The sequence below is a fragment of the Helianthus annuus genome, chromosome 17, assembly GCF_002127325.2.
Source record: "Helianthus annuus cultivar XRQ/B chromosome 17, HanXRQr2.0-SUNRISE, whole genome shotgun sequence".
In the NCBI taxonomy this organism is placed as follows: Eukaryota; Viridiplantae; Streptophyta; class Magnoliopsida; order Asterales; family Asteraceae; genus Helianthus; species Helianthus annuus.
This window is the reverse complement of record NC_035449.2, coordinates 1,635,507-1,706,956: the sequence shown is the minus strand read 5'-3', so window position 1 is coordinate 1,706,956 and position 71,450 is coordinate 1,635,507. Positions and strand designations below refer to the sequence as shown.

At 36.9% G+C, this 71,450-nt stretch overlaps 5 protein-coding genes and 3 non-coding genes across 11 annotated transcripts in view; 2 read left to right on the top strand and 6 right to left on the bottom strand.

Moving 5' to 3' along the window:
• The first annotated feature begins 15,085 nt into the window (after nt 1–15,085).
• Nucleotides 15,086–18,715, top strand: LOC110922000. Of its 2 annotated transcripts, XM_022166333.2 has the most exons (3): nt 15,086–15,231; nt 15,498–15,554; nt 16,441–18,715. In XM_022166333.2, the coding sequence occupies exon 3, from the start codon at nt 16,737–16,739 to the stop codon at nt 18,534–18,536; it is 1,800 nt and encodes a 599-aa protein (XP_022022025.1). In that variant the 5' UTR covers nt 15,086–15,231; nt 15,498–15,554; nt 16,441–16,736; the 3' UTR covers nt 18,537–18,715. The 2 variants fall into 2 exon arrangements, with proteins under 2 accessions (XP_022022025.1, XP_022022026.1); XM_022166334.2 differs by lacking the exon at nt 15,498–15,554 and having other exon boundaries at nt 15,087–15,231.
• Nucleotides 18,716–20,100: 1,385 nt separating this feature from the next.
• Nucleotides 20,101–20,184, bottom strand: TRNAL-CAA. Its single transcript has one exon. It is a non-coding gene; the product is annotated as a tRNA-Leu (tRNA).
• A 1,098-nt stretch (nt 20,185–21,282) lies between these two features.
• TRNAL-CAA lies at nt 21,283–21,366 on the bottom strand. Its single transcript has one exon. It is a non-coding gene; the product is annotated as a tRNA-Leu (tRNA).
• Nucleotides 21,367–24,600: 3,234 nt separating this feature from the next.
• Nucleotides 24,601–27,153, bottom strand: LOC110926208 (reticulon-like protein B1). Its single transcript, XM_022169962.2, has 5 exons — nt 26,844–27,153; nt 25,538–25,718; nt 25,306–25,447; nt 25,135–25,204; nt 24,601–25,054 (listed from the first exon to the last, which is right to left on the bottom strand). Exons 1-5 carry the CDS (start codon nt 27,034–27,036, stop codon nt 24,879–24,881), a joined length of 762 nt encoding a protein of 253 aa, XP_022025654.1. The 5' UTR covers nt 27,037–27,153; the 3' UTR covers nt 24,601–24,878.
• Nucleotides 27,154–38,955: 11,802 nt separating this feature from the next.
• On the bottom strand, nt 38,956–47,993 carry LOC110921039 (respiratory burst oxidase homolog protein A). Of its 2 annotated transcripts, XM_022165304.2 has the most exons (14): nt 47,459–47,977; nt 47,200–47,365; nt 46,649–46,697; nt 44,755–44,868; nt 43,422–43,838; nt 42,368–42,754; nt 42,182–42,277; nt 41,999–42,114; nt 41,430–41,597; nt 41,036–41,195; nt 40,778–40,960; nt 40,046–40,174; nt 39,428–39,506; nt 38,956–39,347 (listed from the first exon to the last, which is right to left on the bottom strand). In XM_022165304.2, exons 1-14 carry the CDS (start codon nt 47,859–47,861, stop codon nt 39,235–39,237), a joined length of 2,580 nt encoding a protein of 859 aa, XP_022020996.1. In that variant the 5' UTR covers nt 47,862–47,977; the 3' UTR covers nt 38,956–39,234. The 2 variants fall into 2 exon arrangements, with proteins under 2 accessions (XP_022020996.1, XP_035842493.1); XM_035986600.1 differs by lacking the exon at nt 43,422–43,838 and having other exon boundaries at nt 47,459–47,993.
• Nucleotides 47,994–48,869: 876 nt separating this feature from the next.
• TRNAA-AGC lies at nt 48,870–48,942 on the bottom strand. The gene has a single exon. It is a non-coding gene; the product is annotated as a tRNA-Ala (tRNA).
• Nucleotides 48,943–49,176: 234 nt separating this feature from the next.
• LOC110926384 lies at nt 49,177–53,434 on the bottom strand. 2 transcript variants are annotated; one of them, XM_022170139.2, is made up of 7 exons: nt 53,055–53,434; nt 52,186–52,464; nt 51,607–51,759; nt 51,192–51,511; nt 50,938–51,097; nt 50,520–50,849; nt 49,177–49,959 (listed from the first exon to the last, which is right to left on the bottom strand). In XM_022170139.2, exons 1-7 carry the CDS (start codon nt 53,206–53,208, stop codon nt 49,442–49,444), a joined length of 1,914 nt encoding a protein of 637 aa, XP_022025831.1. In that variant the 5' UTR covers nt 53,209–53,434; the 3' UTR covers nt 49,177–49,441. The 2 variants fall into 2 exon arrangements, with proteins under 2 accessions (XP_022025831.1, XP_022025830.1); XM_022170138.2 differs by having other exon boundaries at nt 52,186–52,497; nt 53,055–53,433.
• A 13,101-nt stretch (nt 53,435–66,535) lies between these two features.
• LOC110926486 (E4 SUMO-protein ligase PIAL2) overlaps nt 66,536–71,450 on the top strand; it is a 5,505-nt gene continuing 590 nt past the window's right edge. The window contains exons 1-15 of the mRNA XM_022170251.2: nt 66,536–66,784; nt 67,585–67,657; nt 67,804–67,869; nt 67,960–68,025; nt 68,118–68,218; nt 68,344–68,395; nt 68,484–68,555; nt 68,642–68,709; nt 68,807–68,855; nt 69,236–69,320; nt 69,397–69,498; nt 69,595–69,646; nt 69,726–69,777; nt 69,861–69,977; nt 70,056–70,947. Of these exons, the coding sequence (XP_022025943.1) occupies nt 66,609–66,784; nt 67,585–67,657; nt 67,804–67,869; nt 67,960–68,025; nt 68,118–68,218; nt 68,344–68,395; nt 68,484–68,555; nt 68,642–68,709; nt 68,807–68,855; nt 69,236–69,320; nt 69,397–69,498; nt 69,595–69,646; nt 69,726–69,777; nt 69,861–69,977; nt 70,056–70,947 (2,023 nt within the window). The 5' untranslated portion in view covers nt 66,536–66,608. The remainder of the gene's footprint in view (nt 66,785–67,584; nt 67,658–67,803; nt 67,870–67,959; nt 68,026–68,117; nt 68,219–68,343; nt 68,396–68,483; nt 68,556–68,641; nt 68,710–68,806; nt 68,856–69,235; nt 69,321–69,396; nt 69,499–69,594; nt 69,647–69,725; nt 69,778–69,860; nt 69,978–70,055; nt 70,948–71,450) is intronic.

Here is a 71,450-nt window from a genome sequence, read left to right as displayed (position 1 = left end):
TTAAAACATTAACAATCCACATAACTTCGCAGGCGGCTGAGCACATTGCTCGGTACTCAGCCTCTGCTGTTGATCTTGAGACAACGTTTTGTTTCTTGCTTTTCCAAGAAACAAGAGATTCTCCCAAGAAAATACCATAACCAGTAACTGATCTTCTGGTTTTAAGGCACTTAGCCCAATCAGAATCCACAAAACCAGTTATCTCCATATTTGTAGTTTTTTTAAAATTAACTCCTTTTCCAGGAGATAATTTCAAATATCTCAATAGCCTTAAAGCAATATCAAGATGAACTTGAGTTGGACTATGCATATATTGACTCAGAAACTGAACAGTATAACTAATGTCTGGTCTGGTTAAAGACAAGTAAATCAGTTTTCCTACAAGCCTTTGAAAACCATTAACATTTTGTAACACTTTTTCATCACTTTTACATTTATTTGTAACTAAGAAACTCTGCTCAATTGGAGTTGCAACTGGTTTGCAACCCAAGTAACCAAACTCATTTAGCAATTCAAGACAATACTTTCGTTGAGACAAGCAAATATGACCATCACCATATAATACTTCAATTCCCAAAAAATATCTAAGTAAACCAAGGTCCTTAATATGGAAACTATCTCTTAACCTTTGTTTAACATTCTCTATTTCAAACTTACTGTTTCCAGTAATAACAATATCATCTACATACACAAGTAATACAACGAACACACTTTGTTTTGACAAAACAAACAATGAGTAATCACAAATACTCTGCACAAAACCCATAGCAATTAACACAGAAGTTAATTTTTCATTCCATTGTCTTGGGGCCTGTTTAAGCCCATACAAAGACTTTACAAGTTTACACACTTGCTTACTATCTTTTGAACAATAGCCTTGAGGCTGTGTCATGTAAACATCTTCAGACAAGGTACCATATAAGAATGCATTGTTAACATCCATTTGATACAAAAGCCAATTATTATTAACAGCAAGTTTTAATATTATTCTAACAGTGGTCATTTTTACAACTGGTGAAAAAGTTTCACCAAAATCTAGACCCTCTCTTTGGTTAAACCCCTTGGCAACCAACCTAGCTTTATATCTCTCAACCTCCCCATTGGCCTTATACTTAACCTTATAAACCCATTTACAGCCAATTGGCTTCCTATCTTTAGGAAGATCAACTAAAACCCAAGTATTATTCCTATACAAGGCTTCCATTTCACTATTCATAGCATCAACCCATTTATCATTTTTAGCAGCTTCATCATAACAAGTAGGTTCAACAACTTTATTTAATGAAGCAACAAAACACATATTATCATAAGATAAATTTGCATAATTCACAACCTTTTCAACCCCATATTTAACTTTACCCTCAACAATAAAATCACCAAATTTTTTAGGTAAAGCTGTTTTTCTAGAAGACTTTCTAACATTAGTACCCTCAGATTGGTTGGTCTCAACATTTGATCCTATAGTAGTGTTCTCTGCCCTCACATTTAATCCCTGTCCACTACTGCCCTCCTGTTCAGTTTGCTGAGTCAATTCAGCATCTGAAACAGGGGCTGATGTAGAGGGAAACAATGGTTGCTGATCATCACTATTAGAACCTTGAGCACCATTTGCACCCTCTTCATCATAGGGTATATTAGAAACTTCAGACACAGCATTATCAAAAAAATTTACATGATTTAACTGATTTTCAACAGTAAAGTCTTGATTAATCTTAAAAGGATATACATTTTCATAGAATTTAACATCTCTTGAAAAAAATATTTTTTTATTATCCAAACTCCACAACTTGTATCCTTTTTTAAAACTTGAGTAACCAATGAAAACACATTTTTCAGCATTAAATGAAAACTTGTCAGAATCATGTAAAATAGTACTAAAACATAAGCATCCAAAGTTTCTAAGATGAGACAAAGAGGGCCTAAAAGCAAACATCATTTCAAAAGGACTTTTACCATTCAACACAGATGATGGCAACCTGTTAATAAGGTACACAGCAGTTAAAATGCAATCAGACCAAAACCTCAAAGGCAGACCTCCTTGAAACATCAAGGCTCTAGCAGTATTTAACAAGTGTCTATGTTTTCTTTCTACAACTCCATTTTGTTGTGGAGTATAGGAACAAGTTGTTTGATGTAAAATCCCTTTAGTTTCTAAAAAATTATTCATTTGACTATTAACAAACTCTGTTCTATTATCACTTCTAACAACTTTAATCCTTTTCTTAAACTGAGTTAACACAAGCTCATAGAACACTTTAAAATTTTCTAAAACTTCAGTTTTACTAGTTAAAAAATAACACCAGACAGCTCTAGTAAAATCATCAACAACTGTTAAAAAATATTTGTAACCATCATAACTGGTTATTTTATAAGGACCCCATACATCTAAATGTACCAGATCTCCTACAGCCTTAGACTTGTGTTCACTAAGAGGAAAAGGAACTCTCACTTGCTTAGCCCTATGACACACATCACATGGACCATGTTCATTTGAATGTATTTTAAGACTTTGTTTCAATACTGCCAAAACCTGATCAGAAGGATGTCCTAGCCTGCTATGCCAAGTAAAAGACTGAACAGAACTATTAAAGCAAGCATTAAACAAATTACCAGAATTGCCAACAAAATATAGACCACAATTTTGACTACCATTCATCAGGATTTTCTTTGAACTGGAATCCTGTAAAAGACAACTTGTTTCATTAAACACAACATTCACTTGATTATCTTTTGACAACCTAAACACAGACAACAAATTTACACTGTATTCTGGCACATAAAAAACATCTTTTAGCACTAAGTCATTTGTTAATTTTATATCACCAATTTTCAAGACTTTAACATTAGTGCCATTAGGATGACTAACAGTTATATTAAACTCTGAAACATCAACACTGTTTATTAAATCTTTGTCTGTTCTAACCATGTGTTGACTCGCACCTGAATCAACAATCCATCCACCCATATTAAACACAACTGAACTAGAACAACTAACAAAGTTTGGAATATTAACACACTCACCTCCTACATTTTGATTCTGACAATCTGAACCACCTTTTTCTCCAACTAAACTCAACAACTTTGCTATCTGTTCATTTGTAAAAGGAAAACCAGAACTACCCACAGATGAAGTAACATTATTAACAGAGTTATTTTTATTACCATTTGACATATTAGACCTTCCAGACTGACTAGACTGATTATTATTATTACTTCTTTTTTTAAAACCAGGTGGATAACCTATAATTTCAAAACATCTATCCACAGTATGTCCCAACATGTTACAATGTGTGCACTTAAAATTGGAATTTGACCCCTTATTAAACCTTTTCTTTTGATCAACAGACTGGTTTGTTTTAGACACAAAAACAACATTCTGAGTTTTTGACCCAGTACTAGCCAACCTATGTGACTCTTCTCTAGATATAACAGAAAAAGCTACTTTAACAGTGGGTAATGGCTCTCTTGTTAACAGATTTGTTCTCACAGACTGGTAAACATCATCTAACCCCATTAAAAATTGCATAAGTTTTATTAAGGTTGAAAAATCATTGAAATCTTTTGCAGCCTGACAAGAACATGTTGGGAGATGCAACATAGCATCAAATTGTTTCCACATTGTGGTTAGTTTATTATAATATTCAGCAACTGAAGAACCATTTTGTGACACACAATTAATCTTCTTATACAAATCATAAACAACAGACCCATCAACCCTATAGAAAGACTCTTTGAGGTCTGTCCAAACCTCTGATGCTAGTTTTGAAAACACTTGCCCTAAGAAAAGCTCTTCTGATATAGAGTTTAACAACCAAGTAAGAACCACAGAATTGCACCTATCCCACTGACTAGCCAATACAGAATCATTCTCAGGTTTAACACACTTTCCATCAATAAACCCATATTTATTTTTAGCCTCTAAAGCTAATTTCATAGCACTTGACCACACTGAATAATTCTCTGTTCCTTTTAATTTTATGTTTACAATAGTCAAGGCACTTGAATCACTTGGGTGCAAATATAATGGATCTCCTATATCAAGCTTACCAATTAAGGTTGGTGTAGAAGCACTAGTATCACCCATTTAGACAGAAATCAAACACACAACTACAAACTCAAGCAAACAGGACAATAAAGAAGAACAAATACACAACAATAACACACCCTAACAGGCGAAACTGAGTCAGTGTCAAGACTCCAGGTTCATCACTCACAGGTGCCTGGACATGTCTTAACTCAGGAGCCTTTGATCTCAACTCAACAACACTAACCCAAGATGCACCAAAAAATAGCAATCAAATATATCACTCACAATATCAGCAGATATGCAACAAACAACAGAAAACAAACAAAACAAAGAAATCACACACAATAACAACAAATAATGGTGCCGGTCCTCACTACCCCGACTTCAACTAGCCAACAAAATAAAAAACGAAGAACAAACAAGAAAGATCTTACAGAGGGTGCAATCTTCAAAGAAGATCAGAACTATAGCCTTCACTTAGGGCTACAGTTACTGATCAGAAAACCAGAAGATATAACAACCGGTCAGTTTGCCCTGTAACCTTCTTGGGTTACAGAGACCAACACGGCCTTCAACAGATCCAAACTAACTTTGATTCTTCCTTCAAACCCTAGATTAGGGTTTCACCTTCACCAAGAACCTTCGATTCACCAAACGTTCCTGATAGCAAACCTTCAAACAAATCCCAGAATCAAAACAAGAATCAGAGAAATCAACTACAAACAGCGGAAGACTAAAAACTTAAACCGACAACAAATCAAGAGCCAAGACAGCTCTGATACCATGTAAAAATGGTATAAAACTGATAACAACCAAGAACACAAAGAGATAGTGACAAAAGGTGACAAAACTTTTATTATTACCCAAACCAAAGAAAAAATCCCCCAGAAACCCTAGATCTCACGAACAGTGAGATCTGTAACAATACAACAAAAGAGATGATCAACTGATGAACATCAGTTGATCTATACAACTGAACAATACAACAATTAGATCTCACAAGAGATCTATCAAACACAAACACAGCAGATCACGATAGATCTGATCGAAACCCTAATCGCCTGATGGATGAGAGAGAAACACCAGCTTCCAGAATGATCACAATGAACTGTTGATGCCCTTTTATATTGAAAATATCTATATTTTCAATATAAACCTTCTAGACCTCAGATGTACAACTAAACCCTTCAAATGTTACGTTTCAACCCTTCAAATATTATAACTGCACTTATATAAACAATTAGTAACAAATCAATTTGTAACAAACTTTTGTGTAACAACTTTATAAATAAATGAGATGTTGCAACATGAATTAAACATGTGCACATTTTATTTTAACAGTTTTGAGTAAAGATAAGCAATATAAAACTCGAGTAGCTAGCTCATTAATCGTTTTAATCATTAAGACGTGAATACTAAACCATAATGTAGGTTAAATCTTAATACGTTTTAAAACATACACTAGTATATATGTTTGATACTTAAATCTTAACACAGTTTAGTTTATTAGTGTAAGTTATTATATTGGACACGTCTCTGAAATTGATTATACAAGGGTATATATTCTAAGGAGTCATATAGAGGGGTGGACAGAACAAATCACATAACCACCATTGCAATGGAATATGTGAAAAGGGGAAGTGTGGTATCTTAGACTACCATTTCAGATCATCCATTCATTGTTATGGTGGTCAAAAAAACCCACAATATAAAGTTTAAACCTCAAATCCAATACTTTTATTCTAAAAAAAGTATTATAATTTGATTCCTTTCCTTAGATATTTTCATAACTTATTAATTGAAGTATCAAACATCTAAAATACACATTTAAATTAAAGGACTGATCTAAAAGAAACAATAATGCAAGAAGTCTGAAATCCTTGTATTAAATTTTAGGATTGATTTACAAGTTCTAAAAAAAAAAAAAAATACAAAATACAAATTTGCTTACAAGTTTAAGTTTCATGAAAAACATCTAAAGTGTATACAACTAATATCATAACATAATTTGAGAAGATAAGCTGTCAATCCATATCAAACAAAAATATTGTCAAATATTCAACAATCTCTCTTCTATTATCTTGGTCTTACCTAGATTGTATTAATCATACGAAAAACACATAATTAAAATGTAAAAAAAGGTAATCTTAAATAAAAGAGCATATCATAACACCGACCCCTTTCTTTACCGACCCCTTTCTTTATGGACTCAAATTGCAGTTTACACCTATATCTAATATATTTATCGGTAAAAACTTTTTTTTATCGACCAACTAAATCACCGGATAAGGATCCTGGGATGCCCTAAATCGAGCATATGTATCCCCTCCTCCATAACGGTCAGAGTTAGATGCATACCCGAGCCACCAATTCCGGGGAAACCCCGCTCGCCCGAATGCCCACTGCGGTAAAACCCGGTTCGGCTCGGTTTCGAACTGGCGACCTTCAGAGAGACCTAATTCTAAACTTCATTGCTACCACCAATATCCTTCAAAGTGATGCTAGTGAGAGTTGAACTTAGGAACTCAATAGGAGAAACCAAGTGACTAACAACTAGACAACTTGTCAGGACTATTTTTATCGGACTATTTTTATCGGTAAATGATATTAGAAAAGATATATCGAAAAAAACAGGTATTGACTTCGAAAGTCAAATGATGTTCGTTTAGTTATTCAAGACAAAACATTGTATTATAGTTGTTGGGTGATAATCGGACGATCAAGAATCGAGCTCTGGTGGAGCCCACAACTGTGGGACCCACAAAGATTTATTAAAAAAGATAAGAAAGAGGCCACAACGAGCGGTGACGAGCCGCTGCCGATCCACCGACTCAGACACTTGCGGAATCAAATCTTATTAACGTACTACGGGACACCTAACCAAGTTTCCAAATTCATGTTGAGCTTTTAAAGCATGAGGTACACATGGTTATTGCATTATTGTTCTAGGTTTAGTAAATACTCATCTGGAAGAAGTCGCTTTTTCTATTTATTATTTGTTTATTTTTCAATCTCGTGTCTCCACGTACGTCCATTCGCCCCATCGAAGTAGTAGTAGTAATCTTGGTCTCGGGCAGTTAGTTAAACTAATGTTTTTTTTTTCTTTTTATTGTAGTATCTTATGATAATAATATTCCATAAAAGACAAAAAATTCTACATCTGTGTAATCAAATTATGATATGTGAATACATGGTTTTCGAACTAGTAATTCTATCGCCGCGTTAAAAAAATAAAGTAATTCGGATTTATATCGTCTGATGGAAATGTATTCCATTTGATTTGACTTGTTTCCGAACAAAATTTACGTTGAATTGTAGAACAACTGAAAACATACATAAAAATAAACATGAAACCGTATTATATTTTACCTGACTTATTTCCGGAAAAAAATCAAGTCGAAATGTAAACAATTTGAATTTATATTGACGCATACATGAAAATAAGCATGTAAGAAAATGATGATTTTTAATTTAAAGAACTGTAAACTTGAACTTTAGAAACTAGAGAGGGTTAAAATGACATTTTACAAATCTTTTAGAAAGTTGAACAGGCGTAATTGTCAATACAAATGTGAGGTGGCCAAAATCAAAAAGTAAAAGGGGTGTTAGGATGCTTAATAGACAATTGTAACCTAGCACCCTAATTTGTTATATATAATATTGTTTTTATAAAAGATGAATTATAAATCTATTGGGAATGTTTTACACTTTTAGGGAGCAAAATGGTTTTTTATGTTTGGCTTTCCTATTTCAAAAAATAATAATCTACAAAATTGGAATTCAACAAACCATAGTAAAGAAACTCGGGTTATTTTATTATTAACTTTTAATGAAACAATGGTTTTAAGCAAACTAGAAAGAACCAACGAAAACCAGAGTAAAATCATAGACCAATTACGGCGACAAGAGTAATTAAGGCATTAGGATCAACCTTTTTATTTTCACACCATTTTGTATCATCAACCTTACCTGAAATTAATCCCGTAGTCGCCAATTTTAAGCCTAAACCTTTCGTTTGAGCACTTATTTAGCCCTTGATCCATTAAACCTTTTTATATTTAACACGAGTAATTAAAATTTGATTTTAGGTTGCTTTTGTTTTCCAAGTAATTCGTAGTATAGTTTGTTTTGAAAAGAAAAATCTCGGAAAATGCGATGAAAAATAATCGAAAACGATCACGAAAAATCCAAAAAGAGAGTTAGTAGTTTATTGAATAAAAGGCGAAATTTGGCCTTGTAGTTTGATGCTTTGTAGTCTACTTTGTTTCAGATGTAATAAAAATTAGGTTTTCATCACCTTAGGCACTTTTAAAATATTTCATTCCATACCCTTCGCCTAGCCTCGTTGTAACCCATTAAAGACCTTTTGACTTGTGTCTTGTTTTTATGTAAATTGGTGGAAAATGATTGAGTTGCAAGCTTGTGCGTATAGGTGTTATAGTCAGATTGAGTGATTACTTTAAAATGCTAATGCATCTTTACTAGTTCTTTGTTGAACCGAGTGGAGATAACATTGTAAGGGATGTGTATAATGTGTTAGCTTTAAGGGTGGGTTAATCTTGAGTAAACCATCTTGTGTTTAAAAGTGCAATATTTATTTAATCGTGAAATACGACGATTGTGAAAACCGTGAACCGAGTATGACATTAGAGCTTAACGTATATATATATATATATATATATATATATATATATATATATATATATATATATATAGGGTATGGATATGGTAAAAAGTGTCCAAAGTGTAAGAAGTGTAAGAAGTGTTTTAAACCATTGGATCTTTGATCTAATGGTTGAGATCAAAAGGGTATTAAAATGTAAATTGTGTTTTAATTAGAAGGGGCTTTTGTAAAATTGAAGGGCAATAGTGTCTTTTCCATTCTTTCAAATATGGTAACCGTTTCAAACACAACCATCAAACTCATAAAAATCAGCGAATTATATGTAACCGCCATCAATCTCCAAAAAAAATCAGCGAATTTCTTCATACTTTAAAACATTCCCAGATTTTTAAAACGTAATCGCAGATTCAAGTCATGTTGTTTTATCTGGAGACATTGTTGATGGCGTGGTGTTTTATCTGGAGACATTGTTCGTGGCGTAGTGTTTTATAAATACAAAACATTCCCGGATTTTAAAACACCAAGACTAGGATTCAAGTCATGGTGTTTTATCTGGAGACCTTGTTCATAGTGTGGTGTTTTAAAACATCTATGATTCAAGTCATGGTGTTTTATCATGAGACATTATTCATGGCGTGGTGTTTTATCTGGAGACATTGTTCATATCGTGGTGTTTTATCTGGAGACATTGTTCATGGTGTGGTGTTTTATCTGGAGACATTATTCATGCCGTGGTGTTTTATCTGGAGACATTGTTCATGGCATGGTGTTTTGTCTCCAGATGTTTAAAACACTATGCCATGAACAATGTCACCAGATAAAACACCACGCCATGATTCAAGTCATGGTGTTTTATCTGGAATCCCCAGCAACCTTCTATATAAAACACCATGACCAACATCATAGTCAATTTATCCAGTTGTTTTAAAACACCACGCCATGAATCTGATTATATATCTATTTATGATAAAATATGAAGAAATTCGTTGATTTTTTGGAGATTGATGACGGTTACCATATAATTCGCTGGTTACCATATAATTCGCTGATATTTGAATTAAATGACAAAATGTACAATTACAAAACTACCCTTTTGAATTAATTAAGAGGATGGACACTTGTCATTCCAGGAATATTTCTTACACTTCTTACAAATTAAGCACTTTGTACAGGATCCTAAACCTATATATATATATAGAGAGAGAGAGAGAGAGAGAGAGAATGGAACGTGCTTCTTTTTGTTCGACCCATGCGAAAGTGAAAAACGAATTTGCTTCAGCACAATCAAAAGATAAGTGAGGAGATGTGATACGTGGTTAAAAGTCCGGGATTTATTTGTATTTGAGTTTGTATCTTTGTCCGTTCGTTGTAACGTTGATAGCTATCGGCACCAAAGCCTCGTAACACTAAACCCGTTAATAACTAAGTGTGATTAAATCAAGTTTAAAAACGTGTAGGATCCCGGGGTCTTGCAATTTCAAACCGGGTGTGAACCTTGTTTCAAATTATTGTTTTTAATGAAAAGTTCTAAGTTTTCGTTATCATAATCAAACAACCGTTTTCTCAGTAATAGTAAACTGTTAGTCCAAGCCAACCAAACAAACCAAAAATAATTGAAAAGCAAGCTTCATAAAATTACCGAATCAATAATCAACTGAATCCAAACACGAACTATAAACTCTTCGTTGTTCGACAACATAATTGCCTCTTACTATTTGTTTGAGGTATTTAGGAGTTTATAAATTTATCTCTAACCGAACTCGACAACCCGATCATATGATACACTCTCAAATCATCATCAAGAAACGTCAACCAACAAACAAATTAAATTAATAAGAAAATACCAGACAAAGTAATAATAATAATAATAATAATAATAATAATAATAATAATAATGATAATGATAATGATAATAATAATAATAATAAATTGGTTTTATAAGTGTAGGGGTGTCACACCCCGATTTCCACGTGTTTCACCGGTGGGCCCGGTGGGGGATTACCGTGACGTAGTTGGCAACAATATAGTTAAACCACAATATTTAAATGCATAGCGGAAGCATAAATATAGATTATATTTCAACCATCAAAATGTAATATCCAAGTATCACAAGCGGTTGAAATGAATCCACAGGGGATCAAAATGAAATCATAAATATTGTTCAACAGATATGGCATCCCAAGCTTGCGAGACTCTAACGATGCTTAAGGAGTGGCCACCTATTTCGCACAGAACCTGCATTTAATCTTTTTGGGGAAAATACGTCAGTTTACACTGGTAAATACATTCAACCGATACTTTTGTAAAATGTTTAATAAAATTGATTTGAATGTACAAGGCACAGACTCTTTATAACTTAGGATAATTTAAATCTTGTAAAAGAATTACATGTTAACTATGCGTTCGGTCGCCCGGGTTGTGTCGGGTTTAAGGTTAATAGACACGCCAAAAAGCATAAAGCCGTGGCGGGAAAACCAACGGTTATACCTTTAATATTATAGACACATTACGGGTGTACGCCTACACCCGTGTGTCGGGGTCGTGGCCATTTCGTAAAATGATGCCAAGGATATCCGGGACATGGTCATTAAGCTCCCAAAGGCGTAAAGCCAACAAAACAAGTTTTTAAAACGGGTCACATTGATAATACCCAACTACTAATGAGTTGGGGTCAATTGTCCGACCAAGCGGTATTTTAAATACCGTAACCCAAGCCCGTATAACGGAAAATAAGTTAAAAGTATTTACCTGAGCAAGTATTAATCCTTAATCAAACAAAATGCAAGTATCTTTTACTGGTCTCCTATTCTGGAACAAAGGTTTATAACAACCTATTAGAATCCTAACGGGTCTTTTATTTAGCCTTAGCTTAGACCGGTCAGTTTCGAAGGATAATTACGGTTTAATCGCGTGAAAGGCGAAAACCGGGAATGGAATGTTGTTTGGACCCAACAAGTTTGAAGACCTGTTTTATATGGGTATAATAACCACACTCTGGATTTTGAAGTATAAACGATAAGGTTTGACCCGTTCCGGCTAGTTTATGTAAACTAGTTACATAAACCGAACCGTGCGCGCAAAAGGCGTAACGGGTAACCGTAAGAGTCCTACACAGATTTCCTAAGTCAATATGCTTTAAAGAGGTTGTGGTATCAGTAGGATACCTTCCATAATGCCCGTAATGAGTTTTAATCCAATAAAGGCCCCGTAGGGGTATTTCGGTCACTTTTAAAGATTATAAAAGAGGTTTCTGAGTTCTACAGGAAATATGAGTTTTCCGAACAGTTTATAAAGTCCAAAATACTCTATTTATTATTTAAAGTCAGTAGCAACTGGAATCGGGTCAAAATACCTTGTAGAACTCAAGTTATGTCCAAAAAGGGTATATTCGGTATTTACCGAACCGATGCCATAACCGCAGGTTATGAGCAGGATAAAAATGATTAAAAATCTTTAAAAATCTCAAAATATTATTTTACATCAGTGTGTAAAAGGTTTGGTGTCGAAATTTGGGTTTAGATAGGCTTTATGCTAAATGCGCCGTTTAATTACTAAAGTTTCCGTAATTACGCTATTTAGCATAACTCCCATTCTAGACCTCGGATTGTCATGAAATTTTAGGAACATGCTTAGAAATCAGTAAGAAAGATTTTTGCTCTCTCACATTTCCAAAATTCTCGTTTTAAGGTGAAAAGGGCGTTACGGTCAACTTTTAAGCATTTAACGGAAATGTGCTAAAGACTCGGACAAACAACGAACCGGTCACAGAGGGTTATACCATCATGTAACCTGGTCCTAAGGGAGTCCTAAGGCATATCTAATTCATACCATAACGGGTCAGAACTGAAGTCAAAGCAAAAGTTAAAGTTTTGCGACTTTCGGTTCCGAACCGGGTCAAAACAGTAAATGATCGTATCAAACAAGCGTAGACTAGTTAATATACTTATTATCATGTTATATGAGTGTTAAAATAGATTACACGCCACCTACATTATTGATTATGCATAAAATCGCAATTTAGCATTTTGTTGACTTTTTTCTAAGCAAGCTTGACTCGACATTTGGACTAGTTAGAATGGGAATAAGAGGGTGCCCTTTTAAGGGTTCAAAGCCCACATAATTACCAACATATAACTACCTTTGATTCGGCTAACCACTGGACCATTTGTGATTAACCGTTAAGCCAACTGTTAATTACGACGGTTGACTTTTAAGCTAAAACTAACCAAAAACTCAACTAAGAAAGGTCAAGGGTGCTTACCAAAGTCCTATGCACGACTAGGGATGGCTTGGTTCTACTTTGGAGCTCCAGAAGTCTTCACAAATGCAGATTGAAGGTGTGAAGAATGAGTTGCAACTTCATGGCTTTATATAGTGTTCAAGGCACCATAGATTATTGACATGTAAGTCTACAACTGACCACAACCCATCCACAAGTGTCCCTAAGGGCTCTAAAGCATGTAGGGGGTGCCCATGCTGCAACATTAATGGAGTTAAGTCGGTTTGGAGTGAAGAGGCAAGCATGGAGCAAAAGAAAAACGACCAGATAGCCCCTCGCGTGACGCGACGGACCCCCCCCCTTGGGCCTCGCGTCGCGCGACCCCCCTCTGCACCAGATCTTCAAATTTCTGATTTTTGCGATTTGATCCCTGGCTCTTCAAACTCTGATTGGCCATCCATTTCTTGCATAATGAGTCCTCAATATTGACGTTTAGGGGCTTCAAGACCTATACCCATTTCGTTAAGTCCCCGGTTAACTTATTGTTACCCGAAAAGTCCTTAACTTTCAACATTGACGTTTTAATCCTTCGCATACGAATCTGATCACAACTTGCTCATACGATAACAAAACTTTATGAAATTTTTGTCGAGTATTCTAGTGAGTATAATTAACCGTTACAAAGCTTCGGGTTTGTCAAAAGGTCACTCAGAGGTATAACTTAAACATGTTGATATATTTGACCCCTGAAGTTTGTAATTCCTCACTTTCCCCCATTTTCCGTTCCGTATGATCCATGATTCGCTCGTTTGAAGGTACGTGCATCATTTAGGGTTAATGTACGATATATTTATCCCTCGTTGACATTTTGAACCCTCGGATTCACATACTTTCTATGTTTGTCAACTTTAGTCCTTATTTAGTATTTAACACCACGTGTAACCTAAGACACGTGTCAATACATTATTGGACGCAAAATTTCGAGGTGTTACAAGGGGTAATTTGGTAATTTAGCAAAAGGTAACAAAATAATTCTAACAATGTTAAAAATTTGGACTCAAAAAGCGGTTAGTGACTCAGGGCGTTAAACATTTTGATCTTCGACTCAACTTGTTAAAACCACTAAAACACATGGACTCAAAAAATAATTTACTCAAAAATATATCTTAAACTTTTAAAATCTGTAAACATGGTAAACAAACCTCTGGTGAATCTTGCCTCACGAGTCAGCCACGTGGCGACAAATGGCCTCTAGTGAATCTCGCTCTGTTGCGCCACACAACACGCTTCAAAGTCTTCGACGCGCCACGCGTCGATATTTTTAACTCTTTTCGTTTTCGATTTTCGTCGGCATGTTTTTGGGGTTTTGATTACGGATTATTGTGGGATCTTTTTAGGGTTATTACATCAATTAAATATTAAATAGCTATAAATAAGCAGGAAAAAATGAACGAAATAGTTAGAGAGAATAAATATTTAAAAAATGAAATATTCATAAAGTAAATTTTAATAAAGAAAATAATAAACAGTTGAGATTCATTAAGTGGGAAAAATTCTTCAGATACATATTTATTAGGTATAGTTTGGGGCTTACAGAAATATAAACGAAAAATTTTTAAAACGGTACAAGAATATTGGGCACACAATTTCGACATGTGTAGTAAAAAACTAAAAAATTCGCTGATGTGTAAGATAAATGTAGGATAAAATTTTATGTGTGTATGATAAAATAAAATTGACTAATTAATTAGAGAGAGAATAATTAATATATGATTTTATAGTTTTTAATCTATTTAGTATTGTACAATTACATAATTTTTATTTTCTTAAATTGATTTTCTTTTCATTTAATGTTTTCGGATAGATATAAACAGAGTTGTTACAAGAATTATCTTATTGATTATTTATTTCTTCTTTTTATTGTGGTTGTTTATTCGGTTTAACCACTAATTACATTTAATATCTACCTTTATTGAAGGTTTTTTTTTTTTTTTTTTTTTTTTAAATATGATAGTAATTTCCTTTTCCTTTTGACTGATCTAAAAATATACGATTTTCTATTTTTTCATATGCATCGTGTATGTGGTCTTAAGATAAGGCTAGGTGCAATAATAGAATAATAGTATTTAATGTGAAAAATAGCAATAATAAACATTAAAACATGCTCTTTAACCTACGCCCAATCTTTTTATCGTGCGCCAACATGATGAGTAAATTTCCACACGCACAATGCTTGTATATATATACATACACCCACCCACATACATAACTTATTTCGTCCTGTATCATTAGCCGGCGCCTCAAAAGCCCTAAATCTCCTTCTCTCTCTCTCAATTCTCCCCAAATCAACCCGATTTCGAGGTAAACTTATCATTTTTCGTCATGCAGTTTCCTTATTTTCTATTGATTCTGATTCAATTGTGTTATCATGTTGATTTTTGGCTCAAAGGTCGTCGATTTGTTTGTTTCTATATTAGAATTCTCTTATCGTGATTTAACCTTCGATGTTCGATCGATTTTGAATGTTTAGATATGAAAGTTTAGCTTTCTGGTGGTTTATTTTGATTAATTTGAGTTTTATGTGTTAATTCGTTAATTTGTTGTTTTGTTTTCGATTTTGATTATAGATTAATTGCTGTGGATTCATCGTCTGATCGGAGCAGAACGATAAACAGAACTTTTTGGTGATTTCCTACTCTTTAGGTTTCCTATGTGAGATATTAATAATTAATGTAGATTTAATATCTGTTTACAGGTCATGTAGCATTTATTTGTATTAATTCTTTTATTTTTTCCAGTTTTTTTTGCTTTTGTTTGTTTAATTTATGATACTAATCTGTGTTTTCATCTATGTAGTTAATATCCCGATATATCAACCGATATATCAGTGATATATCGGTTATTCGTCCCCTGCCAAGATAGCGGTACAAAATATCGGTACTGATAATATCAGCGATATTGTCCGATATTTGACCGGTATAGGACCGATATTTGATCGATAAATCACCGATTTTTCCGATATCAGTACCATTCTTCTTATTTCTACCTTTCGTTTTTTCTTCTTATTTCTGCTATTAGTGTTTTAAGTCTTAGTTGTTACTTGTTACTGTTAAATGTTAGTGTTTTAAGTCTTAGTCAGTTCTTGTGAAATTGCTATAAATTTAGCATGATATTAAAATTACCGATATCCCACCGCGATATCCGATATTTTACCGCATTAACTACTTAGGTTTTCATGTCCTGTTTGCGATTTTTTTTATTTCATTAAACCTGATGCTTCTCGTATCAGATCCGGAGTATTGATTTGTCGTTTTCTTTTATGTATATATGTGTATGGATCTTGTTCATTTAGCTTTGAGTATACAGGCTAATCTTGTTGTGTTACGTTTGCGAAAAGATGATTGTCTGATACGTATTGATTATATGCATAATAGTTGTCGGAAAAGAAGCATTTGATAGTTCATTTGGAAATTTTGGATTTTTATTTGTTATTACTTGTGCAAAAGCTTTACGGTTTGTGTTTTGTTAGTTTCTTGATTGACTAAACATCAGTCAACGTGTATGAAACAGGATGAACAGTTCAAGAGGCTGCACTGGAGCATTGTTGCAGAGCTTCTACCGAATGCTTTAGTTGATTATATCGTTTCGGATTAAAATACAAACAAATGGATCGACGGGATACCTCAGGTTTTGTCAGCGGTGGTGCGATGTACTCGGCATACGTTGACAGCTGACCTTAGTATTTTAGCTTAGATAAACCTTTAGTTTGTGGATATTATTTATAGCGCAGAAGTTAGCTGACTAGTTCTTTCGCTAATAAGATTTCATCAAAATCAAATAAGAGACTGCGTATCCGTATCGCTTCAATGGATAACAGGTTCCGTGTTATGGGTTTTGCTGCAAACCATGCCGCTGATGCGTTTAGAAACGTGAGCAACTCTGGATCTGGATCTGGTGCGGGTTATGCAACGGATACCACATTACGATTGGATTTCCCGAGTTCGTTCAATCATTCTGTTCCGGTGTCGAAAGGTATCAAAAGGAAATGGGGTTCGGTCAATGGGTCGATGGATGTGCAAACCGGGTTTCCGTTTAACCTGTGGCTCGGCCACTCTCCAAGCTCCTCCGACAGCAAGGCAAGTTCCGCCACCGGGTGCACTAACATGTCTTCTGCTAAAGAAACTGACGAAGAGTCATCAATGGACCTTGAGTTGGATTTCAGTCTCCATCTCGGTGGTGAAAAGACACCTGTCGGAAAGAAAGCGCCCGTCTGTAACAAAGCGCCAATGGTTGATCTGGAATTGAGTCTATTCTCTTTGCCGGCCGAATCTGATATTACTACTGTTCACCACAGCCCGCCACCTGCCGGTTGCGACCTCCATATGGAGGAAAAGAATCCATCATCGAGCATTTTGACTATGCCTACAAGTTCGGTCACGTATACATCCGGGAATACAGAGCCACATCATCATCATCATCAGCAGCAGCAGCAGCAGAGAACCGGTAGTACAAAGACGTGTCAATTTGAAGGATGTGGAAAGGGTGCACGAGGTGCTTCGGGACTTTGCATTGCACATGGTGGCGGTCGGAGATGTCAAAAACCCGGTTGCCATAAAGGAGCCGAAGGTCGAACCGCTTTCTGTAAAGCCCATGGTGGCGGTCGTAGATGTGAGTTCTTGGGTTGCACTAAAAGTTCCGAAGGGCGGACCGATTACTGTATAGCTCACGGTGGCGGTCGAAGGTGCAGTCACGACGGTTGCACCCGTGCAGCAAGAGGGAAATCCGGGTTATGCATACGCCATGGCGGCGGTAAGCGATGCCAGAAAGAGAATTGCACGAAAAGCGCCGAAGGGTTGTCTGGTCTGTGCATATCTCATGGTGGTGGTCGCCGGTGTCAGTTTCCGGCATGCACTAAAGGCGCTCAAGGAAGTACTATGTTCTGCAAGGCGCACGGCGGCGGCAAACGGTGCACGTTCGAAGGGTGTACGAAGGGTGCGGAAGGAAGCACCCCGTTCTGCAAGGGTCATGGCGGTGGAAAGCGATGCGCCTTTGAAGGTGGTGGTGTTTGCCCGAAAAGCGTCCATGGCGGAACCCTGTTCTGTGTGGCACATGGTGGCGGCAAGAGATGTGCTGTCCCCGGTTGCACCAGGAGTGCGAGGGGGCGCACCGACTGTTGTGTCCGCCACGGTGGCGGAAAACGATGCCAGTTTGTCGGGTGTGGGAAAAGCGCTCAAGGTAGCACCGATTTCTGCAAGGCTCATGGTGGTGGTAAAAGATGCTCATGGGGACAACCCGGTTCTGAATACGGTAGTAACGATCAAGTCTGTAATGCATTTGCGAGGGGGAAAACTGGGTTATGTACGTCTCATGGTGCTCTGGTTCAGGATAAACGCGTCCATGGTGGTGCGACCTTGGGAACTCTTGTTCACGAGACCGTACCTGCTCGACCTCCAACGATGAAAGAAATGGTCTTACCTCCACCGGCACCCGGGTTTACCGCTTCAGGTTTCAGACCTTTCGGGATGCAGCAGGCGGATGGAGCAACAGCAAGGCAGTCGAGTAGTGCGGAAGGGCGGGTCCATGGCGGGAGTCTGATTGCGTTGCTAGCGGCGGGAAGTTCTGGTAATCCAGGAGAAGGGAGTGCGGTGCCGAGAAAGTGGATATGAAAGGGTTGGTAGGACTAACAAAAAAAAATGTTTTGTAGATTGTGTGTGATTGTGGTGGGGTGTATGAATAAATGAAAATTAGCCTATTTAGAGGTGGTTTTCAAGTGTGGGTCATTTCCTATTTGCTTGTATATTGAATCTTCTTTGTTAATATGCATCTGTTGTTTTTCTTGAGATCATTGAAAATGAAAATAAGATGTCAAAGAATAACTAACCTATTAGCTTTATTGATAGAGATCCGATTCTGATTAATAGCAATATAGATTGGAATTGAAATTGATACGAAGAAGATGATCCAATCGGATCTTACAGACTCGATAACCAACTCCGAAGAGTATCTCCGAAGAGTTCCCAGGGCTACGCCTTCTCTCTGTAAACAGAGCCCTAACAAAGCTACGTATTTTCCTATCCCCTTCCCCAAGTAATTACTGACTCATACTTATACTATACTATTTGCACTTACCCCCCTCCTAAAATAGACAATTGACATTTAGACTAGAAACTAGAACATGATTCCTATCATTTATATTGTTAACCCTACTCTGATTGTCTTTTACAAAATTACTTTTGATGGTCCAACATGATCATTTTCTGGGTAATTTATCTTTACCAAAAGATTTAATAAACATTAAATAATAATTTCTCGCTTAAATGTATATCAAACTTATAGATAACTCTCCCCCTATATTCATATGGCATTTGTAATTCGTGCGAAGGTTTAACCAACGATTTGCTAAAGAGGTAAGCTACTCGGCGCTAAGCCCAGTGTTGTTCATTTACACTCGAGGTGGACCATTGCGTGGTCACTAGACAGTGGACACTGGATGAGGCCCTAACTACAGAAGTAAAGAAAAATGAATGGTTCATCATTCTGTAATATTTTAAAAACTGAATCACGTAAGAAAAGGTTATTATCGGATGGAGTTATAATCCTAATCGAACAACTGCTAGCGTTTGAGGAGGAGAAGGAGATTAACGAAAGTTAAAGAGTACACCTTAAAAGTGTTTTGTTTTGAGTGTCTCGTCAAAAGATGTTAAATCGAATTATACATATTTTACCCCTTTTTACTGTTAAAACAAATAAAACGACCAGCGGGAGACTGGCCTACAAGCATAGGATCACCTGAGTATTGAAACACCAATTGTAAATGTAAACACAAACAAAAGAAGCACCTAAGTCACTGAAGTAACTATGGAATCGATAATTTTCTCCAAACTGATTATACAGCAGTCATGGGCGAAGCTTTTAAGGGGTGGGAGTGGGCGAACTTGTTAAACACCAAGTCATTTCTGGCTTTCCATAGGCTCCAACTTGCACAATACACAATGGATGACTTCATTTTCTTCTCCTCCTTACTTTGACCAGCTCCACTATCTGTTTCAACAAGTTATGTCCGTTAAAGTCCACCCGACACCAGGCCGATAAGCTTCCCCACACGTCCAAAGCAAGTTCACAGTGTGATACAACCACGTGCCACACAAAACACTATACTTTGAGAGACACCCATCACAAAATTTTGCAAGCCTGATGAAAACTGACCAACCTGCATAGTATTAAAAAAAATGTCAGAAGTGGGATTTGAACCCACGCCCCCTCTCGGAGACCAGAACTTGAGTCTGGCGCCTTAGACCACTCGGCCATCCTGACATTGTTGTCTTACTTATAATTTAAAATATTAAATGTATATATCAATTCAGAATTATAAATTGTCAATTATTTATTTATCAGTTTCAGAGAGTTTCTATCAAACCTCATTTTGGTGTAATTAACAGTTTTAAATCTATTAAAAATATAATTGTGATTGTATTATAACACTATAGATGATTATGATTAAATAGTTACACGCAATAACAACATTACTATAGATATACATTTGACCAATGCCATAGTATGACATGGTTCCATTTAAACAAATTCTGTGTATGATTTATTTTACTCAACAAATCCATTTAAACAAATTATGAGTATGATATCTTTTACTCAACAAATGAAACAATAGTAACTTTAGGTGATGACCAAACTAGCATGAATCACACTGAGATCTTACATGTTGTATATGAACAAAGCACAACATTAAAATGTGTTGTTGGTATATGAAACTAGTAGATGAGGGAGGGAGCCTGGCCGCTTTTGTTATCTCTCACATAATAATGGGACTAAATCAATAATTTGTTCACATCCCTTTGGTTCATCCGATGTTACAAAATCGACTGAGACTTCTTTCTCTATTATGTTGTGTTTTCCGGCTCTCTTTAGATATATATTTCATGTGTTGGCAACGAACCTTTTAGCGACAAGTCAATTTTAACTTAAGTTGGTGTAAAGTTTTCCTGTTTGAATGTGTCGATCTAAAGACGACACAAAATGGATAAAAATACATAAATATTCTTCTACTCAAATAACAAAAACATAATAACTAAATGAGTGAATTGCAAGGATTGTCCTTTATCTTTATACTCATTTGCATGCGTTGTCCTTTATGTTTAAAATTGACGAGTTTTGTACTTTATGTTTTCAAGTCATACACGTTTTGTCCTTTAGAGAACTTTCTTGGTATATTTCCCATGTTTATTTAAATAAATATAAATCAGAAAGACATATGTAGTGATCAAATACCTCTTTTAAAAACATAGGAAAAATTAAAAGCAAGTCACAAGATTTACCAAACATGTGTGTATATGTTTTTAAAACAGCTTCCTTTTAAATAAAACAAAATTTAAATTCCAGTAAAATACGAAAAATCAATGTCAGAAGTGGGATTTGAACCCACGCCCTCTCTCGAAGAGCAGAACTTGAGTCTGGCGCCTTAGACCACTCGGCCATCCTGACATTTTGGTTTGAATGTATGCTTTTGTATATTTATCACATTTGTTTTGGATTTTTTTTAGTCATCCCCCTTCCCCACAAGAAAATATATCTATATCTGACTTTCTGTAGCTCATGTGCCAAACAGTACACCCGACCTTTAGTATCTTATACGTTCAATATATAACATCCTGATCAAAGCGAATAGGATCCGAGTGATAGACGTCATCAACATGCAACTAACCACCACAAGGTATCTATAGGACTTGAAGCCACGACTACATGGTTAAAGGCAAATCTAGTTAATGTTAAATTGTATTTTGTTAGCATATACATTTTAGACAGATAAATTTGATTATGATTGATAAATATTTTTTAAATTATAGTTTATATATTTAAGGATTTTTGAAGTATATGATGATCAAGCCAAAGAATAAATAGATACCTAACATGAACACTTCAAATTTAGATACTCGTCTTGCAAGTCATAGGAGCCTATAAGTGGTCCATTGAACTAAGACTATTGGGTATGGGGAGGATAGTCTCCAAAGGACTACCCGCCACGTAGGCGCCACGTAATCACGGGAGGAGGATAGTCTCTTTGGGGACTACCCAAGGGTGTGGGGACTAGCCAAGACTACCCCACCATTAATAATATATTAATATATATATATATATATATATAAAGGATGAGAGAGAACAAAGATGGGGGACCCACCAGCTGCCCCGTCTCCGGCGTCCAAAATCCGACGGAAGTGCCAAGGATGGCCCCAAGGGGGCGGTGTGGGACTGGCCTAAAGGGGGGAGACGGGCCTTTCACGTGCCCCATACCCAATGGTCTAACTTTTAAATGTTATAATGACTTCCATAGATGTGGGGTTATAAGACATGTGGCAATTGTGTAAAAAAGTGAGGTTATGGGGTTATATAATTTGAGTGTGTAGTTGTGTTATACCCCTTCAATTATATCATAATATATGTATGTATATATATGTGTGAGAGAGAAAAACAAATGGTGGCACCGCTAAAATTTTCTCAAGGTAAGCAAGTTGGAGAGGTATAGCTCCCCTCGGGGCGATGTTTGCAAGCGCCCTGGCAGGCCTTAGTGCGCTATATCACCTTCCACTACGGAAGGTCTAGTAATAATTTGTAAATACATATAAATCACAAGTAATAAGTAATGATTTCATAACAATTTAAACAATCAATTACTCTTGACTCGAATGAAAATTTCTGTGATGGTGTTGTTTAATACATTGATTATTTTTTTTAACTCATCCACATTTAACTTGTAAAATAAATATGTTGGAAGTGAAATAAAAGAGTTAAAAGATAAAACTGATGGTTACAGAAAAAATTGAAAACCATGCTATTTAACTTTATATATCAACAATTTTCATCTCTAATTTTTAAATATAAACAATTTAAAACCTTAAACAAGTTGACAAGTTAACCCACTTTTTAAAGAAGAGTTATTGGATTTTATCACCCCCAACTATCGGTCTTTGGCCGTTGCCACCCGCAACTAACGCTTTGACACCCGGCACCCCAAACGTGACCTTTTGTTTGTGCTGGCACCACCCAATTAAATCTCCACTAACTGAGTTTGTTTTTTATCCGACGTGGCACAGATGTGATGTTGGAGCTGATTCATGGCCAATTCAATACATCTCCAAGGTCAATAGCTTCAATCTAAAATCCATTAACCCACTCTAGCTTCAATCGGTAGAGGGCAGTTCAGGGTTCGAGTTCAGGAAGACGATTCGAGTTCAATAAGACGACATATCTTGTTATATTTGAGTTTAGGAAGACGACAGATCTAGTTGTACTATTAGAATGGTACGTTGATTCTCAACCAGATCTGGTTTCTCAATGGCTTCAATGAAACCATGTTCATTCGGATTTTGGTCGATTCGCATATGGTCGATTTGGATCTGGTTGATTCGTGTTCGGATCAGTTCACCTGAGTTTTTTCTTTCTACTCGTTCTCACTTACACAAGATGTGTACAGGTTCGAAGAACAGGATCAAGACATTTGTAAGCTGATTTGAAATGAAAAGTTGTTTCTGATTGAATTGGCACTGAATTTGTGTAGGGTGTGGATGCTGCAACTCTTTACAATTCCAATATGTACTGGAATGAGTTTGTATGGGGTGGTGCTTGGTTGTATTATGCTTCAATTGGCCATGAATCAATTCGAACATATGCTTCAATTGGCGGCCATGAATCGATGAGAACCCAGATGATTATGAGGAAATTAGGGTTTGTTTTAGACTTGTCTGGTGTTATAAATAAGGAAGGAGATGAAGGTTAAAGACACATCATCGCCATGTAATCAGCTCCAACTCATCACATTTGTGCCACGTCGGATAAAAACAAACCCAGTTAGTGAATTTTAACTGGATGGTGCCAGCACAAACAAAAAGTCAAGTTGGGGGTGTCGGGTGTCAAAGCGTTAGTTGCGGGTGGCAACGGCCAAAGGCCGATAGTTGGGGGTGATAAAATCCAATAACCCTTTAAAGAACTAGTGTTCGGGTAGACCTGTTTAATAAAATAGATCATGTTAGCCGACTCAAAACCTACATTTTCCGTGTATCATGTGCGATTCATGTCAAGAATTGACACCCCTAGATTCAATCCATTCTTGTAAGGACCCATATCTAAACCACTCAATAAGCCCCACGAAGACATAACCCCCATCACTAATTTGCTTGCCAGCAATCCAACATATACAAAAACATCAGCAACAAGACCACAACTATGGGTTTGTTTGAGGGGCAAGTGGATGTTTTACAATTAATTATAAGAGGAACCCCTGACCCACTTGATTTTAATGGTTGTCATATGTTCTTGCATTGTTTCTGATGTTTTCATCTAGGGGTGAGCAACTTTAGGTTCGGACCGAAAATAACCGAGAACCGAACCAAACCGAAAATATACCTAACCCGACCCGAACACAAGTACCTAGGTATTTAGATCAGTTCCAATTTTTCATATAAAATCGGGTCGGGTCGGTTCTCGGTTCTTTTCATAGTGAAACCCGACTTGGACCTATGGACCGGAACCGACCCTATATTTAGGGTAGTGAATCGGTTCTGTATTTTAAGTTTGATCGGTTCTTGGGTCGGGTCAGGTAATGGTCGGGTAGGGTCGGGTTAATATGTTTGATTTTATGATTTCTAGCAGTTATGTACAATAACATCTAGAAAAACTTTAGGTCATGAACTAGAAGCATCAACTAAGGTTTAACCAACAGAATTTTGTTCTCACAAAGGCAAACATACTACTAAATCATATTAGTTTTGAAACAAAGTGCCACCTGGACAAAAACTGTAACACCATGTATAAAACATAACATCACCATGACTATAAAACAAGAAAATATAATGGGCAGAAGGGTATATTCATAAGGACCTGTATCATCAACCCCACTTACCCTAAATCATAAAACCACATATCTGACTGAAAAAAAAAAAAAAAAAAAAAAACAATAACCATGTTTAGAGATATGGAACACACCTACCCAACTTGTATCCTTAAACCTTCTTCTTCTCTTTCAATTCTTTCATCGATCTTGGGATCTTACACAACACTTTCTTGTCCAATACCGCGTATTGTTTCTTGATTTCAATCCATGCTTTCTCTGCAAGTGGGTCTATCTTGTCCTCGTATTTGTCATACGCCACAGGCACGGAGAAGAGCAGCACGATTGCTGCATCAATGTTCACAAATCAGTTTATTGCTATAACGAGATTTGATGTAACGTTAAGAAGTAAGTGTTATGGACGTTACATATGTAAACCAATGTCAAAAAGTTGTAGCAGTTGCTGATGATTGACACGAACCACAAGCCAGCAATAACCTAATCAACAAATATAACATATAAAAAAACATACTTATATAATCTATGAACATATAAATTGATTATAAAACCATAAAAGATTGCGGAAAGAAGCAGCGTACAGATAAGAACTTCTTCAAGTCTTTCCCCGAAGCAATATCATGTATGGCTGCCAAACCTCGGTTAATTTCAATCCTCAAAGCCGACACAATTTCCAAGACAGGTTTCTCTGGAATTGAAACTTCGGGAATTTTTGGTTGAGACCTGTATAGGAAACATCGCGGCATGCATAAACATAAAAATCAAACTATCAAAGAGTATCAAGGTTCCAAACAGGTTAGTGAAAATACTCACTTCTTGATGAAGGTCGAGGCATTTGACCATAAAAATAGTAAGGCCAGTGTAAGGATCAGACTGTGGCAAACCAGAGTTAGCAAATGATATTCCAACACTTCGAATAGAAACCAGATAATCGTCACACCACCTAAAATCCCACCAGAAAGTTTCTTATCCTTCCACAGAAGCAGATCGGCCGCTACACACACAATCAAAAATCAAAAAAATAAATAAATAACTAACAAAAAACAAAAACATTTAGCAAGTTCAACATTGATAACTTTGTATAGTATACAAAAAGAAACTTCAATAAACGATTGAATGCTAAAGAAAACCAACCTTTTTCTTTAAACCACTATATATGTATAAACTATAAACACTAAGCTTCCATGAAAAGATAAGTGGGATATTAATCATATCATCAAACTTTACAAAGCAAAAAGGTAATATCTTAACTGGAAATGACCCCATTAATAATTAAAAGATGAAGACACTCTTTCAGTCCTTTCACTTTAGTTTTCCATACGGGTGTAAACGAGCCGGGCTGAGCCCGAGCTCGACTGGGCTCGAGCTCGGCTCGTTATGTTTTATGAAGCTCGAGCTCGGCTCGATTCGAGCCTACTAATTTGAGCTCGAGCTCGGCTCGAGCTATTTTAAGAACAACCTCAGACGAGCTAAAAACTCGACTCGAGCTCGCTTCAATGTCGCTTAAACGAGCCAAAGATCGGCTCGAGCTCGTCGCCAATGTTATCATCATTATTATTATATTATATAAAAAATAAATATTTTTTGTGCGAGCCTAAACGAGCTTTGTATTTCAGGCTCGAGCTCGGGCTCGATAACTAAACGAGCTCTATTTCAGGGCTCGAGCTCGTTAAAGCTCGGCTCGTTCGAGCTTTTAACCGACCGATAACGAGTAGCTCTCGAGCCTCTGGGCTTGTTTACACCCCTAGTTTTCCACAAATCAAAATTAAATATTAAGTTACAAAATGAACAACAAATCCCATGGTCAAAACTCATAACTTCATAAGTCATAACATATCAATATTCCAGATCCTAGATCGAGAATTCCAGATGCACAAGAAGCCAACTAAACTCTTAATCATATCCTACAACCAGTTAGTAAGTTCAAAATCAACATGCCTTAACATCATAAGCAACAATTTTCACAAATTAACCCTAGATCCATAAACTAAGTCACAAATCTATACACTAACACATCGATCTGTAACCATACGTACACAAATTTATCGAAATTAAACTAAACGATTAAAAAAACATCAAATTAAAGTATAGAAAGCTAGGGTTTAAGAGAAAAATATACGTTTTCCACCGCCGAAGACCTTGTGAACCGGTTTTTCCCTACCAAAAAGGCGAAAAACTTTGGCTTTCATCGCGGAAATCTTGTTATCGTCATCTGAATCTGAGGATGAGGAAGAATCGTTCTTGAGATCGTGTACTTTCTCCGATATTTTCTCCATCAACGACTCAGACTTGTGATCTTCGTGATCTGACATGATTTGAAAGTGAGATGGAAACCCTAATTGTTTGGATCTAGAAGTGAAACAGATCGATGAAGACTGTGAAGAAGTATTGTTTGTTATTTAGTAACGCAAAGAATGTGTGAGCAGCTTGCTTGCTTAGGTGGTTCATAAACAGAGGGTTTTTTACCGAGCCTAAGGTTTGGGTGCTTTCCGAGCCTGTTGGTTTGGAGCTTGCTTTTAGGCTAACTTGGTGTGATTGATATCTACGTAGACACCGTGCTAACGGACGGTTTGTTTATTTGTTTTATTATTGTTTTTAGACGATAGGTAATGGTTAATGCCCATTAAAGGGCATTTTTCACCACATCATCATCATAATGCCCTTTTAAAAAAGGTGTAATGGTTAATGCAAATTTCATTTATTACTTTCCATTATTTTTCTTCTCTTTGGGCATTATTATAGAAATGTCCCTCACTCTTCATGCCCTTATAATGCCCATGAGTAATGGTGTAAGGGCATTATCAAAATCTTTCATGCCCTTATAAAGCCCCATTACATATGGTCTTATATGGAATAATTAAACTTTTCGTACTTTATGTTTGTATCGAATTGTGATAAATAGTGTTTAACTTCAATAATTACAGTCACATTTTTTTATTTGTAAAACTCATTACATCCTACGTCCTTTACCACTAATCAAGTTGAAATTTTAAGTTAAGCCTGATCGTGTGTCTTGCACATGAGGGTAAATTGGTAGTTTTACTCATTTGTTTACAAAATAAAAAAAAAAACAAATATATATAAATGCACATAAACTTTATCTTCTTTAGACATCTCTCTCTCTATCTCTCTCTCTCTTTCTCTCTCTCACTCTTCAATCAACCTCCATCACCGTATATCAGCCACTCCACCGTATCCAACAACCGGCACCACCAAATCCATCCAGCAACCACCACCAGTTGTCGTATCTGAATATGTTGTTCCTTTTCTTCTACAAGCACAATTTATCATGTATTACAGTTTAGATATAATCTTATGCCCTAATTTCATCAATAAACACTCAATTGCAAAATTTCGTTCATCACAATTAGGTTAATCACAGTTTATACATTCAAATCTTTGTTCTTCCTTTCACCAGCGACATTAACGTGAAAATTCTTCTTATCAACAACCTCCGATTCACCGGAGAATGTACGGAAACATTCCGGCGATTCATCGACGATGAAATCACTATTGCACCAGCTACGGCTACAGCTACTACTCCTCGGCAACCGGTGGACGTTGTACAACGCGGAGACTCCGGTGAGAAATCCGGCACCAGAGGAGCGTGAAATTCAACCGGACCTGACAGATCTCGGAAGGATTTCCAGCGGAGAATGTCCTTGATGGTTACGGAGGTTGTTCTGGTGATTGTAGGCTCCGGAAGAGGTGATGTGGAGCCGTTTTTTGTGGAGAAACAACGAGAGATGGTACGAATGGAGGAGTATTTGACGGCGTCGTGGTGGAAGACGGAGATAGAGGATTTGCAAGTGCGCGAGAACAGGAGGTTTTGGTCTTAGAGGAAGTCTTTGAGCCTGCGAGCAGGTTGAATAGTGCATTGTGGTTCCATGAATGGAGCTGCCATTTTTGCAGAACTATGTGTTTTAGTGTGTGAGGATGATGAATTGGAATTATTTATTAAATACTATAAATAATTCAGTAAAAAGACTAAATTGCCCTTACATGAGTAAACTTAACTTAAAATTTTAACCTAATTAGTGTTAAAGGACGTAAGATGTAATGAGTTTTACAAATAAAAGATTGTGACTGTAATTATTGAAGTTAAAGACTATCCATTGAAATCTAATACAAACATAAAGGACGAAAAATATAATTTACCCTTTATATATATATATATATATATATATATATATATATATATATATATATATATATATTAGAGTTAAAGTGTCATTTAAAATTGTACAATTTTCCTCCCTAACTTGGTGTGATTGATATCTACGTAGACACCGTACTTTGTCCATTTTACTGTTTCAGACCGAATTTTAAAATTGTACAATTTTCCTCCCTACAGTCCAGAAAATCTAGAATAAAATTTCATTTTCGTCTCTAAGGTAACTGAGTTTTTTTTTTTTTTTTTTTTTAACTGGGATTATTTTTTTTGGACTGAAATAACATATTTCGTGAATATCAGGGAGGAAAATAGTACAATTTTAAAATTTGGCATTAAATGGCAAAAGTGGACAAACCACAATGATGTTTATAACACTTAACTCTATTTTTTGAACAACAAATCCTTTTGACCATATCACGATTTTTATTTCTTTCGGTTGCACGTGTCAATATCCTTATGAACATATCATGATTTTTGTTTCTTTCGGATGCTATAACGAGTATCAATACTGTAACAAACAAAAAATACCCACCAAATTCCTATCGTGTATGCACGGAAAATTCCACTAGTTTATTAAAGATTATAAAATATTATCTTTTAAGTTTTAACTTTGTATTGGAGACATTTCGACTTAAAAGTTATTTTATTGCAACATCAGGTTCATTTACATCAACTTCACCGCTAAGAGCCCGGTACGTTATTACTTATATATTTATAAAGTTTTTGTTTTTGTGAATTAGATAAACAAGAATACTTATACTTATTAAATAATCTCCATTCACAAAAAACTCCAAAGTAAGGAATTTATTTTTGACATTATGACGATAACCAAGTCCACAAATAAGTTTTGTCCTAAATTATATTTTATGCAACAAACCAATGGTTTTAATATTCTTTAGGGCATCACGAAGTTGTTTTCATTGGATAGATCGATGAATCATTACGCGTGTATATTTTTTCTCTATTTGTTTGTAGAAAGTTTAATATCAAACTTTTATTAATTTAGTTGAACTAGTCTCCATGACTTTTTGCCAATTCAAACAAATTACAAGAGATAAAAGAGGTTTTTGGTTTACTCATTCTTAAGGCTTAAATAAGAACATCTCCATATGGCCAATCTCGAAGAAAGAGGATAGAAAGATTGATTGGCGGAGCTTCATCAAAAGTTTTGAGGGGGGCAGAAAGTTATGGGACCAAAAGTTTTTTTTTCCTATGGTTATGTTTCAGGTTATATGTTTGGATCGAATATTCGATTCGGGTCGGGTCAAACAATAATAACTACAAATAAGACTACATAATTTCCATTCATTCAAATGAGTCTTTCTTACACATAAAAAACGCTAGATATTGTTTAAGAAAAATAAAAAATGAATATTTATAATGATGCGAGATAAATGTTAACTATCTGGACGAAGAAAACTCATCCCAAGGATCTTTAAGTTAAATATTTATAATGATGCGAGATAAATGTTAAGTACCCGGATGAAGAAAACTCATCCCAAGGATCTTTAAGTTAAATGATAAGTACCTTTAAGATAAAAAAAGAACCCTCAATTTTGATTTATATAAAGTAGTAATAAACTTTACTTAAAGTTTATAAATGATTATAAAACTTACTGATAGCCTGTTCTTCACATTTTTTTAACTCGATACGAAAATATATATAAATATTTTTGACAATAAACTTGGTAGGGACAGTGGATTTTTAAGCAAAATGATTGGTGGGGAGGGACCTATATAATTTTAAATTACCTTCATACATAGAGATAGAGAGACTACTTCCAGTGAGACTCTCGGCTCCAAACAAAGAAGATAACAAGCGAAAGTAAATATAAAAATAGGGAGCTATCTATAGCAAGAGGAGTGGTAAAAAGTAACATAACCTCAACAAAAGAATGAAGGTGATAGAGTCTTACAGGAGACGCTAGGCTTCGGAATTGAATGGAATGATTCCTCTCCCTTGGTTGCCTTCACTGCCCGTGAATCCCTTCTCTTTTTCTATTTCAGTAGTCTTATGCGGTCTGGTCTGTCCATTAGTTGCTTAACTCATAGTAGTTAGGAGGTTGTTGTCCTAATGAGTGTAGCGGAGTGCTCCCTATCCTATTACTCATCTATAGGGCTATCACCCTAGCTTTCCCTGTCTCTGCCTTTCTTTCCTAGTCCTGAGTTTTTCTTCTTGACTATTGCTTGGGATTGGGTTTGACACTATTCAATACTAAATATCTACTCGTGGAGGGAGGGGAGGCAATAGATTCATCTTAGGCGGTAAGCGAAGGAACTGTAGGGCTTAGGGCAGCGAGTGAGCCCAATAGAGGAGTGGGATACTCAAAAAGTAGTGGCAGGAATCGATTTCATCGTAGGGGGCGTAGTCATTGTTCTTAGTTTTCTGTAAGTTGATTGCTGCCCGGAGTCAACTTAGAAACACATATAGCATAATACGCAACATACAAATCTGCAAAGTCACAATGACATATACAGTCCAAAAGTGGATGCACACCTAGGTCCTTAGTTCAAAAACTAACACTAATAAGAAAGAGAGTGATTTTTTTTTTTTTTTTTGTGCATTCAATATTTTTTTTTATGACTTCGATATCATTCCACACGAAAAAGGGCAATTACAAAGCAATGGCAGGTAGTCGGGCAACAAGTTGCGCCGCCAAAAGCTTAATTCTTTATGTTGAAAACTCATCGGACAATGAATAAAGTTTTTTTCCTTATCACCGGCACTTTCGAGCTTCACTTGATCCCTATATTCTGGACTACTCATTTTGATCCGTCATCTTTAACTTATCAAAGCATATATATTTCAATTTAATTTGAAATATTACTCGTTTCAAGTCAACCTTATTCTAGCTTGTTATTAAGACCCATCAAATTTATTTTAGTAAAAACACTTTTAAAGGGATTATTCTACATATCTTCTTACAAACTTCATTATATCTTCTTTACCTAATTCAAATTAAAACTGAATATCCTTATTTTAAGCAATCAATAAATAGAAATTGCAAGGGGACAAGTTGCCCCTTAAAGTTGCTATCACGATTATGACTTTATAATTACAAAACCCTAAACTTTAGTTTCAATTCACGTGCTTCCACCCTCCTCCCACCATTTCTTCACTTCCTTAAAATATTCATCACGTGAATTAGATCTCTAAATGAATCCACTTGAATATTCTTTGCTTAACTTGGGGTATATTAAGTATCAACACAAAAATATTCATAATTCATGACTATTTAACTTTATAATTTACATGGTGTTTGACTGTGTTCGGAAGTGATTATAAATTAACAGTAATAACAAAAAGTCATAAACCATCTTCTATGATATATTCATCATAGGGATTATAGGGATTACAGTTACAGTCAAGGTGGCCCGACATAACTGACGCTGGTAAGTTTTGGTGATATATAGTATCTGATACTTGTTTTTATGTGTTGTGTATTTGATATTTCATAGTCGAATGATACCGATTCACTCACCATTTATAATAGTACATTAGTACCACTTTTAAAGTCCGCTATTGATTTAACCATAATGTGTAGAGTTTTTATTCGGACATCATAAATATTATTTCTTTCTTGTAACTATTATTGTAATTGTTATATATCTTAAAGGATTGTAGATGTCTATCAAATTAGGTTAGAATCATAAATAATTATTTCTTTCTTGTAACTATTATTGTAATTGTTATATGTCTTAAAGGAGTGTAGATGTCTATCAAATTAGGTTAGAAAAAAGAGTTTTTTTTTTTTTTTTTTTTTTTTTTTTTTTTTTTGGAACGACAACTTTCTCAGTTGCCCAACTCCGGTTAAGATTATGTTTTCTTAACCGTGCTGACATTGGCTTTAGAGTTTGGCTTGGGAGTTCTTCCGAGAAACCATACCGCCGACAACCACTTGACATACGTTGAACACTCTCTGTTGTAACACACCATGGGACGAAAACCTGTCAGGATAGAACCTGACACCGCTGCAAGAAGGCTAGGCTCTATCCCTCATTGCCTAATCCACCAAAATGACACAAGTGATGATTGAACTTCAATCTCCATTATAGAACCCAAGCCTCCCACCACTAGAGCACAATGAATTAGAAAAAGAGTTCTTAGAAACGTAATTTTATTTTACTAGTTGCAATTAGGGTTTTTTTTTTTTTTTTTTAATGAGTGCTACTAAATTGATATTATAATACTCCTTATGACGTATAGCATATTGGGGAGTTAATATATTGCTTTTATGACACAATGGGGGAATAACAAACGGACAAGAATCTATAGTACAAAAAGGATGGTGACCTTTTAATACTTCTTAGTTAAGTTTTGATTTCTTTGGTTTTAAGTTTTAAATTCTTTGGTTTTACATCCAAACTTAAGACAGAAATAGAGATGGACAAACCGTGTTTTTTAGCCAAATCGTCAATTGGGTTGGTCAAAATCGGTGGTTTTAATGGATATCATAGAACATGTCCAAATCAATTTGGGTCGGCCCAAACCAATTTTTTATAACAATATTTTATTATATTATAAAAAATGGACAAGTTAAACAAAAATAATTGAAATTCACTATTTCATTTTACATTTTAAATCTTAAAATAAATCATTAATAAAATACAAGTGGTAATATTCTTTTGACGTTTTATTTATATTTGCCGCTAGCATGATGTGTTCATCATCACCCAAACACGAGCTATTGCGTAGACACTTGTTACATGCAACTTCACCGTCGGTCACTGGGGCAATCAATCCACCTTCTACCTTGTCCTTGTATATCTCACATTCATATTCCATTGCTCCTTTGAGTGAGGATGTATGTTGTATTTGTTCCACCACGTTCAAGTAATTCTTTAAAAAAAGTTGATTACTAAACTAACAAAAAAGTTGAATCCTAAGTTACACTAGAAGCCTGGATGGTCAGCAGAAGTTGGGCCATTGTGGCCAAGATTTGAAATTGATCTTCTGTGACCTTTGCAACAACCAATGTGTCATTTTTTTTTAAATCGACTGCACTCATACACGATAAAAAGTTTGTTGCGCTTGTTGAACCATGTTCCTCTAGATAAACATCAAACATACTTGGTAAATCTTTGTTAAATTATTTTTTTAAACTTTGAGTGAAAAATGGGTTCGGCACCATGTTAATCCAAATCGTAAGTAATTTTTTCAAATAAATTTTCAGCCCCCAATAAATTTAGGTAATGGTTCAATGCGATGGCACAAGTATAATCGGGCATTTCCTTGAAATATTTTAGGGAAATTGGCCTGTAATAATCTCATCTAGACCTTATTGGCCATTAATAATCCAACCTCAGAATATTCCCCCCCACCAGTCTAACAGTTCACCTATTTTTCCTACAATTGTCCCCCGTTAAAAAAACTTAACGGAGTTAAGCTTTTTTCCAAATTATAAACAGATTTTTTAGGGCTTTTGGTTAGAACGACGATACGAGTCCATTAATGTAAATCTTGCCTCGAAACGGTGCTGCAAACGATGAAAACGACACTTCAATTTGGGTGTTTAAATTTCCAATTAACCAAAATGAAGTCACTTGGAGCACCATTTCGAAGTAAGTTTTACATCAATGGACTCGTATCATCGTTCAGATCAAAAGCCCTAAAAATGTGTTTGTAATTTGGAAAAAAGCTTAACTCCGTTAAGTTTTTTTAACGGGGGACCATGGTAGGAAAAATAGGTGAAAGGTGGGACTGGTGGGGGGAATATTCTAAGGTGGGATTATTAATGGCCAATAAGGTTTAAGTGGGATTATTACAGACCAATTCCCCAATATTTTATGAGTTTTCTTTCATTGATGGTATCAACGTCTTACAATATTTCAAGGCAATGTGGTTATTCAAAGTTGAGTTTGCATCTTTTGCAAAACAACTACTGCAAAACTTCCAACGAGCCTTGTTCGGACCACTCAACATTTCATATAAATCAAAGTTGCAACAAACTCCCTAGTTCCTTTTTGTAGCTATCATTCGAACCACCGTGTTATTGAAGATGGACCACAACCAACGGAAATTTTCGCACTTGTTGAAGCGATTTGAGATAATTATTTGGAGCGTTAATGAGAATAATAAGTTTTTTTAGCGTTTAAAAAAGTTGAGAGCATTTGATATCTGAAAGACAAGGGAGTACATGCACTAATAGTTAAACATTGGTATTCCTTTGTTTTTCCTTGATCATACAGAAGTCCTACCCTCAAAATATATAGCAACGAGGATCCACTAAAGACTCCTAGAAATGTGGATCACAATAAAGATTATATCAATCAAATATATTACCAAAATAAACATAATAATATCTTCTTCTAATAGTCCCCCTCAGCTGGAACGTGAATGTGCAGAGACATTTAAGCTGGATCTAAATGACTCAAATAAGTTTCTGGGTAGACCATTTGTGAAGATATCAGCGTATTGATGAGACGATGGAACATGAAGAACCTGAATGTGGCCCAGCTGAACTTTTTCACGAATGAAGTGTATGTCCATCTCTAGTGTTTAGTACGCTGATGTTGAACAAGATTCCCGGATAAGTAAACAGCGGAGACGTTATCATAGAAAACAATTGTGGCTTTTTGTGTTGGAGTGTGAAGCTCAAGGAGAAGATTTCGAAGCCATGTGGCTTCGGCCACGGCATTTGCTACTGCCCGGTACTCGGCTTCAGCACTAGATCTTGATATAGTCGGTTGTCGTTTGGACGACCAGGATATAAGATTATCACCAAGGAAAATACAATACCCGGAAGTGGACCGTCTCGTGTCCGGGCACCCGCCCCAGTCGGCGTCAGAGTAAGCCACCAGTGAGAGATTGGATGATGCAGAAAGGCGAAGGCCAAGATCAATAGTGCCATGGATGTACCGTAAAACGCGTTTCATTAAGTCAAAGTGTACATCTCTTGGGGCATGCATGAACAAGCAGATCTGTTGAACGGCATACGAGATATCCGGCCGCGTAATGGTGAGGTATTGTAGTGCCCCGGCTAAGCTGCGATATAAGGTACCGTCTGGTAATGGGTTTCCTGCCGTGGCACTTAGTTTGGAGGTCGTGTCAACTGGAGTATGACAAGGCTTACACTCTGTCATGTTAGCTCTATGTAGAATGTCGCGAGCGTACTGTGATTGAGCTAGGAACACCGATTGATGATCTCGTGTGACTGTGATGCCGAGGAAATGATGTAGCAGGCCTAAGTCAGACATAGCAAATTCAGCAGATAACTGAGTGATGATCCAATTTAGGAAGTCTGGTTTATTTGCCGTGAGGACAATGTCGTCGACACAAAGTAGAAGATACGCTATATGATCACCACGTTAATAAATAAACAAGGATGTGTCACACTTACTATTATGAAATCCTAACGAGGTAATAAATGTAGAAATTCGAGTGTACCAGGCCCTTGGAGCTTGTTTTAGCCCGTATAAAGACTTCTTTAACCGACAAACATGATTGGGGTGAGCGGGATCAACGAATCCTGGTGGCTGATGCATGTAAACAGTTTCTTGGAGGGTACCATTTAGGAAAGCGTTTTTTACGTCCAACTGGTGAATTGGCCAAGATCTTGATACTGCTAATGAGAGGACAGTGCGAATGGTTGCTGGTTTTACCACGGGGCTGAATGTCTCAGTGTAGTCTATACCGACAGTTTGTGATTTTCCGTTGCAAACGAGACGAGCTTTGTACCGATCCAAGGTGCCGCTGGCATTAAATTTATGATGAAATAACCACATTGAACGAATAACCGGGTTGTTTGCAGGACGGGGAACTAATTCCCATGTATTATTAACCTGTAGTGCACTAAATTCATCATTCATGGCACGCAGCCAGTTATGGTCCGGTAATGCTTTGGTATGCGAGTTTGGGATTGGTGAAATATTAGAAGTGGCAGCGAGATTGTACATTGGGTTTGGTTTCGTGACCCCTACTTTGGATCGGGTTTGCATAGGGTGATCGTTGATGGGATGGTGAGTTGGGGAGGGGGTGGGTTGGGAACAGGTTGCGGGGTAGGAATGGTGTCGGTCGTGGAAGGAGGGTTATGGGTTTGCGGTTGGTTGAGCGGATGGGTGTTGGTAGTACCAGGACTAGTGGGTTCGGTGTTGGTGGATGAGGGTGTGGGTGTGGGAGTTGTGGTGTGGGAATCGGAGGGTGTGGCAGTGGGGTAGGTTGAGGGAAAGAACTGAGGTGTGATAGGTGGAGGGTCATCCAGAAATTTGTAGGATGCAGGGGTGCAGAGTTCAGTGAAAGGGCAGGTGTTTTCATCAAAAATTACATCTCGCAAGAGGTGTACCCGTTCGGTAACCGGGTCATAACATCGGTACCCCCGAAAGTCGGAGGGATAGCCCAGGAAAACACATCGGGACGAGCGAGGTAAAAGTTTGTTGGGTTGTGTACGGACATGTTGGGGTAGCAAGCACAACCGAAAGTCCGAATGTGATCGTATATCGGGTGGCGTAAGAATATAGCATAGGCGGGTGTTTCAAACTGAAGACGTATGCTGGGTAAGATGTTATGGAGGTAGGTCGCAGTGTGGAGAGCTTCGACCCAAAACGTGGGTGGAAGGTGAGCATGAATCAGAAGAGCCCGAATGACATCATTAAGATGACGGAGCATTCTTTCCGATCGGCCGTTCTATTGAGAGGTTTGTGGGCAAGAAAAGCGAAAAAGTAGACCATGTTGATTAGCAAAGTTTTTAAAATTATTATTGTCAAATTCACCACCAAGGTCACACTAGAATGTTTTAATGGGTAATTGGAATTGTGTTTGGATAAGCTTGTGGAATTTTGCAAATGTTGAAAATGTGTCAGATTTGTATTTGAGTGGGTAGACCCATACATAGTGTGTATAGTTATCAATCAATACCATATAGTACTTGTAACCAGAATTCCTTATAATGGGAGACGTCCATAAATCGCAATGCACAATGTCAAAAGGTTTAAAAGTACTCGAAATAGAATCAACAAAAGGTAATCTTTTACTGTTTGACAATTGGCAGGAAGAACAAACAGAAGAGTCAACATTTTTATTGCATTTAAAATTAAAATTACGATTAAGATAGTTTAGCACATTCGCTCCGGGATGCCCGAGACGATCATGCCATGGTTAGTGAGTTCAGAGGACAGCAGGGTGAACTCTAGCTTGGTAAACAGGTAGAGATCTCCAGTGCTATTGTGGCGGGAAATGAGGCATCCATCCTTGAGGTCCTTCAAAGAAAAACCAAAAGGATCAAATTCAACGGAAACATGGTTATCAGTAGTAAATCTACGGACAGATAACAAATCTTTTATAACACCAGGAGAGTGAATAATGTTGTTAAGTTTGTAGGTTTTGTTTGGGAGGGTGTATAAACCATTACCGGAACCATTAATGGGTAATCGTTAACCATTTCCAACAAATATAGGACCAACAGGTAATAAACTTGGAGAAGTGATTTTCCTGAATCAGAAGTGATATGAGACGAGGCCCCCGTGTCCATGTTCCATTGCGGGTCACTATAGTTCAAGTGCATGTGGGAAAGTGCGACACCGATGTCACTTGGGCAGAGAGCATTGTGATTCTGTGTGTCAAGTCCAGGAGGTGGGGTAGAGGTGGGCTGCTGGACAAGATTGGCCTGATGCAACGGGTTGTAGTGGGCCAGTTGGGATGGGTAAGGTGTGGGTGGTGGAGTCCATGTGGGTTGGTTGTATTGTTGTTGAGGGAAACCTATTGTGGATTGATGCAAAACTACTATCGAGCCGGTGGGTCTCACTGGAAGCAGTCTCTCTATTCCTATGGGGCTAGGGTCGGCTCAAATTAGCTGAATCAAACTGGTTTTTTTGGCCCTTCGTCGGATTATAAGCTGGTTTAACGGGCCTAAACCAGTTTTATTGTCCATCTCTAGACAGAACCAAATTGGCGAATTATAATTCAAACGAATCAAAACCCAACACACTTTGGCACTCTGGACTACTTTATAGGCTACTTTACGCCACCTTGGATCAAATGGATATGGGTTGGGCCTTATGAACTCAAAAAGGTTACTGTATATATGGTAGTGAAAAAATATAATATTTTCAAAGAAGGATATAAGATTCATGAGACAAATTATTATATACTGAACACCATTCAAGGTGGATTCCAGAGGACCAACCAAAACACATTTAATCAATTATCTCTGTCCACACTTTACTCCAAATGTCAACCTTCTAGATGAAGAGTGGATCCCACCACTCTCATCATGCCAGCTGTCTGTCTAAGTGTCTAGCCCCACCCACTTTTATTTTCTTGGTGTAAAATCACCAACAAAGGAGGGTGTAACAAAATTGTCCTTTTATACTACTGTTAACTGTACATGTACATTTGTGTCTAAAAGTGCTCCTTGTGGAATTCAAGATTGGTTGAACCACCTTTTTGGTTGTACTCATCACATAACTTACTTAACCCCTTAGCTAGCACTGGTGCACCACAATAGAACACACCTGTTGTATAATAAAAGCCCAAAATTACTCTTGTAAGTTTTAACATATGTAAACATTATTAACTCATTGGTTACACTTACCTATCCTAGCACCTGCATGTTTTTTACAAGTTTTCGAGAATACTTTCTTCCAATTTGGCCTCGCGAAATGCGTTCGAACCTGTTAATGGAAATTTCTAGTTAATTAATAAATACTAAAATGCCATTTTCTACCCCCGAGGTTTGGCCAGATTTGCGACTTTTGCTCAAAGGTTTGTTATCTTGCCATTTTCATCCGCCTCGTTAACTCCATCCACTTTTCTCTGTTAAGTTCAGGGTATTTTTGTCTTTTTGTTAACTTAAAAGGCAATTATGTCTTTTGGATACATGTACATTATGCTAAATGCTTGTACATAAAGTGAAAAGGACCAAATTGACATTTAAGTTAACAAAAAAGATGGAAATACCTATGACTTAACAGAGAAAAATGGATGGAGTTAACAAGCCGAATGAAAATGACAAGATTTCAAACCTTTTGGATCCAGGTCCGAAAAAAACCTTGACGAAAGTCGCAAAGCTGGCCAAACCTTGGGGAAGAAAATGACATTTTACTCGTTAATAAAAGTTTTAAACAATAATCTTATACAACTCATTTGATTTGATGGAATTTTCTTTCAAAATGCTGCATCATGTCGAATGGCAAAGTAATAAGTTAGTTACCCTTGTGCCAGACACAATGTCAACGCCATTTTTGGCATGGTTTAGAGCTTGAACCATGGTGATGAGAGCTGATCGCGCATCACCTTCTTCATACACACTGGTTAGATAGTTATGCATCTCTATAACACCCTGAACATAGAGTTTTATTCATAAGTGACTCTGGATTAGGGGTGTTCAAAACTATCCGTATCCGAAAAATCCAATCCGAAATATCCGATATCCGAATCCGAAATATCCGAAAAACCGGATATCCGAAATTTCGGATATCCGAAATTTTCGGATTCGGATTCGGATAGTGATTTTCAAAATTTTCAGATATTTCGGATATCCGAAATATCCGAAAATTTAATTTTCATTTTTTTCGGATATCCAAATATCCGAATATACCCGAAGTATCCGAAAATATCCGAAATATCCGAAAACTTATATTCGGATATCCGAAACTATCCAAAATATCCGTTTCCGAATATGAAAAAAATACTAAAGAAATAAAAATTAAATAAAAAGTTGAATTTTCGGATATCCGATTTACTATCCGAATCCATATCCGGAATTTGGGTCCGGATATCCGAAATTTCGGATACGGATTCGGATAGTGAAATCTGGTATCCGAAAATTTCGGATATCCGAAAATTTCGGATATCCGAATTTTCGTATATCTGGTTTTGAACACCCCTACTCTGGATATCAAGAAAATATATGAATGTTTGTTTAGTAAGTATTAGAGTATACTTGATGGTCACATTCCGCAACTTCGTTCATCACCCCTTTGAACCAGTCAAATGAACCTTGTTCTCTAGTCACCCAATAAAAGTATGCATTTGTCGTCCTTACACCTTTCTTCTTTCTGGGCGAAATTTTACCTTGAGGGGATGAGTCAGCACACGTAGAACTCTGATCTGAACTACTGTGGCTCTGAAATTGAAATCATACAATGTCAAGGTAATGCTAATTGGTCAAACATGCATGTTTTTTTCAAAAGTTACTTACTTCTAATTCATCCGATTTAACAATGTTGTTTAGCAAATCTTTAAGAATACTAATAAAAGGTGTTGCTCCAATGCCGAGTCCAACAAGCAAAAGAACATCGTATTTACGGTAGTCTTGTGCAGGAGCACCATACGGCCCGTCAATCAATAGTCTCGGCAAGCTAAAATAAAGTTACACATAATATTAAAAGACATGCATGTCGCATGGCCATCTTATGTGGTTACATCATTTTGGGTTGTGTGAAAGTGTTCTATCTCAAACGGGTCAAAAAATATGATCAAGAGAAGAACACGTCAAACCAAAAAAGTAGTATTTGTGCGTTGACCAGGCCCAGCCCGTTTCAAACCAACTGACCCATATAAATAAAGAAGGGTGGCTAAATAAATATATATACGTTGCTTTGGTGGTTTCGTCTGCTCTGAGCAACCCGCTTTTGCCAGCTAGAGGTGGTTCACAGACTTCCGAAAATACCCTTTTTAGTTCTAGTGTCCAATCACCTAGCTGTCGTATGTGAACTGAAAGATAATCATCGTCTGGAGCAGACGTGATTGAAAATGGATGCCTGAAATAGAATACAATTTAGCATGATAAATGGCTAGTTTAACTGTTATTCTTATGTAAAAGAGTTAAGTGCCATTAGTCCAGGGCAAATTACAAATCTCTACCATCTCTGTCCTTGATATTCTTGAAACATGGCAGTTCCGTCCAAGAATTTAACGTTTATTAAACCTACCGTTTAATGAAGGGTAAAAACGTCATTTTCCTTTAGTTAACAGCAGGTTCTAACAGTTGTTAGTTTTTTGGATGGACCTGCCATGTTTCAAGATTGTGAGGGACGGAAATGGTACAAATTTGAAATTTGCTCTAGGCTGGCATAATTGATTAATTGAACAAACCACAGGAACGAAAATGACAATTAACTCTACTTAAAATTATCATTTTAGTTTAGAAATGAAAATTCACCATTCGAATGAAGATACAATCGGGCATTGAACAAACATGTATTGTCCACTCTTATACCGAAACTTAGGAGGCTTGGACATTTGTAACGTGAGAACGTTACCCGGATAAATCGCAACCTAAATAATTTTACAATAAAAAATAAGACAAGTTAAAAAGGTTGAAACTTTGACGCATTTTGCTAACCTTTAGAAGGCGGACAGTATAGGAGCCAGACCGAAAGAATCTAAGCGTTCTTTCGCCTGCATAAAGCAAAACCGGAAATGCAAGATACATCCATGTCTGTAACCACATTAGGTGACAGTTATAACTTACAACTAAAACACCTTTTATTGCTAAACTAATAGGCAATAAGTTTTCAATCATACATACCGTCTTTTTGTACCATTCCTTCACCAAATAAAGGAACCATCCATGTACTAGCAGCAAAATGTAGACGATCACAAAAAGGTGATGTGAATACCAGAAGGCATTGTAGCCAGTGAGATGATCAAATGGTTTTGGTAGCTTCACTAGACTTCGCCTGAACCATCTGGTTGCGAGTGTGAAGGCAATCGTCATGCATACCACCATTATGATTCCGGTTACACCCTCTACCCCTCGAAGCAGGGTTATATAGCTCGGTTTGTTTTCCCCGAAGTATTTACTCATGTTAAGAGCGTAGCTGTTTTCGTCTTCGTTTATAAGCCTTGGGAAATCGCATGCCAGATGGTTTCCCGCATGGAGTATTATACCCATTACAATGGCTGCAGCTACCGTCTGTAAAAGAAATTTAAATCACTTAGATTCTGTTTTCAGTTAATACAACATTTTAAATTATTGAGTCACTGAAATAACCATTACACTCTATTAGTTTAAAACTTGCGAAAATGGTACCGGTATTTTCACTTTTGTAACAATTACAGTCTACCTTACTTAACACCATCCATTTAATCTGTTAGTCAGACTACGTGCTTTGCATGTGCAGGGGCATTTTCGTCCATTCCTTTTAAAAAGAAAGTTAATTACTTTTTTCGTCCCTATGGTTTGTTGAAAATAACCATTACATTCCATTAGTTTAAAAATTGCAAAAACAGTACCTATACTTTCACTTTTGTAACAATTACAATCCACCTCACTTAACACTATCCATTTAACCCGTTAGTCAGACCACGTGCTTGCCTTTTCGTCCACTCATTTTAACGGGTTAAATGGACGGTGTTAAGTGAGGTGGACTATAATGGTTATTTTCAACAGATCACAGGGACGAAAAACATAATTAACTCTAAATTATTTATTCAATATTTTTATTACTACTGTAGTAATATTATGTTTGTATATACAGCTCTGACCCGTTTCAACCACTACTAAAAATGTCATTTATTTAACCAGAACCTATTTAACATGTAATCTAGTTATAACACGTAGAAGGGTAATAGATTTGAACCTTATGGAAGTTGATGTTATCATCAAACGGTATAAAATAAGATAACTTGGTGGACCTCAGCCAAGTTATGGTGTTCCTGCACACAGGCAATAACACGATAGCCATATTGAGCTTGAGAGTTTCGGCTGCGCCTTTAGCGGAGAGAACGCAGTAGCCCATAACGTCAAATGCAGCCCTTTGTTTGTATTGGAAGTATTTCCAATGAAATAGACCTATCATAATCAATATCCATAAGCTGATAATCCAAAGTCTTCTCCAGTTCTCTTGTAAATAATAAAGGAATTTGAAGCTGATTCGCTTTATTGGGCTATGGTTTCTCAAGAGGTTCTGGCTCAAGGCTTGGCTTGTGTAGCTCAAGGCTTGACTGTAGTTCAAGTAAGTGTCTTTCTGTAACAGAAGTGTTTCGAGCTGCCATAGCTGGATGATCATAACATAATATCATATACATTTTTATATTAATAAGTTAATGAGATCACACTAACTAAGAAAATTGTAACTTTGATGATTTTATTTGCTTATGTTCAAATAAATTTATGATGATTATTAAAGCTGAAATTGGCTAGAAAAAGAAATAAAGTGTTATGGAGTTATGGTACAACTAGTCATGTTGTATGTTCAAATATAAATGTGAGTGAGGATATGATTATTCTTTTTTGTATTTTATGATGACAATATATGGTTGACCACTTAGCTTTATACACACTGGTGACTGGCCCATGGCATAGTGGAGAATACGCGTAATTGAGGGACTCTATATATAACAAATTCAGTGATGGGAACAAAATAACGTGTAACATTCTAGTACATAAAAATGAATAACGACTGACTTTAACATGCATTATAATGTTTAGAATTAGAATACCTAATTATTAGCTAAATGAATAAGAAACGATATCAATATTATAATTAATAGATAGAAGACGTGTGAATATAGATGATCTATTAACGTAAGTTAGCTAGCTAGCTACTTATAATTTGTATGGGTTTACAAGTTAAAAAGACACTAATCATTGAATAATCAACCCTAATCATATATACAACTAGGAAGAGGCATACTTGTATGAATTATGATTACATTATTCGTTCTTTTAAATTGCTTTAACTCTTTGCATTTTATAATTAACAATTTTGACATATATACGAGTGGAAAACACCCACACACACGCACACGCACCCATTGGCGCAGGATAAGCTATGTCCGGGGGGGGGCGCCCGACCCCCCGAACTTTTCGATGCGTAGTGTTATAAATAGTACTTTCGTATAGGTATATACGTTGCCGCCCCCCCGGTTTTGCGAAAATTCGGGGGGGCGTGGCTTCGCCAATGCACGCACCTCAATGTAGCCAAGTCTTTGGGGGTCCAATTCTTCCATAATTAGAGCTGCATACTCTTCTGCTTGGTCTTGCAACCTTGATAGCTTGTTTGCTGACGCACTCACCATTATTATCTGTTTATCAGTTTTCAGTTTTAAAAAGCCAGACTTAATCTTAACTCCCATGAAATGTTTTAAAACCGGTATTTTAATCATACCGGGTTAGCATCAGAAATGGTTCAACCGGTTGAACCGGGTTGTATTGGACGGTTCAACCGGGTTGACTAATTAACTCTATAAATCTATAAATACAATTTCAACTCAAAAAATAATCAAAACTAAATCATTCCATAACAAAAAATATCCAAAAGTTATTCCATAATAAAAAAATAACCCAACAACTGATGTGGATTATAGATGAAGTTTGATCGATGTGGATTGTGAGCGCTAGGTTTTACGAAAAAGGTAGATCCTCACCTTTTGGGCCCATAAAAGATTAGAAGTCCAAATTTTAACCTTAGTCTGGTATCGGTATAACCAGTTTAAAACGGTATAACACAATTTACCAGCGGTACAACTTTTTGCCGTTCCCTTAGTTTACCGGTATGATTCGTGCCGAGTAAGCTTCCGGCATCCAGTTTAACTGGTTCAACCGGCCGGTTTAAACCGGTTTTTAAAACATTGCTCCCATGTATGAAATAGTACTTCCTTTAAACCGGTTTAATTTTTAAGTAGCGCTTTTTAATTTTTATAAATATTATGAGTAATATTATAAATCAAAGTTTTCGTAAAATTGTTATTAGAAGTATATAACTTAAGTTTAGAAGTATATATAAAAAGAATGTCGTGTAGCAAATTGGAAGAACATGTAATTTACAAAAGAAATTCAAAAAAAAGTTATTTTTTCCCAAACCTAATGGAAATAATTATTATCTATACTCCTATATCTACACTTTTGTCTACAATGTGACACCTTTTATTGCACCTTGATACCGCTATGCTACAAAGCCTTTGGTATTATTTATATAAATACTAGGCTCGTTTAGATACGCGGGTCTAGTCAAGCTTTATACGTGAAACACGTGTTCAACCTCTTTTGTTAAATGATCATAAATGCAATCTCGTTTAGATACGTGGGTCTAGTCAAGCTTTATATAAATACCAGGCTCGTTTCAAACTTTTATCAAGCCGCCTCAGGTAACTTACCAGAGGCTTGACTCGTCTACGTCCGTATCTGAAAGTAGTAAGTTTTCATAAACAATTTAAAAGAGATTAAGTTAAACATTTCAACCTCTAATATTTTATAGTACTGAGATGGCTATTTTTTTTTTGTGGGTGTGTAGTTTTAAAATGTTAGAAAACATACAAGAAAAAAAAATAAAACATCAATTTATATCGTCATCATATATTATTGTGACGTTATCCAGTAAAATACTGCTTCATTTAAAAAATATATTGTTACAAATATAAAATCTTGTATATATGATGCATTAAAAGTAAGGATCATATATAAACAGTAAACGAATAATTCTTGTGTATCTTAGTGGGAAGATATTGTAAAACAGAAATGACTACCGAATCAACTCCGCACATGCATTATGCATACTTAACAGAAAAAAAGATATAATGCCAGCACCTCCTTCAACCACTCGCCACCCTTTTAAACCCATTACCCAAAAGAGGCAAACACAGGCTAATGCTCAAATAATTAATCTACTATAATACAAAATAATAATAATAATAATAATAATAATAATAATAATAATAATAAATAAATAAATAAAAATATAAAAACAGGTTTGAGTTTTTCAGTGAGGAAATTGTATGAGAACTTAACTGGATTAAGATGAGTGAAAATTAGAAGAAATAATAAAACTGGAAGAGTGATATGCATGTGTATTGTATATATGTTTACCTCTTTAACTTCTTCTTCAGTGATTCTTCCATCTTCGTTCTTGTCTACCCTAGAAATGTAACAAGATATTTCTTTATGTAAAAATACGAAAATAAGTTCCTAACTATTAATCTAATGTAATTTACTGCTAGTATTTTTTAATTAACTTTTCCAAATTAAGTAGAAAAAAATTGTTGTTGATATGTAAAGCAACCGGTTAATTTTTAATCTATTAAGGGTAAATTACTTTTTGAGTCCCCGTATTTTAATAGTTTTAACTTTTAACTAGTTGAGTCCAAAAGAAAAAAGTTTAACAACCTGAGTCCCTATAAGCATTTTCTTTAACCCTTTGAGTCCTTTTGAGTCCAATTGTTTAGACTCAAATCGTTATAAAATGAACAAAATTGGACTCAAAACGTTATAAAATAAATGTCCAGGGACTCAGGGCGTTAAACTTTTTGATTTTGGACTCAAGTGATTAAAACCACTAAAACATAGGAACTCAAAAATTAATTTACACATCTATTAAATATAGATTTTATGAATCAAAAGCGGTAAAGCAAAATAAGTACATGTCGAAGAAGATCTGGAGGCGAGAATCGAAGCTCTGATCAGTGATCTGTGACCAATATTCAGATAACTCATCTCTACTGATCTTGTCAACTTTTAGCCTACGTCTTCTTCTTCTGCTAATTGCATCAAACACTTCAACTGCAAACTCCTTTGAATCTCTCATTCCTTCAATTCAAATGCAAACAAACAGATCAATCACATCTCTAACTAACAATACATACAAGTAGTTTGTTTCAATTAAATAAAAAAACAAAAAACCTATGCATTGTGCGAAATCAGCACGATACAGATATCCATCCTTTGCATACTTATCGAAATTAATCTCAACTTCCTTCCAACCATCCACACCGTTGATTTTACCATTACTGATGAATCGGAGACCTTTTAGAGCTTTACCAGTACCGCAACGACTTCGATCAACCTCACCATCACGCACTCCGCGTGAATGTGAATCCACTCCTACGACGTCGTTTTGCATCCTCATGGATGACTGCCGTGACCGATTCGATGTTGCGGTTACCGGAGTGTCCATACCTACACTACGTAGAATGATAGCGTCGTTATTCTGAAGATCGAGAGTGATTTCAACAAGCTCTTCATCTGGAGAAGTCTCACTCTGCGTATTGTGGCGGTCGGCTTCTGCACCGGCTTTCGTAGTCATAAAGGATATGTGAAGGAAATGATGAATGTGGAATGAATGAAGTGAGTGGAGATTGGAAAGTAAGTAATAGGCTTGCGTGGGGAGTGAAGAAGACACGCGGCTGGCTAATATATGTTGTGGATGAATAGGAGAGTTTCTTTCTGTCTGGACTTATATGCCTTAAAACGATTATGCTTTTTTAATCATTCACTCATTGCAATATTTCTAGGCTAAATCAGAAAAAAGTACTATGTAACTAGTTACGCATATTGACATTTCTTACAATATAATATGGTCGTGTATCTCCTTTAACCCGTATATTCAACTTTATTTCATTGGTGTGACCGGCTTTTTTTTCGCGTATAAGCAATTACGTCTAGTTAATGCATTTGTGAATGTACATTCTACGCAATCAACTCTTTGATGTCTGGCTGTTAGCCAAACTCTGACGCCAGTGTGAGCCCAGTTAAGACAAGTAGACAACATAGTCTGGGCAGAGTGAGGTTAGGGTCCTCTGTTTAGCAGGGTGTGAGATCTCTCTCACAAGTTAAAAATTCTCACCGTTAAAAAAAACTCTTTGATGTCTCGTGTATTAATGTAATGACCTTCTAATTGTGCAAGGTATCGGTAATGACATTCAATTTTTTGCTATAAATATGTGAATATGTTAAAAATATTTCAACTTAAATTATAATTCAAAAACTCACGCATAGAGATCGGTCTTGATGTTTGATGATAGGTTCATTGGAGTTTGCTTAAAGATACAACCTTATACAAAATAACAACTATAAACAATACCCAAACTAAACTCGCACTTGTTATAGATTTTGTTAGAATAATGTAACTTCTGTTGATCATATGTCTATGTAAGACGGATTATCGCATACCAAGTTATCTAGACTCCAGCTAATTGGGTTTGGTTCGTTGGTCTAAGTGTAACAACCTCCCATACAAGTTATCTAGACTCCAGCAAGAGAAGGAGAGATGGGATATAAAGAAAAGAAAAGGAAGTGAAATGGAAAAATGTAATGGAGATGCGGGGTATCGATCCCCGTACCTCTCGCATGCTAAGCGAGCGCTCTACCATCTGAGCTACATCCCCTTTTGATATGAGCCTACGAACTTTATTCATATATCTAAATATAGTATAAAACCAATTAAGACGAGAAGAAAACATCTGGTTACCCATATAGTTGTTTATCGAAAAAAGATTTTTAAGGATCAGAGGAAACTAATCATTCGGCAAGTCTAATTATTTATTCAGTCATATAAAATGTGATATAGTTACATTTGGGTTTATCAAATTGGGTTCGAATAAAATAATAAACACCACTAGTTCAACCTAATAGTATTATGGTTGTAAAATTTGAGTTGAAAATCATTAAGCATCATCCAACAAACTAGAAGGGGAAAAAAGAAAGAAAATCCTTTTATCCCTCCTGTTACATACATACATGATTGCATTATGGGGGCCCAACAAGGGAAACATTCCTGTACTACAGATACTACTACACCATAAACTCTAAAATTATGTACACCAAACTACCAATTCAAAATACAATAATAAACTAACAACATAATTAACCCAAAAGAATCAGATCTTAGTACTTCGCATTACCCTTTTCGTCACCCCGGCTTTTCCATTCCATTGGTACAAGTTTTCTCAGTTTTGAAGGTTTGTTTGGTGGTAACTTTGCAGGTGGGGCTGTCATCGATCTTTTCAACGGGCTGCTGCTACTCCCATGGTGTTTAGCTTCCATCATGGGTGAACTCTTATTCTTGAAGAGTTTGCTCGGAGATGATGATGACGACGATCTGATCGATTGAGGTGTGGTAGTTGACCAATGGTACGGACCTTTGGTGGGGTCGAGTTTGACTTTCTTTGAACTATGTGACTTGGTGTCGTTGATGAGGCTGGTGGTTCCCACAGATCGTGAACTTGGGATGGTGAATAACGCTTTTTCAAGTTTTTCATCTGATGTTAACTTGCTAGCTCTTATAGATTTATGGGAAATTTTCTTTTGCCAGCTGGCAGGCCCGTATTGGTCTTTTTTACGGAATTCAGCTGCAAGGTCGCATAATGTTTGAGCAGCAGATAACACCCCTGCAGAATGTCCAGCTGTGGAAGCATAAAATGAGTTTAGACAATCTTCACAAGTCGGCTTTTAGCATAAATCGGTGATATACGCATATAAATATATAATCAATAAAAACAAGAGTAAAATGCCATTTTCGTCCCTGAGGTTTTGTCAGTTTTGCGACTTTTGTCCAAATGTTTGTCTTTCCGCATCTGGATCCAAAAGGTTTGAAATCTTGCCATTTTCATCCAGTTCGTTAACTCCATCCATTTTTCTCCGGTAAATTAGGGGTATTTTCGTCTTTTTTATTTAGCAAGGATATTTTGAATACTTGAACAATTAGATTAAATGCATGTACATAAAGTGAAAAAGACCGAATTGCCCTTTAAGTTAACAAAAAAGACGAAAATACCTTTGACTTAACGGAGAAAAATGGATGGAGTTAACGAGCCGAATGAAAATGGCAAGTTTTCAAACCTTTTGGATCCAGATGCGGAAAAATAAACCTTTGGATGAAAGTCTCAAAACTGGCCAAACCTTAGGGACGAAAATGGCATTTTACTCTAAAAACAAAAAAATAGTGACAAAGAAGAAAGCTAACCTGAAATTTTAGAACCTGTTGTGCGGGTCCCAGAAGGTGTTGCTTCTCGATTAACAGTAGATATCAGAGGAGGTTTTTCTTTTTCGGTTGACCCTAGCGGTTGACTTTGTAACGGAACTAGGCTTTGATTATAAGTCAGGTGTTGAAAATCTGCAAGATAACTAGTAGTGCCGGTGTCCCATAAAGAAGTGGTTGACTTCCCGATTTTGACCCATCGACTTTGGCAAGTACTCTTACTCGGTACAGACTTGACCACATCGGGGTTAGTTTTAAAATGCCCTCCGGAAACATGTGACCAAGGAAATGTTGGTAAGCTACCTCCGTTGTGTACTGTTGTTAAATTAACGTTAATAACATGTTAAAGATAGATTATACTTTATTAAATTATGGATAAACTATAAACGTATACAAAGGTTACCTTTTGAGGTTGAAGTAGGCTTCGTGCTGTCAAGAAGCATAAGATCAAGATCCTTATGAGGAGGAAGAGTTAAACGGTCCAAAACATCCTTTGGTTCAAACAATGGAAACTGAAGTATATTTGCATGGTGATCAGTGGGACCCGCGAAAGAACTTTCCACCTTAAGTAAGCCAAATAATAAGTAACCGTTTGGTGGACATGTTCTTATTAAAAAAAAAAAGAGGATTAATATTAATACGAAAATATTAACTAACCTTATTAGAAGGAGATGGGTCTGCTGCATCTCCTTTGTTTTCATCATTTGTGCTAGAGTTTGGCAAGAAAGACGAAGCACTATAGTTATAAGTCGGGTCTGCGGCTGGCACCTTTGGGGTTTGAGTAAGCTTCTGGAGATGAAGAACCGAGCATGCTTCTCTAACTGATTGCAAAATACTTCCATTCAAAGCTTCTGTTGACTTTTCTTTGACTTTGACGGAGTTGGGACACTTGTAACTATCATCAAGGAGCTCATTCAGTGACACATCTTCCACATGTTTTACAAGATCACGGATATCATGCTTAGAACCATATACTCCTGTACCATAAATCCAATAACATTAAATGAAGTTTGTTAATACGTTCAAATCACCGTAAAAATACTAAATAACTTGTTGCGAAAGAAAGACATACCAAGTATGTTATTTCCACCAGCAGCTGAACTGAAGCTTGACAATCCGGCTTTAACAGAAAAAGAATCACATTTGTTCTTTGGAATTTTTCCATTTCTTTTTTCACTTCGCTTACCAGAGACAGCTGTCTTAGGTTTCGCCGTCTGTGTTTTATCTGCAATCATAAAAAGTCAGCAAAAATTAAGAGATGTTGTTACAGTATTAGAGTAATCGTAAATAACATAAGCCCATTTTTATATGAAAACATCAGAGCTATAACCTAGTTGTTTAAACATTATCAACCTTTATGGCGTGAGAAAAAAGTTTACAAGGTAACGCCTGTGTGGTCACATTCACATTTATACCGTGGTGGGATGGTCAAATCTCTTAATACCTACGTTACTAATATAAGTCAAATATGATTTCGCAAATTCAAGTTAATATCAAGTCAATCTGTGCATTCTATAAGCAAAATAGCAATAACCTTGCGCATTATACTATTTATGATAAGATTTAGACCATTACTATACCTGATCATGTCGCAAATTATACAACTTTAATGACTTAAAAGAAAGATGCTTTTAGGGTCTTACTGTTTTACCTGCAATATTGTATTTTCCAGAATAAGATCCTAGTTCTTTGGGCAGATCACTCGTATCAGCTACTCCTGTTACGTTCAAAGAAGCTTCCATCTGTGCTACTCGTGATCTTCTAGAACCATTGCCATTGCTTCTAGACGATTTCCCTGTTTTCCTCTGAGATTGCTTAGCCTCTTGCCCTGAGACCATATCATGGTCAACAAATGCTTCTCCGTTGCGAAGACTGGTCAACTGACCACCTTGCCTGTACAAGTCATCATCTGACATCTTGTTCCAAAAACCTGGTTTTGAACCATTGACATTACAGTTATCATCTGCAAAGAATAAAATCCATCATCAAAATTTTAAACAGCCAATTTGCTGCGAATCCGAAGCTAACGTTACAAGTCTGCTGAATATCTTTACAACCTATTACCATACATTCTGCCACATCGTTACCTCAACCAAAAAACCCTTCTAAATTTCTTAACAAATTCATTTAACAATCATGAATCGAAACCCTATAACGGAAAGTACACAAAAACTCTTCTCAAATTATAACCTAAGCTCCCATCACTCATCAATGTATGCAACACAACTTATACCACAATGTAATATATCCCAACCCTATACTGTAGACATGCCTCTGTTATATTCTCAATGACTATTAAAACTTCAAAACCGATATGGAATTAAATCGATACAAACAGACACGACACGTACAGTTACGTTCGAATCGAAACCCTAGTAAATTACTCAACTTTAAGCCCTAGGTTAGACAGCAAGATAAAAAATTACTCAACTTTAGGCATATAAAGATAAAATCTGAACAGAAACAGGTGTTATATACACTAAATCTATACATACACATAGTACATAACTAATCAAACACCTTTATCCGGATGAAATGAGCTGCTGGAAGTTTCACGCTCCGATTTGCTACCTAACAACTCCACACGACTAATTCCACCACCGCCACTGCAACCAGACGATCTCATGATCTTTGTAACAACAGCAGCTGGAAGCGGTAACTCCACCGCATCCATGGAATTCACCACCGCGAAATTAAATTCATCGTGGATGCTTCCGATTAGGTCAAGTTCGATCTACGAAAGTCAAGATAGAGGACTCAATTTTGACCATTTGTGGAAGATGAAACAGAAATTGGAGGAGTAATTAGGGTTTGATAAATGAAGAATTGGGGGTTTTGTAGAGAGAGAGAGAAAGGGGAAAGGGGTAGTTGCGGCTGAGTTAGGGCAAAGAAATTATGAGGAGTATATATAGTTTTCGGGAAAAGGGACGGGTAAAGGTTGGCCGGTAAGTATATTCCGGTGACTGGTGGGTCCCACATATCCAAGCTTAGGGGTGTGAAAGTCATTTTGTGTGTGTGGATAAACTTACATCTCATTTCTTTCCTAAAAATAATGTTTATTCATTAATTAATGCCATTTATTTGAATAACGTAACGGTAAAAGAATAAAGTAAGATAAAGTAAGTAGGTAATATTGCAACTCACCTATGGAATTGATTTCCCAAAAACCATCTAGATTCATATCATTATACTATGCACATTATTTTATTTATTTATTTATGTTTAGGGATAGAAATATGTTTATTCGAAGTATAAAGGACGTATAAGGAAAATCAGTGGGACACGGGTAACAAACAAAAAGGTCAAACAATGGAAAGAGAAAATGCCACTAATGTTTTGTAGCGGTCATAAACGGCGTATGACACCGTTTAAAAATACCCACTCATTATGAGATTTCCATGTTTTGATTTACCATGTTAAGACACCGAAATGAATGTGAACAGCTTAATGTCATCCATGATTTGATCAACAGAGAACCCCTTCTTTAAAAATACCCACTCATTATGAGATTTCCAAACAAGTAAAAACGTGGAATACATAATGAGACTTTTTAAGTATCGTTCAACCTGTTAGTTAATGTTTTAAATGTCATTCATTTGTAAGGACAAATATGTGTGTTTCGTGAGAGGTGTTGGGAGAGGTGGTGTGGAAGGTCAGGGGAGATTGCATCGCCTCCCTTTCCTTAGGATTTTTTGGGACACTGGTGACCACGCCCTTGAGCTTAGTGTCCATTTTTAGAATTTAGTTTTCTTGTTTTTTATCGTTCAAAGGGGTCGTTAAGGGTGGGAGAAAAATAATTCAAATGTTTTTCAATATATAAACAACCCATACACTCTATACTTTTTACACCAACAATTTAATTACTCCTTATACTTTATATCATATCTCTACATCCAAACAACCAAGATAACTCCAACATGTATCAAATGTATTTCAATCCAAATCTATTTCTTCATACACGATTTTTTTCACCGCTTACATCTCAATCCTAAACGAGGGATTAGGATCAAATACAAAGGATCCTAATTGTAGGGCTGGCAATTGGGTACCTGTTAAGACACGATTAGACCTGTTTGACTGAAAAAGACACTCTTTGACTTTTTTAATTTTTAAAATAATTAAAATTACAATCTTAGGATCTATCATTTATTCATCTTTGTACATAAAACATAAAACTATTTTATAAACATGAGGTAGAAAGTAGTTAAACGAGTCGTAATCATGTTTGAAAATTATGTTGTGCGCGCTGTCAGAAACTTGTTAAACCTGTTAAGACACGATTTGCCAGCCTTACCTAATTGTAAGAAGTGTAAGAAGGATTTATAGAGTGACAAATGTCCAATAACCTAAAAAAACCCACTACACAAAAAAACCCCACTACAAAAAAAAAAAAAAAAAAACCTTAAACATCCACCACTACCAAAAACCTAACCCCCCCCCCCATCACCCACCCTAAAATAATTTTTTTTTTTTTTTTTGCCGAGGGGGTGGGGGTTTAGGTTTTTGGTTGGGGGTGGGGGTGGGTGTTTAGTTTTTTTTAGGTTTTTTTTTTTGGGTGGGGGTTAGGTTTTTTTAGGTTTTTGGGGGTGGGGGGGGGGGTTTAGGTTTTTGGGTGGGTGGGGGGGGGTTAGGTTTTTGGGTGGTGGTGGGGAGGGGTGGGGTGGGGGTGGGTGTTTAGGTTTTTGGTGGTGATGTAGTGGGTTTAGTTTTAGGTCATTGGACACTTGTCACTCTATAAATCCTTCTTACACTTCTTACAATTAGAAGCCTTTGTAGAATAACTTGACCCCCTAAACGAGTACCAAGAAGTTAGTTACGATTCCTATCACATAACCAGACCCAAACCTAATTGGACCACAATCCGATTCCCAACCCAAGCAACTTTACCCATATAATTGAAAACAATAATAAACTTATTATTAAATGCACAATTATAAACATACCATATACCATGCATACTACTTGATAAAGCATATTAATAACTTTGTTTATTCAAGCACCTAACATTATGACAGGAAATTAATCTATACTATTATAAAAAGGAGAAGTGATGGATATGAATGTAATTTTACTAGGTGTGCAAATTTAGAAGCATAATGTACAAATAATACAAGCCATTTTAAAGGAATACATAAAGAAAGTTCACAAAATTTTAAGACGCCACAGGGTTAATATAGGGATTTCGTCCACTGAATTTTGGGAAACCCTGAATTTATGTCGCGGCGTTTCATCTTTCATCGGCATCGGCGTATTCCTCTCAAAACCCTACAACCGCAAACCTAAAACAAGTGAGAAATCAATCGCCACTCCATTTGATCTAATCGATCCATATATTGACTGAAGAATACGGAGAGTGGGGAGCAGACACCACTACACCAGCTTTGGAGGTTATTCAATCATTCAAATCAATAAGCATAATCTGAACTTAGTCGTGTTTTGTTTCTCCTTTATCATCTTCTATTAATGGTCATTTGTTTGGTCGTTGATCTGGTGCCGCTACCAAACCAACGATGGTTGGGTATTGTCTCTTCTCTCTTGAATTGTCATTCGTAGCCTTCATCCAGTTTCTGTCCGTCGATCAGGTACCCCTACAAAATCATCTCGAAGCATTTTATTCTATGTGTGTTTGTGATTTTGAGTTTAACCTAGATTTTGTAGAGATGGGGAAGAAAGCTTCTGATTTTGAGGGCTTTGGGTGTATTTGCATTTGTTGATTTTGCGTGCAGTGGTCAATTAGACTATTCAGGCTGGTCGATTTCCACCCAAATTGCCATCCTGTGTATTAGCAGAAAGCCACAGTTTGTAAACTCGATTATCTTTCTCATATCTGTGTTCTCTCGTTTTCAAATAATGCGAAACTATTTACGCTTTGTTTTTGTTTTGTTTTCTCATAATTTTCTCCGTATACTACTAAAGGATCCTTGTTAATAGCTAAGACCATCCGTGATACTTAATTATTCTAACGGGCATTTTCCGTCACATTAACATAATAGCACCCTTTAAAAAATTGTGTATTAGTTAACGTCCTTTAACGCTCTTTCAATCATTACTTTCCGTTTTGTTATCTCTCCATTGATATTATACTAGAAACCTCACTTCCTTTTTATGCCCCTATAACACTCAAGGGGGCATTATCAAACCCCTCCACGCTCATTTAATACCCCATTACGCATAAGCTAATAGTTTACTAAACCATGTATTGTTTCACGACATCTTATATGTTAATACAACTTTTTGGTATAGATAAGTTATTTTCTTGAACGGCCAATGAATACTATATAAGTTTGGTCATCCGGGCAAACTTATTAGCGAAAAGCCACCTACGTTCTAGGTACACAGACATCGCTGATGACCAGGCCCGCCTTTTATTTTACGAAGATAAGTTTCTAATTTTCGAATCTAGTTGAAAAATTGTAGGACAACTATACCACCGTGTAAAGGATTGGTTTGAATTTGCTTGCACATATTTACTCACATCGAAAATGAATATAAATATTAATATATTATATAACTAGGATAAAGATCAAATACATATATGATTAACGTACAAAACGTACGAACTGAAAGAAAAGGCAAAAAAAAGACGATGACATTTTTATAATTATCAGTAACTATCAAAGTTACTCTAAAAATGTACCTGTAGAGTAATTTTGTAAAATGGTCTTGTAGAGTAATTTTGTTCTTGTAGGGTAATTTTGATAATTACCCTACAAGTGTATCAAAATTACTCTGCATCAAAATTACTTTTACAAGTGAATCAAAATTACCTTGCAAGTTTATCAAACAACATACAATTCAAGATTACTCTACAAATGATCATGTAGAGTAATTTTGTTAGCATTTAGTTATAGGGTTTAGTTTTTAGCTTTTAGTTTGGGTGAGGGGTGAGGGTTAGGTTTTTTTAGGTTTTTGAGGGTGGGGGGGGGTAGTGTAATTTCAAATCGAGCTAAGATTTGAGGCTCGAGCTCGACTCGATTAAAATACGAGCTGGCTCGGCTCGGCTCGAACTAACAAAGAACCGCAAAATTTACTACTTAAAAAGCCCTAAAAATGAATCTCTTTATAGAATTAGGGCCATAATTGCAATTTAGTTTAACCACATGGCTAAATATGCAAGTATAAATAGTTAGCTCACTTTGTACATTGTCTGCACCTTCTTTTATAGGGGAGATACTCCTTTAATTTTTGTCTTTTGAGCGATGTGGGACAAAAAAAATGAAAGATGTAAACCTTATCGAGCCGGCTCACGAACTCACGAGCCGAGCCAGGCCAAGCTCGAGCTCGGCTCGTTTACAAACCGAGCCGAGCCGAGCGGGCTCGTTTACAACCGAGCCAATTTCGAGCCGAGTTTTTTTCGAACTTTTTTCGAGCGAGTTTCGAGCAAGCCGCGAGCCACGAGTTTTTTGAACACCCCTACTAATTACCATACAAGAACAAAATGACTCTACATGAACATTTTACAAAATTACTCTACAAAAGATCAAAATTACTCTACAATATCATTTGTAGAGTAATTTTGATAATTACCCTGCAAGAACAAAATTACTCTACAATACATTTTACAAAATTACTCTATAAAAGATCAAAATTACTCTACAGCTACATTTGTAGAGTAACTTTGATAGTTATTCATAATTACAAAAACGTCGCTGCCTACTTTTGTCCTTTTCATGCAATTCGTACGTTTAGTACGTTAAGTTTATTTGTACAGTAACTTTCCCCTATATAACTAATATACTGAAATTATTATAAACTTGATATTACTCAAACGAAATTGTTAGAAGTGTGGAGTATTTAGATAGCGTTTGGTATGGAGGAATGAGAGGTGGAATGGAATGAACCATTGAGAGAGAATGAATAAAAGAGTGTTTGGTTGGTCGATTGAATGAAATCGCCCATTCCAAAATCCATTTCATTCTCTCAAAATCATTCTATCCTCCCCCTGTTTTTTTTTTCCATTCCATTCTCTCTTCACACTTCATTGACAACACCACAACCAACTACCATTGCCACCACCCACCACCACTGTCATCCGCCGCCGTCACCCACCTTTGCCGCCACCCACCACCGTCGACACCCGCCACCGTCGTTGCCATTACCCACCTCCATCCCCGCCACCGGTGGTTCTGGGGGAGTAGAAACAATCTGTCATCTAATGTATTGTTAAAAGAATGGGATGAATGTTTGGCAGTCATAAACGGGGTCACAATTAGTCAAAGATCTGATGCGTGGCTATGGAGGATGGGTGAGAAACAAGTGGAATTTTAGGCAGGATTGGTAAGGGCAGAACTTGATGAAATCAGTCTAATAAACGAAACAAAAGTACTGAATTGGCTGCATTGGATTCCCAAAAAGGTTAACTGCTTCCTTTGGAGAGTCGTATTGGACCGGATCGCTACAAAAGAGGCACTTCAGATTCGGCGTATTTATCTTTCCTCGGCTAACTGTGTCCTATGCAATGAAGGTATTGAATCGGTTAACCACCTTCTCGTTACATGCGGCTTGGCTCAACAAATTTGGGCGGTAATCTTTCAATGGATGAAGATTCCTCTGCCTAGATATATCCTAAGTGTGGTATAATTATTGGAGTTCACGGACTCGTATCAAGGGACAAAGAGATACAAAAGGGCGGTGTATACGGTGGTAGCAACAACCTGCTGGATCATTTGGAAAACGAGAAATGACGTCATTTTCAAAAGCAAACTTCCAGTCCTAGCGAAGATAATTGGAGACATCAAGGCTGTTTCGTTCACATGGGTTTGTAATCGCTCAGAACTCAAGGATTTGCCATGGGAAAAATGGAGGAGTTTTTGTATAAGAGAGTAATTGTATTGTACCTCTGTTTCCTTTCTTGTTTTCCTGTAATTTGTACTTGCTTGAGCACCTTGCTTAAGTCTTTTTAATACATCGCCTTTTTTTCAAAAAAAAAAAATCCCCGCCACCGGTAATGTTGATCTTTTTCTATTAAGGTAAGTTTACGAGAAGGTTTCATTATTTCATATAATAAATGTTGTAACAATAATATTAATAACCCAATACCATAAATGTAGGGTTGTGGTCATGAAAAATCTGAAATTCGAAACGCTTTTTCATATTTTGAATTCATAAACATTTTCAGAATTTTCAAATTCAAATAATTTGAAAACCAATTTGATATACACTCCTTCATATATATGGGCATATCAAACTCCCGCAAATATACATATGAAATTCATATATAATTAGTAACGAGTACAAGACGACTCAAATATAAAAGTGAGATTAACAAAACACGTTCCATACTCAACATAACTACATGCTACGAAGGAAATGGATGGTAAAACAATTGTTTATATATGAAAGAGTGAACTGTCATTTTCGCCCATGTGATTTGGTCACTTTTGGCGTTTCCGTCCATTTTTTTCTCGCCTGGCTATCCCCAGGGTTTCTAAAACTTGCCATTTTTATCCAATTCATTAACCTTATCTGAAGGGGTATGGTCCCAAAACGACCATTACCCGCATCAAACAAACCCCTACCAGTAAGCAAACCGCACCCATGCGGTCACATCCTTCGAACCCATTCGGTTCGAAGATGAATAGCTTGACCCAAGTACGAAAGAAGATGAACATATCGATGCGGCTGGCACCGCATCATATGGCCATTTTCGTCACGACAAGGGAAGCGAGCAAATAGTCTCCACATACGATGATGCGGCCAACACCGCATCTCGCGTATTTCTTGATCACAAGTAGGAGACGCGGTAACTTCAGACGTTACCGCATGCAGCGATGCGGCTCGCACCGCACCCTGCATATCCAACAAGTGGACTGACACGCCAGGCAAGTGGCTGACACCACGAGGCAAGTGGCGCCGGCGACAGTCCCCTGTCAGAGCTATTAAAGCAATGGGCTGACGTGGCGTAACCCCCACGGCCGGCGAGACTGACACACCTGCAACGGTGCAGCTCGTCGTCAGCCCATCCATCAATCTCCTCCTTCACTCCTCGGCTATAAATACCGACCCCAAACCAGGTTTGAGGTAGATCTCTTGCCAACTCTCTACTACTACTATTATCTTGCTTTGCTTCCCAAGCAAACTACTGATTCTCACGCCGGAGAGTGGTAACAAGGAGCACCCCCCACCCCATCCTCCTTGTTACGAGTCACGGCTTGTTTCCTTGTGCAGGAGATCATCCACCGGTGACCCAGCCAGCGATCTCCGAGAGGAAGGGATTAACCCTTCTTGACGAGACCAGTGTGTTAACCCTGCCCGGTTAACCATTGTTTCCGCATCACTCACGAGCACACGTGAAATATGCCTCGGTCACATCAAACAAACCCCTACCAGTAAGCTATAAAGGGATAAAGGGATATATTACCTTTTCCGCATCACTCACGAGCACACGTGAAATATGCGGAAGTGACACACATGAACCCATTCAGATGTGTCAGATGCTCAGAACCAGTGTTGTTCTTTGGACTGAACCGCATCTCAGAAACAGGCAAAGCGCATTGCCTTCCTTTTCTTCAAGCTTCAAATCCCTCCTGTCCGGTTCACAACCACAGAGGGTGCATGAACAACTTCTTCAGTAGAAAGAAGGAACGGAATCTACGCGCCCGCACATCAGCAGCCCTGACTCCTGAACCTTCAAGAGTTACATCCGTGCAACAAGCACACTTTGAGCGAATATGGGACTGCAACATCGCAGACACCCATAAAGAGCTACAGACATAACCATAGCTTCCGCAGAGTGGTTGCTACGGAAGAGCAAAACTCACTCCACATCACCGAACGAGGCTACCTCGTTGTAAACTCGGTATTGGAGCGTGAAGGTAAGTGGCTCCAGAAAGAACGCAGATACGTGCTTTAAACAAGCACTTATCAAGCAGCAAGTGTCCGAACAGCGGTAACAAGTCTGCCTATGACTTTGTTTACCTGCCAACGGACCGCGGTAACAAGTCTGCTTAAGACTTTGTTTACCTACCAATGGATCGCATGGAATAAACAACGATGGGCATCCCCTTGCCTATGACCATGTTTATTTACCCATAGTCTAGATCCACATTGTTCGACCAAACACGGCCAACAATGACGCAACGAAGTAACCGCAAAGAACGTACGGTTACTTGAGAGCTATCAAGATGAACACGAACACCCAACAAAAAAGGGATGGTCATCTCATCATAGGATGCTGAACATAGAACTTGAGCAAAGTTCTAACACAACATCCAAAACCTTCAAACCTGACCGCAAAGGTTGGTTTACAAGTTTTTCTTTTCTTCTTCGTGCACCATTCTGGCAAATGGTTCGAAGAAGAAACCACCTCCAAGAGGTTCGAAACATGTGCAAACCTTCGAACCACCATCCAAGAGGTTGGTTCGAAGTTTGTGCAGCATTACTATGAAGGTCCCTAACAGGCCTTCAACACAACAACAGGTGGCAACCCACCTGACGACATGCAACGGCTGAGCATTTCGCATCAAGCGAAACCCCTTCACCGGTACGGAAGAGGCATAGCCGGATTTTTTACCAGATCACCAGGTTGATCTGGCCTAAAATTTTCTCCAGACTGCCACACTACCTTCCTACACCATAAGTCCAGTACTCCTCCCACGTGCAACTTGCACAAGGGAGCAACACTAGACTGGGGGGACTTGAAGGGGTATGGTCCCAAAACGACCATTACCCGCATCAAACAAACCCCTACCAGTAAGCAAACCGCACCCATGCGGTCACATCCTTCGAACCCATTCGGTTCGAAGATGAATAGCTTGACCCAAGTACGAAAGAAGATGAACATATCGATGCGGCTGGCACCGCATCATATGGCCATTTTCGTCACGACAAGGGAAGCGAGCAAATAGTCTCCACATACGATGATGCGGCCAACACCGCATCTCGCGTATTTCTTGATCACAAGTAGGAGACGCGGTAACTTCAGACGTTACCGCATGCAGCGATGCGGCTCGCACCGCACCCTGCATATCCAACAAGTGGACTGACACGCCAGGCAAGTGGCTGACACCACGAGGCAAGTGGCGCCGGCGACAGTCCCCTGTCAGAGCTATTAAAGCAATGGGCTGACGTGGCGTAACCCCCACGGCCGGCGAGACTGACACACCTGCAACGGTGCAGCTCGTCGTCAGCCCATCCATCAATCTCCTCCTTCACTCCTCGGCTATAAATACCGACCCCAAACCAGGTTTGAGGTAGATCTCTTGCCAACTCTCTACTACTACTATTATCTTGCTTTGCTTCCCAAGCAAACTACTGATTCTCACGCCGGAGAGTGGTAACAAGGAGCACCCCCCACCCCATCCTCCTTGTTACGAGTCACGGCTTGTTTCCTTGTGCAGGAGATCATCCACCGGTGACCCAGCCAGCGATCTCCGAGAGGAAGGGATTAACCCTTCTTGACGAGACCAGTGTGTTAACCCTGTCCGGTTAACCATTGTTTCATCATTATCCAATATGTATCGTTAATATATATGAAACTCATAAGTAATTAGTAACGAGTACAAGACGACTCAAATATAAAAAGCTAGATTAACAAAACACGTTCCATACTCAACATAATTACATGCTAAGAAGGAAATGGATGGTAAAACAATTGTTTACATATGAAAGAGTGAATTGTCATTTTCGCCCATGTGGTTTGGTCACTTTTGACGTTTTCGTCCATTTCTTTGTCGCCTGGCTATCCCTAGGGTTTCTAAAATTGGCCATTTTTATCCAATTCATTAACCTTATCCAATATGTATCGTTAAATAAGAGCTATCTATGTCTTTTTTATACATTTCATGTACTCCATTTTATAATAAAAGTTGAAAATCAGATTAAGGTGGGGCTCACTTGTACCCACCCACTTAATCTTCCCCAACAACATCTTCGGGCAACCACCACCAGCATATAAAAAACGCACATCACACTATGTTCTTGTCTCTCGTTACATTACCTCTCTCACACAAACACACGATATGTATCTTTCCCTCTTCAACCAAAACCCACCACCACCTTCAACCGAGATCCACCACCAGTGGGTGCGGTGGTCAAATTTCAAGAACATAAGTCGATATCATTTAGGTATACGACTTCGTTAGAGCAATAGTTGCCACAAAGGGAGGTTAAAAACGACAACGGGGTATAAAATCTGATTGCGGTGGTCAAAAAAGAAGATGAGGATCTTATTAAAAATGACGAGGAAAAAAATAAGATTCGAATCTAATAGATTAGGCGTTCGATATAATGAGATACAAAAAGAGAGATGTACAAATCGAAAAGTTGCGCGAGAGGTGTGTGGCAATTGAATCAACGACCGATCTATCTCGTCTTCTTGGTTTCTCGTCTGAAAATGACAAGTAGTGTATTAGGAGTCGCCGGTGGTGTGCGATGACATCGCACGAATGTGAGGATAATGTTGCCAAAGATGAAGGTGACTACCGAAGAGGGTTATTGTCGTTGGAAAGGTTAACGGAGTTGATGAAAATACCCCTATTTGTGTATTATTAATTAAAAAAGAGTGAAGGGTGAGAAAAATACCTATATACCCCTCATTTAGTGGCACATACCAAATGAGCATAAACCTCAGGGATATCAAGAAAATAAATTTTGAATGCAAGTGACGAAAGTGGCTAAACACGTAGTTTTTTTTCTTTCCAAAAACGGGTTAGCAAGAGATTGAGCGGCCTTTAATCAACTACATTCTGAATACTGAATTCACTCCACCTCTCCCAATTAAGAAAATCAATTGTGTTTGTGTTCAGGACTTCGTTTTATTTTTTAAAAAAAAGGGCATACAATGCCCATATGTGATTTTTAAGTTAAATATATCTAGCAAATCAAATGATGGAAAAACCAACAAATATGAAAACAGTGAATTGTAAGAATGCCCTTTATCTTTATACCCTTTTCAGGCGATGTCCTTTGTGTTTAAAATTGATGAGTTTTATCCTTTATGTTTTAAAATCCATCACGTTATGTCATTTAGGCCTAACCTAGTTTGTTTTTTCAGTTAAATATAACCATGTGCAGGTCACGTGAGGGTAGATATGTCATTTAACATCAAACTCATCTATCCCTCTCTCTAAACAAACACCCTTCTATCTCTACCCCATGTATCTCTCTATACCTCCTCTTTCCACCACCACAAACTCCTTTCACCACCACTCTTCATCTCTCTACCTCTCTATTTCTCTACACTACATGACCCCCACAGCTACCCCCCCAACCACCATCAGATTGCACCACCCACCATTCCGATGGTGAAGATAGGAGAGGAAGGGGATGGTTTGCGGTGAAGGAACAACGATGGCGGTGGATAGGGTTCCTAAGAATCAAGTCCACTTGTGATCTTTGGTGGTCCAAATGTTTAAAACGAACATCAATCGAGGTCGAGCAGACATGTTAGGGTTCCTACGAAAGAGAAGACATTAGAAGGAGAGGACTTTAGATCTTCAGTTGGACCCCTTGAAACATATGTTAACTTTAATGACACCGGAGTTTAACGGATGTTAAGCAGTATACTAACGTCGGATATTAAGCAGGAGAAGACGCCGAAACTTTCAACGGATCAGTGATAATAATAACAACTGAAAAACGTCTCTGTAAGCTTCAGTCGGATGCTGGACATGTTTCTTAAAACCCCCATATAGAAACCCATCCAAAGATGGGGTTTTGTTTTGTTCTTTGATACTTGATTAGTGATTATACTTATGCCAATTGAAATATAGATGTTTGAAGGACAAATTTGGTCAACACATGGGTCAAGTGATGGTTTTATGGTGATGTCGCGATGATGGTTGTTATGATATTGATGATCAAGTGATGGTTTTATAGTGATGATGGTCGTGGTTAATAACGGGGTTTGTTAAAGATCAGTCGTTGTAGGGATATGGTCGGGTCTTGCAGGTTGGGGTGAGTGGCCGGAGTTGGTTTGGGGATAAACCGGTGAACTAGGGTTTGAGTGGATATAAATTCGTGGAAATGAGAAGGGTGGGAGAAATGACTGATTTACCCTCACGTGACCTGTACATGATTACATATAACTGAAAAAATACACTGAGTTAGCCCTAAAGGACATAATGTGATGAATTTTAAAACATAAAGGATAAAATTCACCAATCTTAAATATAAAGGACATCCCTTAAAAAAAAGTATATAGGTAAACGACAATTTATTACAATTCACTAAAAAAATATAAACATTAAATGATTAAGATATCACCATTAATTATCAATCTGATCATGTTTCACATGTAATATTAATCTCTTTTAGGGATTATTACTATATACAATTTACGTTGATTCTTAACAAGAGTGACATAATGCTAAAATGCGCTGTTGGTCCACATGCAACTTTGGAAAAACTAGGCTATCACAGTGCTTGTAACTTTTGTGAAGATACAACTTAACTCCTTTAACTACAATGACAAAATCATGACCCTGTACTTCTACTAATTGTCAGACATAACCCCACAACTAATTTGATCAAATTTGGCACGTAAACAAATGAATAGATGTGTTAATTGTACTTTATAAAACAAAATGTTAAATAAATGAGTTAGATAAGGTGTAAGATAAGTGGAGGTTATAGGTTCAATCCTCATGGTATGTAATGCAAGTTTAGTCATTCAAATAAAATATAAATAGATTCTTGCGTTAGTTGTACTTTATAAAACAAAATGTTTGTACGCTACATAACTATAGTTTTTTTTCCTCATTTCGGTTTCTTTACAACTTTTCCAAGCTTGAATACGTTATTTTTAGTCTACGTTTTACGTTAACTCGTGGTATAAGTTCGCGTTTTTGTTTCCCTTTGTTTTACGTCATATTGTGGTATAACTTCACGTTTTTGTTTTACAATTTTCCCTAGTTTTTTGTCCTAGTTTACTTACTATTTAGCATGATTTTAGGAAAAAAGACAATTTGTTGCAATTCACTCAAATATATATAAAAACATTAAATGATTAAGATATCACCATTAATTATGAATATGATCATGTTTCACATGTAATATTAATCTCTTTTAGGGATTATTATTAACAGCACTTGTATAGTGACAGGCAGCCTGCCTGCCAGATTTACCGAAACGGTGATGAAACCGGCTACGGTTGCCGGAACGGTGGACATGTCCACCGGCCAGACACTATCGCCGTCGTACGTCAACTCTTTCCGCATCTCCGCCGTCACTAGCCGGTTACTTGTTCACCTTCGCGGCGAAGCAAACGCCGATAAAACAGAGTTCTGCAATCTATGCCTCTCTCTCGCTAGGTATCACTTTTAATTTTACAATTCACATGTTGTGCTACATTATTCTACAGTGTATCGTTTTGATCATCGATCCTGTTTGTTTGATTAATTGATTAGGTGAACGTTCTCGTTAGATCCGTTACAATTTACAAACCCTAGTTTTTACTGCATTTTGTTTACTTAAGCTGATTTGGTGAAATTGATGAATTCTTCGGTATAAATTGATTTTTGAAATTGAGATCAGTATAGTTGTGTTACAATTTTTTTTTTTTTTTTTTTTTTTTTTTTTTTTTTGCTAATAGTGGTGAGGTTTAAATTTGTTAAGTTAAAGCTTGATAATTATGTTTAATTTTAGGTTAAACTGTTAAAGTCAAGTAATTTATTAATCTAGGAAAAGTCAAAATTAATTACAGTTACTGAAATTAGGGTTCTGTGTGAAACAGTGAAGGAGAGAATGTGGAACAAACCTCATCACTATTAGCAAAAAATATTGTAACATAAATTAATTATAGTTACTGAAGTTAGGGTTGTGTGTTTATTGATTTGATTCGTTTCGTTTTTCTGTGTTACTAAGTTGGATTGTTGAAGTTTAGTTACTGATTACTTATATTTAAGAACTGAACTGTTTCCTACTCGGAATTTGAGTACACTGGTAGATAGATTGCGAGTTTCCGGAATTAGTTATAGAATTTTGTTCGATCTATCGATGGAGGGAATGGGATTTATAAATTTTATTATTTTTTCGGTTTCTTGTTTATATTATAAAAAAAGTTATATCTTTTGTTTAAGTTTACATACTGACTGCAAATTGACATTTGCAGAGGTATTGACTATGCCGTATCGAACAACGATATCCCGGGCAGAGCTCCGGATTTACCCAATTTGTTAAAGCAGGTTACTTCTTTCTTCCTATAGTAATAGTAAAAGATTCGTTTTGTAATTTCGAATACAATTACAGCCGGACCTGGTATCTTATTAGTATCGAATGTTGCCGTATTTGTACATCTTGCTGTTACATATGATTAAATATTTAAATTCAGGTATGCCAGAGGAAAAATGATCTCACATCACAAGCAGCTGTTATGGTACTCATGATCTCCGTAAAGGTACGCGCTTTCTAAAGAAGGAAGGTTTATAGATGAAAAACTTCCGTTCTAAGTGATTTTTCCTTTTCTTTTTTGTATATTTTATTATAGAGTGCATGCAGTAGTGGGTGGTTCAGTGAGAAGATTAAGGAAGAACTTTACGTTCTTTCAGATGAGGTTTGTAAATGATTTGGACACCCGTTGTTATTCTATTTTTATCTACTTTTACCACATGCTTATTACAAAAAGCGTTTGTTTGCATGTTGTAGATGCAAAGAAGTTTTTGCAGCGTTAGTATTGACGAATTGAATTCTAACGTGAAGAATAAGAACAACAACTTTCATCTCACCATCTCCACAATTATGTCAAGGTGTTTAACGTTTATCGTCTTTCTTTTTACGTACAAAATTTATATGGTCTCTTACCTTTTTGGACAGCTGTACGAATTACGATTTTAAAAATTCTCAATTTAATTTGGAAGAAGTTTCCTTTCAGGTTCTATCCCGGAATGAAAATGGGCGAAGTATTTTCTCTTGTTGAGACAAAGGTAATAAACAAGGTTACTTTTTTTTTTTTTAAAAAAAAAGGTCATCTTGCAAGACTGTGATGTAGTTAATTTTCTGTATATATTATAGCCGGGTTATGATTCATACGTAACCGATCTGCATATATCAAAGAGATCAAGAACTTCTCCTGATGATAAAATAGTAAGCATTTCTTGTAATGTTCTATTTTGACTAAACTTGGTTAAAAGTTTACTCTTGTTTTGGTTTCAAATTTAATTTTCTTGCAGTATTTATTTGTTGCTCAAACAGATAATATAGAGACATCAGCATGTCTTATAAGTCCTCTGCAAGTCAAGTACGTACTTATTATTACCATCTAAATCCTTCTTTACACCAAGTATGCACACATGTTCAAATCGGGCTAAAATGTTATTCATTTTTTCAATTTATAGTTTTTTATTGAATGGAGAAGGAGTTGATAAAAGGACTTGTGTTTACAAGGTTTGTACATACCACTCTACGATTTGTACCAGTGTTTTGAAAACCGGACCAGCCGGTCGGACGGGGGTCTGACCGGTCCGGTTCATCATGTCAGACCGTTTTGAGTTGAACCAGCCGGTTGGACCGGAAAACCGGCCGGTTGAATCGGATTTTTTATGGGTTGAACTGGATTTTTATTAAAAAAATTCCAAATTTACCCTATGTATTTTTATAATATTTACGGCATCACCCGGTTCTTATATCCGGTTCGACCGACCCGACCAGTGGACCGGTAAGGAGACCGGTTCGACGTCCGGTCTGGTCATGAAAACATTGATTTGTACTAAAATGTGTTCTTGGTGATCACTAACATGTTTCTGGTTCCTTAATCTCCACATCAGGATTTTGGACCACAGATGCCGACACATGTTACGCATATGCTTAAATACGGAAGCAATCTTCTTCAAGTGGTGGGCCAATTTAATGGTAGTATCATTATCCAATTCTCGAACAATGTTCATGCTTGACTCCACCTGAAATTTTCATGATTTTTTTTGTTTAGCGAGATATATTATAGCGATCGCCTTCATGCGTACGGTCTCAAACCCTAGCTATCCTATCATTCCCGACTATGTTCAACCAGTTGCTGCTCAACCCGATTCAGGTTAGTTAGTTAGTTAGACACATGTATTTGTGGGTTTTTCTTAAAACCATTTCTTAATCATTTTTGGGCTATTATATTTTCATATTTTGATTACAGATAACGAGATAATCGAAGGACCATCCAGAATATCACTAAAGTGTCCCATAAGGTATAACTTATAATCCATACAATAAATATTTAATCTTGAAATATCTGTAATTGAGTTAGGGTTCTTATTTTTTTTACAGTTTCAGTCGTATCAAGAATCCCGTTAAAGGACATTCATGTAAACATCTTCAGGTAAATTCTTCATGCCACGTCATAGAAAAAGTTCAGTGTTTTTATCACTAGTTTAATATTCTTTTAATTTTTTTTACCTGCAGTGCTTTGATTTTAACAATTATGTGGAACTCAACTCAAAAAGACCACTGTGGCGTTGTCCCCATTGTAGTCAATCAGTCTGTTTCCATGACCTCAGAATCGATCAAAGCATGGTCAAGGCAAGTCAACATTCGGTTACATATTCATATATATTTTTTTTTATAGCTATAAGTTATAAACAGTTTATTCGTTGTTAGGTCCTCAAAGAGGTAGGAGAAGATGTTTCTTATGTGAAAATATCGGGTGACGGTTCGTGGGAAGCTGTAACCGACAATATCGGCAATGAGCTTACAGAAAAACCAAACGATACACAGCCTCTAAACCAAGAAACTACCTCCCGTAACGTTGATGATGTTATGGATCTTACTGAAAATGATAATGAAATCGATAAATTTGAAGACAACGATGACAAAAAATCTTCGCCAGCTGGCGTATCTAGTGTTACAAATAAAAATACAGCACCGCATATGGAAGACGAGTTTTGGGGTGAGTTTTATTCACCTGCACGATTAGATGCTGGTGATGTTATTCAAAGGAATCGCCTCCTTTTCAACTCCTTGACCCGAGGTCAAAGTCAAAGCCAAAGTCAAACTGAAACCCCTGTTTCCGGTAATACGCCGTCACAACAGAATGAAAACTCAAATAATAATAATAATAATGATGGGAATGTGAGGTACCCGACATCAACCAGCTGGGTAACGAATACACGAAATGCTATTCAGGCACTTCCCGCTCAGAATTCTGCGAGAACAGTTGACGGTGACATACGACATAACTTTTCAAGATCTCATCTAAATCATCGTTCAGCTTCACCTCTTTCAACGGACCGCTTTAGCTCACACCAAACACAATCCCTGAATCAACGGGCTCACCTTCCGGTTCGATCATCTGGTCAACCGGCTCCTCATGTTCGGCTAGGTGGTGTGGGCCCCATGACGAGTCCTGCAAGCAGTCCTTCCGCTCAGTATTCTTTGTCTGCTATTCAACGAGCTACTTCCCAGATTAGAAGCCCGACGTCATCTGTCACACCTCCGATTCAGACATCTGGATCATCATCTGTGACAGTAGCTGCAACAGGCAACCACAGAGGTAACAGTTAACATACTTTCTGCCAATATATAAATAAAAATAAAATATAGAGTAAAATGTCATTTTCGTCCCTCCTGAGGTTTGGCTACTTTTGCAACTTTCGTCCAAAGGTTTGTTTTTTTTTTTTTTTTTTTTGCATCTGGATCCAAAAGGTTTAAAATCTTTCCATCTTCATCCGGCTCGTTAACTCCATCCATTTTCCTCCGTTAAGTCAGAGGTATTTCCGTCTTTTTTTTGTTAACTTAAAGGGCAATTCGGTCTTTTTCACTTTATGTAAAAAGACCAAATACCCTTGAAAAAGACCAAATTGACCTTTAAGTTAACAAAAGAAACATAAATACCCTTGACTTAACGGAGGAAAATGGATGGAGTTAACGAGCCGGATGAAACTGGCAAGATTTCAAACGTTTTGGATCCAGATGCAAAAAAACAAACCTTTGGACGAAAGTCGCAAAACTGGCCAAACCTGAGGGACGAAAATGGCATTTTTACTATAAAAATAT

Excerpts from the sequence above, each read along its gene's own strand:
- LOC110922000 (XM_022166333.2), top strand. The coding sequence starts at position 16,737 with ATGGATAACAGGTTCCGTGTTATGGGTTTTGCTGCAAACCATGCCGCT.
- LOC110926208 (XM_022169962.2), bottom strand. The coding sequence starts at position 27,036 with ATGTCAGATCACGAAGATCACAAGTCTGAGTCGTTGATGGAGAAAATA. Across the intron at positions 25,448-25,537 it reads GCCTCGACCTTCATCAAGAA|GTCTCAACCAAAAATTCCCG; the intron begins GTGAGTATTTTC and ends TTTCCTATACAG. Across the intron at positions 25,205-25,305 it reads ACTTGAAGAAGTTCTTATCT|GTTATTGCTGGCTTGTGGTT; the intron begins GTACGCTGCTTC and ends TTTGTTGATTAG.
- LOC110921039 (XM_022165304.2), bottom strand. The coding sequence starts at position 47,861 with ATGACTACGAAAGCCGGTGCAGAAGCCGACCGCCACAATACGCAGAGT. Across the intron at positions 42,755-43,421 it reads ATAACATCAACTTCCATAAG|ACGGTAGCTGCAGCCATTGT; the intron begins GTTCAAATCTAT and ends TTTCTTTTACAG. Across the intron at positions 40,175-40,777 it reads TTGCGGAATGTGACCATCAA|GGTGTTATAGAGATGCATAA; the intron begins GTATACTCTAAT and ends CTCTATGTTCAG.
- LOC110926384 (XM_022170138.2), bottom strand. The coding sequence starts at position 53,208 with ATGGATGCGGTGGAGTTACCGCTTCCAGCTGCTGTTGTTACAAAGATC. Across the intron at positions 51,760-52,185 it reads TGGAAAATACAATATTGCAG|ATAAAACACAGACGGCGAAA; the intron begins GTAAAACAGTAA and ends TTATGATTGCAG. Across the intron at positions 50,850-50,937 it reads GCCTACTTCAACCTCAAAAG|TACACAACGGAGGTAGCTTA; the intron begins GTAACCTTTGTA and ends ATTTAACAACAG.